At 47.1% G+C, this 65,178-nt stretch overlaps 2 protein-coding genes across 2 annotated transcripts; both read left to right on the top strand.

Annotated features, from left to right (window-relative positions):
• The first annotated feature begins 31,639 nt into the window (after window positions 1-31,639).
• Window positions 31,640-42,985, top strand: LOC144142973 (tudor domain-containing protein 1-like). The gene is made up of 3 exons (XM_077674800.1): window positions 31,640-31,917; window positions 40,570-40,691; window positions 42,801-42,985. The coding sequence occupies exons 1-3, from the start codon at window positions 31,751-31,753 to the stop codon at window positions 42,983-42,985; spliced, it is 474 nt and encodes a 157-aa protein (XP_077530926.1). The 5' UTR covers window positions 31,640-31,750.
• A 1,877-nt stretch (window positions 42,986-44,862) lies between these two features.
• On the top strand, window positions 44,863-57,413 carry LOC144141489 (tudor domain-containing protein 1-like). The gene is made up of 5 exons (XM_077673045.1): window positions 44,863-45,081; window positions 51,807-52,034; window positions 53,315-53,476; window positions 55,940-56,181; window positions 57,213-57,413. The coding sequence occupies exons 1-5, from the start codon at window positions 44,917-44,919 to the stop codon at window positions 57,313-57,315; spliced, it is 900 nt and encodes a 299-aa protein (XP_077529171.1). The 5' UTR covers window positions 44,863-44,916; the 3' UTR covers window positions 57,316-57,413.
• Window positions 57,414-65,178: the final 7,765 nt, after the last annotated feature.

Raw genomic sequence — 65,178 nt, forward strand, 5'->3', positions numbered from 1 at the left:
AGAATTCAGAGGCTCTATGGCAACCCATATGAATTCAAGCGTTTTTATAGGGAAGTTAGCTGACCTCACAAGTAGACATTTTCAATCAGTAAGAACTAACTTTGACGCATTTCGAACACATTCCCCTACCATCATTGACTAACTATCGTTGCTTGTTTGTACTGTTGCGTTGTTTTAGTTTCATCGTCGTGCTACTCATACAGGACGTATTGAGTAAAAGGAATTGATGGAAAGGACCGTGTGTCGAGATTTCGGCGCACGTTAAAGATCCCCTTTTTGTTCAAAATTAATACGGAGCCCTCCACCACGGTAGGCTTCATAGCCCAGGTGCGGTTTCGGCGCGTTGAACTGCAAATTCGAAAGGAATCGAAAGGAAAGTGGCGGGTAGAGAAGAAATTCTCGCCGTTTGTATCTAACGGCTTCTTCAAATTATTGCTTTATTGCCAAAGCTTTTATTTTCGCACGTTGCCCTATAGCTGCCAAAGACAATACATAGCGCAAAAAACGATAACGCGGAAGCAACCAGCCGAAGCGCTGTGTGCTCCTCCGGGGGCCTTCACGTTCATGGTTGGCCAGTCCAATCCGGTGAGGCCAAGTTCGGATCTCCGAAGGTCCGCTGGCCGGAAGCCATGCTGTCGGAGGCCAGCTCACTGGCACCCTGCTCGTCGGAACCTGACCACAAAGCGCATGGTGAACCGCAGGCTGGCTTCCTGCAGACCAGTTCGGCTCACGGTCGCTCGAGGGACTCTGTCCTACCGGAGTCTGGCTCATCAATGGGCGACTCACCGAAGATCAACATGGCCGAAGTCGGCAGGCATAAACTCAAACCACCAAAAATCAACCTGCGAGAAATTGACTCACCAGAAGTTGATGCGCCGACAGTTGATGCGTCGACAGTTGCAGTCACGGAGGTTGGCACGGCTAGCACTCTCCTTGAGGGTTTGAAGCCGGACTAACCTTGCGCAAGTTACAGACGGAAAAATTACTTGTGGACAACTAGGGTGTGGCGGAAAGCTATTTGAACAAATGTTTCAGTAGGTAGTTGACGCTGACGCTACATACTCAACGCTGCAATGCCATTCATTAGTAGACCTTATAAAAAACCGCTTCGACGTCTAATCTACAAAGTGACTACCCATAGCCATTGACACAACTTGCGTATTAGGCGGGAACCGAACATATTATTTTGATTCAAAGAGTTTTAACAGCTTGACCATTTGGCAGTTCACCCAGAAGATGATGGCGCCTGTGTTCGATGTCATGTTGTTCGTGTTATTCTGCAGAAAATGGTTTGCAGTTGCACGTTGCCGAAGATGTGTAAAAGCCCTACCTTATTTTCGATTTCACAACTCGTGAAAGACTGCTTTCTTTTTTACTTTGTGGTACACTAGTTCACTTTTGGTAGATTGTATTTCATGTGATCACATCCACTTCCTCCAGAGCGTCAATTTTCGCCCAAATTAAGCTTATAGCGGCTTTATGCTTGCTAACTCACAGATTACAGTGCCCACGCATGCTTGCGGTCCGTTAAAAGTCCCATTGCTCGCTGGCCATGTAGCGGTACCAAGTGGACGAGTAGCAATGCGCAAGCGAAACAGCCCTTTCGAAAGCCATTTTTTCTAAATAAAGAACCTAACTACGCTGCAAAATTTCATTGCTAAAATCTGTTATGCCTACACAATGTATATTTTATAGGGTTAAGTTTCTCTGCAACGTTTTTGTGGTCCCTATTATTATACTATGTGAATGGTGGGTCTCGTCTATTTGTCATGTTGGACTGATCCTTCAATAATAATAGCGGGAAAAAAATGGACGAAGAACACGCACGGGAAGGACCCAAACAGGCCAGTGTTCTTCATCCCGTTATTTGTGCTGTAATTCATCGTGCATCAGTACCAACCAGCTCAGCTAACATTTTTTTTTTTGCGTTTTGGACTGCCGGGAACTGCTCTATCGCAGCTCCATATTTCAGCCCTATAATTTCTATTGCAAGACCAGTTATGAACAGCCAACGAACTACTGACAGCAATATTGGACTGGCTAATTAAAGAGACCAGATGTGACATAGGTTGCCCTACCTTTTGAATGACCCAGCGCAAATAAAGAAGCCACTTTAAGACCAAAATAAAGATGATGAAGGGTCGCTGGCTTGAGAAGTCTTCGTTACGTCTGAGGCGTTTGATGGGAATCCGTTACAAAGACGGGCTGCCCCAACTGTAAATAACGTCATTATTATGTTACCTCCCGTCATGGCATGCACAACCGCTGCTAGTGGCGTCATTAACCACGGCGTCAATGTTGTGCAGGGAAGGCAAGTAGCAGCAGGTGTAAAATCAATGAATCCCGTATTATACTAGCTGAGAAAGCTAGTAAACGCAATGCCACAAATTTGCATTAGCAGCCTCGGTATTCATCTACGTCCTAACGTTGTCTATTCCGGTCATTTTAAGTAAGGCGGAACATACTGAAACAAACCGTTTCATTTCTGTATACGACAGGTATATTCTGTACACACAATGAGGCAGGATATAAGTAATGAATTCATGCAGCGATTATGCAATCTAATGGGCAATGATTACGTAATTTGTCTTGACTGAAACAACAAATCCAAAATCCGCATGCACGCCTGAACAGAATGTGCAGATTTGTGGGAACTTGGCATATATATGTGGCTGAGTTTAAGCTGATAGTGAACGCAGAAAGTGTTCTTCAACACAAGCTTTCAAGGTGACAAGAACTTCGAACAGGTGCCATTCTCGAATAGCGCAGCACCTGCACAACGATACAACTAAGGCGACGATGCATTGAGTGGTGCCCCTGCAGGCGTGGTTAGCGGTGCAGCACTTGTCATGATACCCGTAAAACGTAAATGTAAGTGGCTCGTGCATCGTCCAAAGCCCGCGTCTCCCCCTCTGTGGTCTCTGCCAAAGAGTTGTAAATTCCCTAATAAAAACTGGTAGACTCAGACTTTTACAGGAAAACCATCTGCATAGAAGTGAGTGACTAATGCTTTCTTTGCAATCGGACATCAGCAAAAAATTGCAGATGGTACATGACTGATGATTCCTCACAGGAGAATCCCAAGTAACCTGTCGGCGAATAAGTTGGTTCATCAAAGTACTCTGGCGGGGTAGTTGTTCTGACATGATGGAAATAAAATTGCGCAAAAAAGACGGGACGACACAAGAAGACACACCACACAGCGCTGCGCTGTGTGGTGTGTGGCGCCCGTCCTTTTTGCGCAATTTTATTTACATCAATAGGTTGGTGTTTCATTTCATATTTTGATGAGTCGTACGAGAGTATTAAATTGAGTACACATTCGTCTGGATGCGGATGAGTTTCCAACTAGTATTCATTGCGTTACTGGAGCCCGTGGCATAGAGCCGCAATCAAAGATGATTTTAATAAATCTGGTCCTGTTTTCGATCCCAACGTCTTGCCATTTTTCTGTACGTCATTCTCGCCTGACGAATTTCACTTACGATTGCCTTCAACATTACCTCCCTGTTCTTAGTAATTTGAATCTAGGACAGACAGGGGAAGCTCAATAAACGGAAACTGTACACTCTGGTTTTGCCTCTTGTGTTCAGGGTCATTCTTTACAAAAACTTTTCACGTGCATTATAAAAGCGGTTTATAGGCTATTTTATAAAGCTTTCAGCAAAGACCATTTTATACTATTACTCGTTACAAAAAAGCGGATAACTGCGGCCTTGCTTCCAGTGACTGGAAAACTCATTCACTTCCAATCTCTGAGCGGCCAAGAAAAGGCACTCTTCGAGTGTTTCCCGTATTGTAGCCACTTTTCGTATGATGTCACTCATGGCTTCTAGGTTAACTAGAAAAAAATTTTAATCCTTCTAGCGCAAAAAATAAATGGAGAATTCATAGCGTTGGGTATTGTTCTCGGTTTCATTCACTCCGGCAAAAATGGACTTCTAAAGTACTCACTGATCATTACCCTGTTTAAGCTGATATGTTTGATGTAATATGTTGTCTGAAATCTTTTGGTAGCTGTATTAGTAAGCGTCTTACGCAAAATCAGTGAAACCCTGCACTGGTTAACTATTTTTTTCTACTGTTGATGCTTCGGGGTTTTTTTGCCTCTTGTCATTAAAACTGTAGTAGTTGGATCGAGCTTGTTACGTATGAAGATTTATAGAGTTACAAAAGAGCATTTCTTTACCTAAGTAACCAAATTACCTGCCAATTGCTCTGAACACGGGCAAGCGGTAATGTTAAAAGATGGCTTGCCTGTAATAACGAACGAAGCTGCTCTTTCACAACATCCTTTGCTCTCCCGTTTGTAGCGCCCTGGCAACGGCCGAGTGCTACGACCCATTGGCCGACAAGTGGGAACCGCTGTCCGCACACCTGTGCTGCGCGCGCCTGGCGGCCGCGTCCACTCTTCTGGACGCCGACCGCCTGGTGCTGGCTGGCGGAGCCATGCGACCCGTGGAAGGCGACGTCCAGAGGGCCTACCTCGTCGACGATGTGGTCGTACTGCGGCTGCCGCAGCTTTCGTGAGTGTGTCTTACAGAGAAGCTGTTTGTGGCTAGGGTTTCGTGCATTTTACAGCAACGCCGTGTGTGGCTATTAACCAGTAGACAGTCTGCGGCGACACACCGAGCGTAGCACAATTTCCAGCTTATGTAAAACATTCATGAAAATTAAAAAGGCCCTAGGGCCACCATACCTTGATAAAGGAAGGCTTATATTTGCCTTAAAATACGTCTTTTCTGCAAACCTTTTGTTTTCGGAGGTGAAGCCCATTTAAAGGGGATTGATATGAGCTTGTTTCGTGACTGGAAGTGCACACAAAAAACGGCCGAGAGAACGAAACGCACAGAAGGCGGTGTGTGTTTCCTTCGGCTTTCGATGTGTTCTCTTATCTCGTCCGATTTCTGTGCGCAGTTCTAGTCATGGACCATTTTCAACTAGCCAGGCTTTCCGGTGTGTTTGTGTAAGATTTTTGTTGGTAAGTTGGCTTTTCCACATGGTAGGTCACACTGTGAGAGTATGGTTACAGCCCCACTGTACACTCCTTTCGACGGCCGTTGCCTCTTTCCCCGAGTCATGTATGCACCTCACCACGCGCGGCGTCTCCCCTAACATTATGAAATGCAATGAAATACTCGACGGACACCTGTGCGGCAGACTAGTGACATCATTGCCTTTGCACACGAATTGTTTGTCTTTTGTCTGTAACGTGAACATCGCGCCACGGTCCTTATCATACAATATAGCAAATCCCCAATGTCGTTAAATCCTAAAATAGCTAATCCCACCACAGCGCACTTCCCTCTTGACAAAATTGAAGTGCCCTGAATTTTTTTTTTTTTTGTACTGAGTGCTCACAACCAAAGGTTCCAAATTTCATGCAGAATCTTTCGAATATACGCAGAAGGTTAAAATTCTTAATACTTGAATATGCACTCAGTCGGAAAAGAGAAGAAAAACCTCTGTAGTTAGTCGTATTTTCGCGTGTCGTACTGCGTGTTGTGTTCTTGTCGTGTCGTGATTCCGATGTCCTGCCCTGTGTCGTGTTCCTGTCCTGACTTTGACGTTACGTCGTGCTGAATTATTGCTGCGATCTTGATGTTCCATCAGTAGTGGCGCATGGTTTGAATTTTATTGCCCAATGTGAAGAGTAGCGTAAATGGCAGCTCTGTTGCGACCACAGGAAAGTTTGTCGTTGAGAAAATTGACTTTTTCGTTACGACAGAAAGGGGTGTCGTAACAACAGATGTCTTTGTCGTAACAAGAGGACTTCTGTTGTCCCAACAAACCATTTCTCGTACGAGAGGAATTCTTGTTAGGTTCTTGCGGTGTTCCTGTTGTGATTTTAGACTGGGAATAATTATTATTTAATAATTATCATAATGATTTTAGACTGGGAATAAATCTTGAGAATAATTAGCAATAGGAACAAACTCCGCGGTCCATAACGTCTTAGGAAGCTATACTGGTTTCTCCAAGATTTGCTCATTCGCGAGCCACCTCTACGGTGACTACATTCTCCCGGCCCTCTCTTTGCCGGCGTTCGAAGTGCTTCCGTTGCTACTTACCTCCGGCTCCTTGGTGTGCCGGTCCTGTCATCAGGACAAATTTTCAGTTCTCTACTTTTAGTTTCGCTTCTCTCCAGTCGTCGTTATGGAAAGGCGCCGTACCATCTGGACTCCGACTTCGTTGGTCATCCATCTCCGTGGTGTGAAATGGCTTTTAATTTTTTTTATTTCAATACAGTGTTCCAGAGGGCACACGTCACCTACTCCTGCATTCAGAGTTGGCGTAACCAACTGCTAAATAGGGCGTAAAAGAGAAATTACTGGAGCGCACGGTAGATGCAAGGGTTTCCATGCTTCGGCGTTGTCTGTAGCTGCTGCTGCTAAACGAGCTTCCGAAGCAGACGCTCGGCGCTGCCGATTCCAAGATCCAGTCATGCGCGCCGTCTAAGCAGACCCTACGTAGTTCGCGGCTGTATAAAAACCCTTTCCTCTCTAAAATACATCACACCGTGAAAGAAAGTAGTCTGAATGGCTGTGTTTATATTTCCATTACAGATAATCATTACGACCGCGAGTTGTAATGTTCTACACGTACTATCCTTTCATCATTCTTTTATCTATAATACTTCATGTACTAATCACGTGCATGTGTGGTGAAGCTCACGCAAATATCGGGGTAAATTCCTTCGTTTCGTTGAGTTCGCGTCTATTTAAGGAGCTCTCGCGGGCGCAGCCTAAGTTTTCATTAGCCCCCCAAGGTGGCAACTAACAAAGTAACTAAGAGTTTTCTTAGGGAAAGTGGGGACAGAAGCAAGCTCAAAGAATTTCTTCCTGGATACCTAACTAACCGCGAAAGTGCGACTGAACAGTATAAAACAGAAAAACAAAGCTGTTGCCTAGTCTAACAATAAACCGTAATACGTTTCACGTCCACTAAAGAGGTGGCCCAGAATGCGAAGAAAAATGACAACTGTAACCCACACCAAACTAATTTCGCATTGAAGTAACGATTGTACCTACCAACAGCGCTAACACCGGAAGGTCTATTAAGGAGCGGCTACCAGCACAAACGATATCTCGGTGAAAAGGCGATGTCTGTGGATGAAACCCCTGCGCTAAGTGCCTACCTCGTTAGACCGGAGAACTGGAAAATCTACCGTAACCAACCCAGAGCAGCGCGTTGCAGGAGGCACTGGTGTATTTTCCCCAAATTAGCCAAAGCGTCTGAAGTTCGTGATGTCAAAAATAGACATTTCAATGGGTACTCAAGTAGGTGGCGAAGATAACCACTTACTTTATCAGAATAAACTCTGTGTGTTTAGGCAATGTTGTTAATTACTCTGCTGAAGTTACAAGCACTTTCTAACGAAAAATGTATTTCGAAAGTGCCCTTTCCTTCTTACCATCCTCCCCTTCTCTCTCTCTTACGTCCGCTAGAACGATACAGTGACCACTAAGCAGGGCTAAATATAGTGGACTGCTAGCATGCACACTTCTAAAACATGGGCATGAACAAATAAAACGATCAGCTTTCTGCAAAACTGGTCAAAATCAAAATTCCTCAGACTGGCGTACCATTGAAATAGATAACACACAAGTGTGACGTCACTGAGCTAGCTGACGCGGCGGCCGTGAATGGGTAAAGGTTTAGAAATAAACTAATGGTTTAAAACTCCGCTAATATTCATATGCTCGTATACGTGGGTTAACTGTGCAGTAAAGTTACACACAATACCTCGAATATTTCGCGTCACTGTCCATTGAGGGATCAATGAGAACAGACCCAACTTCGTTCAATTTCAAAGAAATATAATAATGTCACTTACACAGATCCCAACAAACCAGAAAAGACTTTTACGGAAGAAAACCCACAATTTCTCAAAAACAATCAAACTTCGCCCAACAATGACGTAATTTTGGCTGGAATGACGTACTACGGGCCAGCACTGTACACTTCGTAATCCGTGCGTTAACTGCACATTGGTATTCTGATGATTCAATCAAACGGATGTCCCCACTACAATCTCACAAATCAGTTTCTTGGCGGTGTCTTTTCACGGTTGCTTTTCACTGTGACTTGCATCCGTAAGGGTGCAGATCACTGTCAATAACACCCTTACGCCCCACCGAAACAAAGGAAAGCACCTGCTCAGGTATTGTGTCGTCTGTAACACCCGTACACCCTAGAAAAATTACAAGAAAACGCCCAGTCTAATATGACAACAGAAACACCGCAGAAACCTAACAAGAATTCCTGTCGCATGACAAACATCTTGGTGACAACACAAGTCCTGTTGTTACGACACCCATTTACGTCGTAATGATAAAGTAAATTTTCTCAGCGACAAACTTTCTTGTAGTCACAAGAGAACTGCCTGTTCCTACGACAGCCATCATGTTGTCCCGAAGCAGCCAGCTGTCGTGACGACAGAATCTTGCCACCACTACAGAGGTGGCTGCCATGACAAAATACTTCGCGATACGAGAACCTGTCCCCACAAAATACAGAAGCCGCCAGAAGCAATGGAAGTGTTTGGGCTTGTTGGCTCATACTTCCAACAAGCGCAGCGCTCAAGACGGGACACAACGGAGGAGGCTACACGCACATAGCGCTGACTACCAACAAAGTGTTTATTTGCCCTCGGCAATATAAACGAAAAGGTTACACCAAGATGAGGGCGGAAAGAATACGGAAACATGAAATATTACAAAAAAACGTTAAACGTATAAACAAGAACCCACATCGTTAAAAGTATAGACAAGAAACAGAAGACAATTCTGTCTTGAGGAGAGCTTTGCAGCTGTTTTTTTCTTTCCTCCAATGGAACAGAGATACTTTTTACCACTTTTCACTCCACACATCTAATGTAGAAATTAAATTTACACTTTTAAAATTGAGGATATGGCAGCAGAGTAGAGGAAAAGTAGCTTGCAATTTACTGTTTTTAGCAACGGGAAAACGAACCTGTATTTCAATGTGAGGAGGAGGCCTTCAAGACGTAACATGACATGCTACGTACATGTACACTCCATTCCATCACTTGGACTTAAGTTACCTGCTGGTGTTGTCCGTTAAAATTGAAATGTGTTGCATTTACGCTACTCTTCACAATGCGCGATGACATTCAAACCATGTTCAACTACTGATGGAATATCAGGATCACGACAAGGCAGGAATACAGGACGATGGAACATCAGAACTACGTCACAAGAATACGACTACGACAAGGCAACAGCACGAGACGTAAAAATACGACAGATAACAGGAATTTTTCTTGTCGACATTTCCGACCGGCTGCAACCTTTTAAAGAGTGTTTTATTGTCAGTTAAACCCTCTTCAAAGGTTTTTCATTTGTTTTTTTTATATTGTGTAAGGGTGCTCGTTATAGACAAAAATAGGGTAAATCATTTTACAGTAGAGGTGGCGGTCAGATGCACAAACAATATTCTGTAAAGTCATAGAGACCTCCCAAGAAATTTACAGGGAAGGGAATCGCCGCAGATTCATTCATCATGATTTTTTTCCGGATCATTCGTTTGAGACTTGCGGTGAGCTGGGTATCTGGCCAAATAACTGTTTGTCCATCTGGACAAAGCAGTTTTTCCATGAACTAAGTTTGCATTATGTCTCACTGGCTGCTTTAGGAGCCCTCTTAGTGGCAGCTATACACTTTGTGACCTTATTCACCACAGTGTGGCGCCCTTTGGCAATGACGCTGGATTGAGCGGGAGGATTGAGCGCAGCCATCAACTGGCTGCGTGATTAAAGGCTCCACGAGGCTGACGTGGCAGTGCAGCCGACAAAAAACATTCCCGGAATTTCCTTACCCGTCCGATCCTCAAGCACCCGTAAACCCAAGTCCGAGTTTACTGTCACTCGGTCTTGATTTATTGATGACTCGATAGTGTAAATTATAAAAGTTAATGCGTACGAATTACTGCGTTTGTGTGTACACTGTGATCCTTCTGTGAATTTTAGACGTATGCTTTGTATAATACATAGGAAATGTAGTAATGTCTTTGCTTTGTCTTTGTGCTATTTTTCTATTACGATTGTGCTGTCACGTTTAAATTTGTGAACAGCCCTGCTATTACGAACAATGTAAATCGGGTGGCTGAGGCCTCTGTCTACGTCACGTCCGCCTTTAGTCTCAGCCTCCCCTTGGTTTTGCCAAGAAATAAAAATCGAATACTCAAATTATGCTACAGTTATTCAATTGGGTCGCCGCGAAGTGCTTCATTGAGCCATCAGCGCCTTCTAAAGCTCTTCCCATTGTTTTACTAAATTCTATAAGCTCTTACTGAAAGCTCCTCTGTGATAGCTTTCTGAAATCACATCTTTAGAACAATGGCACATCTAATTAGCCGCCGCCTGGGGGACTAAGCGCCCTTACGTTTTGTTCAACTTACATCTTGCATTGGTCCAGACGTCTTGTAATCAACCCACTCTTCAGGGTTCCGGAATTGTCCCACGCTGAATTCCTATAAAAACTTAACTCTCGCGCTCGACAAAAATGTCCAATCAATTTCGGGCCAGTTACACGTGAAGTAAACTATTTCAGCTTTGTCAAGGAAGTCCTAGAAACTTGTGTTTTAACTTTCCCGAGAGTATAGTCTGGGCGTCGATAATCACTCCCTCTCTTGCGTAACGCGCTGCTCCCCGGATCACCAGGGCTGCAGATAGCCGAATGCTCATTATTATTTTACACAACCGCCCTTGCCTTACTGGACTTAAGCCCCGAAATCCCCCCCGGCCAAATTATATCGGGAACTTCGACGGCGACCGCCCGCATTAAGCGACCGTGGGAAGTAAACAATTACACTTCGCGGGCCATTATAAATCCCTCCGCGCATGCGCCCAACATCAGGCCGCTTAATAGCGGCCTCGCTGTTTTCAATTTGGTGGGTTAAAAAAGCTACCGCCTCACCTTACACCGGTTGTAAGGTCAGCCTTGAATCTTTGAACGCCAGAGGAGCTTAGCTCTCATAATTAAGCCACGTCCAGTAGTGGATGATGCGCAGCCGTATTACTGAAGCTCTCGTCGCCTCTCGACGCATTCGGGAGGCGATCTCTAATTCCAGCGGGGATGATTAGCCTTTCAGGCTCCATTGAGTAGGCGTCCGTCTATGCCTCACTGCTGCAGTGGCGGCTGCTGCAATAGAGGGAGTGTGCAGTTAAGGCTACTACTGTCGTTTCTCGCAGTTTATACGGTAACCCGGCTGCACCAAACTAGATTGCAGGGGGTCTGGCACGAGGCACAACATTTTCGACGTAAACTTCATTTGCCTCTGGGTAATAACGAGGTTTGACCTCAGAAACCTTTAGTTTCTAATGGGGCTATATCCCCCTGCATCCGAATTTTTCGATAAATGAAACTTTTCTTTCTAGATTTGCGACGATTTTCAATATTTGGGGGATTATCAGGCAGCCTAATGCTGACGAAATTTGAGGGATTGAACAAAAACTGCGTGGTAGGCGTTGTACTAATCGCTGTGCAGACGTTTTGTTACGGTGGCACAGCAACAGGAGTTTTTCAGTCGCCCCGAAGTGCGTAGTGCACGCAGAATAGAAAACACTCGCGAAATACGCTGGCGGCTCCGGGGTAATTAGCAGGGTATTTCATGGACGAAACTTCCTGGCATAAATGCATGAAGAACTTCCTGCATGAAGATCTGAAAGCGGAATACATTACGCCAGAAACAGCGGGAGGCAACACTGGCAGCATTTTGTATCGAAACCTGGAGAACATCTACAACTTTTTGCAATGTGGGCCTTTCACTTTCATGTTGGGTGCCGTGTTTTGTTGCTCAATAGAAGTCTTCGGCGGTTGCAACAATAAAGCTCAAAATTTAGCCATTTTTCTGTTTCTCAAAATAATTTAGAGTAGAGCTCAGAAGTTGGTTCACTTGAACTGCGTTTTAAACAAACCTTTTGAACTTGCCAACGGGAATTATATTCATCCCTGATCGTCTCTCTAACGTAAAGGTTGGGCGGCAGTCGCAAAACAAGCAGCTTGCTTCAGTCATTTCAGTAGAAGCTTTCAAGTGTTATGGCGAAAGGGGGGGGGGGGGGGAGGGCAAACTTTCGCTACTCTGCTGCGTTCATCTGTACAAGTGGATGCATCCCAATACCCTAATACGCCATCTGTCCAACCCAACATTGCGCAACTGAACTGCCAGGCAATAAAATCACTTCCTCTACCGGAGTCCCCTCCTGTGACGTAACAGAAAATTTCTCTTCGATCGCAGTTCATTTAAATGCAGAAACGGGAAATCTCTCAGAAGACCGATAGACTAGAAATAACCTTGATTTATCCTCTGGTTTTTTACGTGGATTTGGCCGCCATCTCATTGCCGGAAGTAAAAGTAGCAGCTTATTCGCCGTTATACTATAGAAACAATACTGGACTTACCAAGTAAAACTGTTGAAGATAACCAGCGTAACCTACCGCGTATTCCTGAAATATATTTCACAACGTCAGATCAAGTCTAAAAGAGTGTTTATGGTTCTGTGACATTTTAAGTTTTTTTGGTCGTCGCGATAATTTTCAGTCAATTACGAAGGCAGGTGCATGCACGTGCAGCATACCAAAGCATTTTGTAACTGGCACGCGTTGGTGAAACCCCATTCACAGCCGTCGTCCCTATCTTGTCCAGGAGTGTCAAAATGTTAGCGTCTTGAACCACGCTTGCCGTTGAGAACACCAACAAACTTTTGTCAGCGAGAAAACTTGTGCGATTCAAAACAAATGGACCACAAAATGGCAGGCCAATGGACGCCGTGGCTAACTCTGCTCATATGTGCACTTACTTCTTCACAACTTCTCAGCCTCTGTTAAACGCCATTCTCATTGATGGTCACCACGCATTATACCGTCAGCTCAGCGTTTATCTGTTCTAAAACAGCGCTATGATCTCCGCTCATCTCACCAGCACATCACATCTTCCCCTGTTTATAACCGATAGCAAGCGACAAGACACATCCTCTCACTAAAGGAATGCGGTAGCAGAAAGTTAGTGGTGACTTGTGTCCCTAAATAAGCTTCCAGAGTACAGCCACTGAGGCATTCAAGTCGGCAACGGCGGCCATTTTGGTGTTTATCAATGTTGCCAGATTGCCGCATCCACGGCCTCACCGCTAAATTTGACCGGCTCGTTTATAAAGAACACTGCCTAAGACGCAGCGAAACGGAATTTTTGGACACACTTCTGCTGCTGAAATGCATCTGCACGAGGTATCTTTGATTCGCATTCCGAGCAACGTCAGTCGCGCGCAGCCGTAAAGCAGGGGGGACCAGATAAGATTAACAGATGGCCGACTAAAACGCATAAACAGCAAAATGTCGGCGCCCATGAACCATCGCAATGTAAACAATTGTTACCTGATGCAGACTGATTAATGATCTTGGCGGCGGCATGGAACAATAGGAGAAAAGTGCCGATACTCTCAAACATAACCTAGACAGGCACCAATTAGCATTACTGAGACAAGCACAGACTAACACTGCATGCACCCCAGCTAGACGATACTTTTAAGTGCGAATGCACTTCTTAAGCGAGCCTGAATCGTCCGCCGCCGTCGTCCGCATAGCAACAGCTGCGGGTGCGCGCGCTCCTCGTCTTCCCTAGCAACGGGGGGAGATGGGCGCGCGCTACTCTCCTCCTCCTCTCTCCGCTCAGTGACTGCGGGTGTTGGGCGCCTCCTCTCCACTTCGGGCGGGAGAGCTCTCGCTCGCGTAGCGGGCGCTCCGCATTCCGACGCGTGAGGGCGCTCGTGTAGCCCTCGCCGTAACGGCGGGCGCTACTCTCCTCCTCCTCTCTCCGCTCAGTGACTGCGGGTGTTGGGCGCCTCCTCTCCACTTCGGGCGGGAGAGCTCTCGCTCGCGTAGCGGGCGCTCCGCATTCCGACGCGTGAGGGCGCTCGTGTAGCGGCCGCGTGGCGCGGGAGGGTATTAGTCGAGCGCGCGCCGTCGTCGAGAGCGGTCGCTGGTCCTGCATCTCGATAACGATGATGGCGGACCGGGCAACGGTACCAGCAATAACGAGTGAAATATCTTTCTTTGTAGTTGTGTGCGTGTGTGTAATCTCTCGACTACTCATTAAGATCACGATATCCACCGTAATCGCGCAATCAACAACCGTGCATTCGCACTTACACACTCTCCCCCTCGGGGAAGTGCGAGGGAATTTTTTTCTCCAAAGGAAGGGCAGATGAACCGCCAGCCTGAAAACACTGTGGTGCATATCCCAATCAGCAACATGTCCTATGTGAATGTCTTTACACTATTCCCAGCGTTCCTGACTTGCGCACACTGACGCAGCTGCCATATCCCTGTAACCCAACCCGGCTGACTCTCGCCTATACTTTGGGGGAACAGTTGGCTCTAGTGCGGTATATCAAAAACGCATTAGAGCTTAGTTCAGCATTCACTGAAGACGACATGTGGTGTCTGAACCGCCTTTGGTTTTAAATAAGGGTTTAAGTACTGAGCACTTTAGGCGCTCGCCTTGTCGTCCTAGCTCGCTCGCTCGACCCAAGTATATAGAGCACCGAGACGGCGTCCTGGGATAACGCTGTTGCTCGCGGCGTACCCCAAAGGCTTCGAAAGCAAAGCGGTTTATATAGTCATAAGCCTACGAAACACGTGAAACGCTGGTGCTTGTCATACATCTTCCCGTCATTTAGCGCAAAAAAACTAAGGTACGTTTGAGGAAAAATATACGTAATTAACCGGCAGCGCCCGTGTTCAGTTAAGGACGCCCGTTGGGTTGGTTTTTTCGATAGTAAACGCAAAATGTGGCAGTGCAACGCCGGCACCTGCGGGGAGAAAAGCACAAAGAAAACAGAACTCCCGCTGGCGCAGTTTCAGGAAGGGGGCGCGCGAGCACTGCGAAGGCGGGAAATTTGAATTGGCTTCAAAAAATTACAACGAGCGCTCACTACCAACAATTTTATTTCGAACCCTCCTCTGCATATAAACGTCAACACCACAGACGCGCGCCTGCGCACAGACCACCTGAAGCGCAAGCCACATGTACGCTACCGATTGCGACATAAAAGGCGGAACTTGCCCTCGTACTGACACAATCTGTGCCCCTGTTTTTGATAAAGTAGGCCTCCAAAAGTTCGGGTGCCACCGTGTCTCTGCTGCGTCCCAGCACCCTCAACTCATGGAGCAACGGCACGCATTTGCATTTTGCGCAGTGCGGAGGAAGATACGCACCGCTATCACTTGTGAGTGATAGTTCATGTTCACGGGCTCGGTCTTTGATACACCGGCCGGTTTGTCCTATATAGGACTTGCCGCAGTCTAGTGGCAACTCATAAACAACAGGCAACTCATAAACAACAGACATAAACAACAGCCGCCCCTTTTCTTGCATCCCCAGGGATGCGCAGCAAGAAAAGGGGCGGCTTGCGGTAAGAAGCACGTCAGGCGCTCTGTGGACTGTGCAGTGTCTGTTGTTTATGAGTTGCCACTAGACTGCGGCAAGTCCTATATAGGACAAACCGGCCGGTGTATCAACGACCGAGCCCGTGAACATGAACTATCACTCACAAGTGATAGCGGTGCGAATCTTCCTGCGCACTGCGCAAAATGCAAATGCGTGCCGTTGTTCCATAAGTTGAGGTTGCTGGGACGCAGCAGAGACACGGTGGCACGCGAACTTTTGGAGGCCTACTTTATCAAAAAAAAATCCCGCGCCTTCCCGCGAGGGGAACACGAGTAAATGCAGAGCATTGGGGGTCGTTAAAACCGCGTAAAGTCGCGTTAGGGTGGGTAGTTTCGTCGTAGTTGCGTTGGTGTTGGTTTGGGGTAGAGAGAGGAGAGTAAAGTCGCGTTAGGGTGGAGCGAGCGTCAACCAAGGAAGGAAGAAGCAACGCAGTGACTGAAGCAGGAGCGAACGCTAGCCGCTTTGTATTTGCAGCCGGCGCAGTAGAGGGAGAGCAGTACGGGGGGGGGGGGGGGGGACAGCGCGCTTGCACAAGCAGCGCGCGCCCTTCCACGCCCCACCGCGCTGCTATCATGCATCTGTTACGCCCAGACCGCGACGGAGCGAACGGGCTGTCTACGACGCATGCGCGCGCCAGCTGCTGTTGAGAGAGAGGAGGGAAGGAGGAGAGGCGCACCTGCTGTGGACGCGGAGCTGTTGACGCCGCCCGACGCAGGAAGAGGCGAGGCTAAGAAATGCTCTGCATTTAAAACAGGGGCACAGATTGTGTCAGTACGACATTGGTGTGTTTGCGGGAGGGCGAGTTCCGCCTTTTATGTCGCAATCGGTAGCGCACATGTGGCTTGCGCTTCAGGTGGTGTATGCGCAGGCGCGCCTCTGTGGTGTTGACGTTTATATGCAGAGGAGGGTTCGAAATAAATTTGTTGGTAGTGAGCGCTCGTCCCGCCTACTGTGTTTCTGTGTCCTCGTCCTTTGTGCTCGTTGTAATTTTTTGAAGCCATGAACCAACCCGCACAACAAAGCATTTTATTAAACTTGAATTGCATGGTGTCGTAACATCGCGGATAACAGCGGTACAGCCCATTATGGCGAATCACTGCTCTGCCCTTCCGACATATTTCACATTGAGTGGAATGGCTTTAATCTCTCTCTCTCTCTCTCTCTCTCTCTCTCTCTCTCTCTCTCTCTCTCTCTCTCTCTCTCTTTCTCTGAAACCATATCTCGTGACACTGGTGGGGACATCTTCGCAAGACCCGTTCGAAATGCCTTCTTTCAGGCATGAAACCATCGGCGGGCGGCCCCTGATACCGAAACTACCTTCGCCGAGGATAGGCTCTTCGTTGGTGGCCCTGTCCAACGGACAACTGCTCATGGTAGGGGGCGCGACGTACGACACCTCGGGATACCGAAGCCTGGACGAAGTGCTTCTGCTCAAGGAGCCTGGCGTGGACCGCACGTGGACCAAACTGTGCCCAACGCCGTACAGGCTGCACTCGGCACTCCTCGTGGCCGTTGGTGAGTCTGCGCAGCTGTAAAAACTGCTGGAAAATGCTGAGACAGCAAACGTAATTAATTCTTAGTAAAGTGAATTTAGGTAGTATGTAATGTAAACCTATATAATTTAGGTATATTTGATGAATTCAGGATATCTAAGGTGGGCTTAGATAAATAATTATGGAATGCTGACCACTTAGTGATTTATAGCAATGTACAGTAAGGTGCTATAATTTATTGGTGGATTAGGATGAATAGAGGTCAGTTACGATGAATTACGGATTCATTAATCGTTTATTAGAAAGGATTGGTACTCTGATGAATTAGGATAGATTGGGGTGCATTCAGATGAATTAGGGTGGATTAATGTAGAATAAGCAGGCCAAACATGTTAAAAAATGATAGAACAATTGGGACATTATAACTACCTCGGTCCAGTCATCTGCGCTGATCCCAACAACGAAACAAAGCCGGCCCAAAATTGCTACGGGCTAGACTAAATTCGGAAAACTCCCAGATAATAAAAAGTAGGCTATCGCCACCACTGAAAAGGATAATATACCACCAATGCGTCCTTCCTGTGGTGACATGTGAAGTGGAAACTTGTCGCCATACTAAAAACTTACGCCCACCTACCCTCGCGGGAACCCTGGTGTGATGAAACGCATCTCATGGGGGGTTCCATTGGCGTTTTCCATCGTATTGATCACGCTTATAGCAGGGATTCTCACGCGAAGGGGAGGTGGGCGTAATTTTCCATTTTCACCATGCAATGCACATGCAGTACACGTATGCTCAGGTAGGTCTTTATTGCAGACGAGAATGAGTGCCTTGTGGTCCGCAAAGTGGGCAGTTAGGGGCTGCGCCGAGCGCAGCGCCGCCCACCGGCGCCTAGCAACGGAGTGAGAGCGCGCTGCGCCAACCCGCAGCTGTTTGGGAGAGAGTGTTCGCTATCGGAGAGAGGAGAGGAGGAGAGGCGCAGCTGTGCGGACAACGCCGGATAGACGCAGGAAGGACAGAGTGGCGAGCATGAGATGCGTTGCATCTAAAACTTGAAAGGCAACTTAAATCGGCTCGACGGGCCATGGAACGAATAATGTTAGCGGTAACACTCAGGGACAGGAAACGAGCTAACTGGAACAGAGACCAAACTAGAGTAGACGTCACAGTTCAAATAAAGAAAAAGAAATGAACTTGTGACGGCCATGTAGTTAGGCGAAATGACAATCGGTGCACTACCAGTGTGGCAGTGTGGACAACTAGAGACGGGTCCAGAAAAAGACGAAAAAGAGGACGGCTAATTGCTTGATGGAGGTAATAAATGAGAAACCGGAGACAAAGATTGGAGTTCAGCGGAGCGGTGCAGGCGCAGTTGAAGGTCGATGAGAGAGGCCATCGTCCTTCAGTGGACATAAAGGTCTGTTGTTGATGATGATGACGATCAGGAGGAGGAGGAAGAGGAGGAGGAGAAGGAGGAGTAGGGGGAGGAGGAGGAAGTAGGTAAAATAGAAAGGTTCCTGTGGTGGCGTGTTGTCGTGTATATAAAAGGTAGCCGTTCGAATAGCACGTGCGATAAACATAGCTAAGCCGACCATTTTTTTCCCGTTTTCATCCATTCTCCGAAGTCAACTGAGTCATTCGCGCAGATAAGGACGTGTACGCCATCGGCGGCATCACTGACCGCCAGGACCCCAAGGGCGTCCACACTGGTGTGCTGGTGATGCAACGCGGTTGCACGCAGCACGTCCACAAGGAGGATGACTACGTCTGGGAGCCCTGGGGAAGTCTACCCGGACCGCTGCTTGGCATGGAGGCTGTGCTCTTCAGCGCCGATGACACTCGTCGAGATGACACGTCCGCGTAACGAAAAATTTCACATCCAGCTGAAGTTCTGGAGAATATCAAATTTTCTTTCGAAGTCACTTAGTCCACCTTGCGGATTATCCATAGGTATTGTCGATGAAGGCGGACAGGTGCTCACCAGTCGTTCCCGTTCGCTGCCAGTGACGGAACTTGAAATACTACAATAGTAATTCGAACGCTTTTTTTGCAATGTTGTTCCATCAGTGTATTTCTATTTCTATCTTGGGCATTTTACGTCTACGATACGTTTGGCAAATTGACAAAAATTATGGCAATAAAAATGGTGATCAGACACAGTCTAGGGCATCATTGACTTACACAAGGGGAGGGGGGGCTATGTTTTCGCTGCGACTGATTTCTCGCTCAGCGAAGTCATTGCAATATTTCCTTTATTGCAGTGGCTCTATTGGTGCTTCCACATCACAAAGAATGGTGGCCGAACCTGTGTACACTGTAAAAAATTCTTGTGTAAAAAACAAATTGTCTAGAAGCTCTCCTGCAAAAGCATTTCTGAAAAGCCCTGTTTTTCTGTGTTTAGAAATAGTCTGTCATCTTACATGGGAATTCTTTTCTTGCTTCACAGAGAATATTCTGAAACTTTGTTTTCTGCTTTTGTGGCGTGTCTTATTTTACAAACTTCCTTCCCTTTCTGAAGAATTGTGTCCTCTTTTTGTTTTACTTTCTTTCTCGTTTTGTTAATTTACATACCTTCGGTCACTTTCTTCAAGAACATTTATGAAATCTTTGGCAGAAATTTTTTTCTGTTTTGTGGTTTTCTGTTATTTCGCACACTTTTGTTTTATACGCACACTAATATTACTGAAAATCATTATTTATGCTATAAACTGAGAACTCCCCATACGCGAAATTTTTTCATGTTTAGATATCGCGTGGTGCTAGCAGAGAACTCCGAAATGGTATAAAGCGCGTCAAGACGGGGACACAAGAGTTTTACAGAGGGCGAGCCCTATTTTTAACACGGAAGTTTTTTTATTCCAGGGTACACCAGGATTTCCATGACGTCGTATCCGTCATGGAAATGACGCCAGTACAACGAAACAAGCGGCCTGTAAAAGCTGAATCCCTGCACACAGGGTATTCTTGCGGGTAAGCAACCTTTAGAACAAAACAGTATGGATAAACAATGGATCAACGAAGGTGGGCAGCTAAGGTTTTTAGGCACCTATACTTGAAAAGCGTGGGTACGCAGTGGTTAAGGAAGACTATAAGGCTAACGATGAAATACGGAAAGAACAGTGGAGAATCCAAAACAGCCAAGGTAACCAAAAAAGAGTCAAGGCAGATTGAAACGAATAAATGCAGAGAAAAAATGGAAGCTAAGACGTCGTTAGAGATGTACAGGGCTAAGAAATTGAACATCAGAAAGGAAAATATCTACTATAATTTCCAGGCAGTGCTTTGCTTTTTGAGGCTAGAGAAGGTTACTTGCGAACTAAGAGCGTTGTGGGGAAGTATTCACAAAATGATGGGGTATGCGTGGTCTGCGGAAAAGAAACAGAAACTATGCGGCACATAGTGTTAGAATGTGAGGGTATCCAACCAAATCTACACGAGGGAAATATTCAGCTTCCAGAAACCCTAGGATTTAAGGGTATCACAGAGGAAGTTATCTTCAAGGCTGTCGACCGGACGAAAAGAAGATTAGAAAGAAGGAGGACGAAAAGCAGAGAGGGGAATATTGCCTAAAACATTACCACCTGTAACAGAAAAAAGGTGTTTTGTGCCTAGTAAGTTTTTATGCCTGCCCTAAGCAGCGCTAGTATTGTATCAAGAGTGTAAAACATAGGTATATTAGTCCTTTTTGGTAAGATGACATGTCATCACCCCGCTACAAATTGGAAACCAATAGCAATCGTCATCATCAGTACTTTATCCTTAGCGTTGTTCTTTTTCGGGTTTATATTTTAATACGGAAGTGTTTTATGGCGGGATATAGCAAGTTAACTGACTGACGTCATATCCGTCACAGAAATGACAGCAGTACACCTTTGCCGAAGCGACGCACCAGCAGGACGTCGCTCGCCAAGCACACCCACAAGGCAGCCGCCGACCCGCAAATCATGCTCAGCTGCATATTTTACAGCCCATTTCACTTGGCGGTTGCAGACTGCCTGCGTATCAGGTTTAAAAGGCAAAACCAAAGTGCCGAGGCCCGATGAAAACAAGGTGAAAGTGGTGCCGTATCTTTATAAGCCATCGAACAACATTAAGAAAATTGTTTCATGGCACGGTGTTCGAGTAGTGTTTTCCGCGCCATGAAAGCTGTCCAGGCTGTGCACGCACATTGAAAACGCCAATACTGGGAGTGCTGGCAAAGGTGATGGCGGAGGTGTGGGTCCTATACAAAAGCACTGGTGTCAGAAAACCATCTGCAGTTAACCTATGAGCCTGGCGTTCAATGTGTTCCTGGATTACGTAGACACAACTTTTCTGCAGCGCACTGCAGAAACGTAATGTGGCTATGCCTCATAAGCGATGGCTCAGAGGTACTGCACTCGCCTCATATGGGGGAAGTACTGAGTTCGAATCCGCGCACCGCCGGGCACCCACTGGTTTCTTTAATGGGTACAGGCGTCCCTGGTTGAGTGCGGACCTTTGAAAGGATAACTCACACCTGGAAAGCTGCCTTTACCCTTGCGAGGGGCTTCTGACCGTTGTCAATCTGGTGGGGCCCCGGCCTTCTACAACACCGCATTGCCGAAGGCTGGAAGAGTCTGGCGGCATGTCCTACCACAGGCGGTTACCGAGTACAGTGTCCAGAGTAGCTGTGGAAGTCATCATGTGCATTCGTGTGCCTTGGTGGTGCCGGGCCCCTATTGAGAAAATAGGTACAAGCATGGTGCTCGGCCCTTGTTACCACTAGAAGATGCTCCTGGCGTGTGACTACAACGCTTGAAAAGTAGACCCAGCTTGTGAAGGAAATCACCTCTATGGAATGAGGTGGCTGCAAAGAGAGAGAGAGAGAGAGAGAGAGAGAGAGAGAGAGAGAGAGAAAACGTTTATTGAAACAACAGGGACGGGCTGGAAAGTACATTTTTTTTTGGTTCGTGCCGCCACACGATTCATCAAATCATTATAAGAAAAAGGGGTTGCTAGCACACATCTTCACCTCAAAAATTGCAATTAATGGGACAAGAAGTCTACGCAAATTCTGGAAAAAACTGGAAAGCGGCAATAAAGTACATAAGTAGTTTACTGAAACACTGGCACTGTCGCCAATTACTGAAATTTTAGAAATTGAAGCTGAGTTGGTGGTAGATAGCGGCATTGCAGTTGTAGAGAATAAGTGAAAAAGGTTTTGTGAATGGCACCTGCATGATTTCGGTGACACAGGTTTTGGGACTTACATTCTCAGATGTAGGCTATAATTAATATGTTAGGCACCTGCAATGCAGCCTACTAGAGAATGGTGCTATGAGATGCCCCATACCCTACACTGTACCAACAAAGTGACGTGACTTGATCTCTGAACCACTGTTAACTGGTACGGACAATAAACAAAACCGTTCGGAAATGACAGCAACAGGTGCAGTTTAAGTTAAACGCTCTCTTTATCTACTTTTGCTGCTAACCTTACAATTTTGACACATCCGTGTTCTGGGGAAATAAAAATTTCGAGAAATGGGAGAACGGCCCCTGTAATAATGGTCCCAACATCAGATGCAGCAGTATTCCAATATTATTCCTGCGATTATGTCACCGTTTCTTAGCTGGCTGAGAAAGAAATTGTGCAATGTACTTTCCGCCCTTATATTTCGGAAATACAATACCCAGAACTACAACTTTTTCGGAGGCTGTGTTTTTGTTCGTGAACTAGACTAAAAACTAAACGTGGATTGACTAAAAATAGTTACTACAGGTGCAGGATGCGCTCTTTATCAAGCGTAGAAAAGGTGACGGGAACTTCGAAAAAGCCCTTGCTTAGCGTTCCGTCCAGACGGAACGCCAAACAGCGTGCCCGGCTCACAACCCGCAGGGAGTGCAGTCTGTGTGCATCTTTACCCAACTGCTACCGCTCACTGTTCATTAGTAAATACCATTAATAATTACATCGATAATTACAGCATCGGCGACAGGCCTCGGGGCAAGCATCGGCAGTGAAATGGTCCATGTGAAAAGCTTGGCATACTGCTGAAAAACAATGCGATCACAACCATTGTCACTCGAGAATGCAAACACAAGCAGCGCGCCATCGCCTCCTGTACGATCGCGATCGTCCGCTGTTTATTATTATTATTTTTTTGATAACTGCTGCTACCACTACAAGGCGCTCGTGGCGCATCCGCCCCACTTTCGTTAATGCATGAAACGTTTCGATGTAATTCTTACACGCGCAGCAATATTTTTACTTTTTATGATCATTCCTATTACTACGTAATGCATAAACGGCTTCTGCTTATTTGTTCTTCGTTTTTTTATTGTTGTGTAACGTCACCGGAAGTTTTGCCACTTCAGCGTTTTGGAGACGGAAACACGCGCCACCCTGCGAACGCCGGCAGCGTATATGCGCTTCCTAGTCAGTACACCCAGCCGTCACCTGAGTTTGTTTATAGGGGTTATATGTCCGCATAAACGACATAAAGCATACAAAACCACCCAAACTGAAATAAATAACAGCCAAAACTGACCTGCAATGGTTGTAAACCACGGTGTAGAAATAGAAAAAATATTCATCAGACATAGCCGAAACCCACTAAAAAGGGAAAACCCGCTAAAACCTACAGAACCAGCAGCTGAAACTGACCAAAAGGCAACGAAAATACCAGAAATACCATTTATAGTGCATAAGGATGTCATAAATAAATTATATTCGTTATAAGAAATCAATGTTCAAATATGACAAACCTTTGAAAAATGAAAAAAAAAACAGTAACGGGATTTGAACCCGGGTTAGGATGTGTGCTTCGCAGGAGCGGAACTACGACACTACGAGACCGATCCGTTCTGAGCGATTAAATTCAGGACCACATGCACGTGAACATAGCTTTAAACATGCCCCTAGATGGCGCCACGGGTCGCTTGGCTGTGCTGACTTGGAAACGCCTATACGCACCCGGGCAAAACTAATATATACCTGAGGCAAATCTGTCGCTGCAATAGCGCGCTGTCGTGGGTGTCGTCATAGCAGCGAGTGACGTTCTGCTCCTACTTGGATTCGCCAGCCACATGGCTTGTTTTTTCCCCTTGAAGGCGAAATCAACTAAAAGTGCTAAGAAGTTTTTCTTTGTACCCTGGAATGTTGCAAAAAATACAAATAGGCACACCTCAGTCTAACGACGACGATGGTTGAACGCGAACTTTTCTCGCGGTGGTTTCTTCGGCTGGCCAATCCCACACTTCGAGTATGTGGCACTCTGAGGGTACGTACCACTTTTCTAGAGTACCCACAGCAACTCTTGGGTGTGCATACCGTAATTACCCGATTCTAACGCGCCCCCGATTCTAACGCGCACCCTATTTTCCAGGCCAAAAACCGGAAAAACTTGTACCTCCGAGTGTAACGCGCAAGGAATTTTGTGAGCAAGAAAAACGAATGCGAGAGAAACGGGCGATTTATTTCCCGAAGTAATCTCACTCATCTCACTCCTCGTCGCTCTCCGAGAGCTCCTTGTCGCCTTCCGCTGACCGCAACATCTCGTCATCGGTGTCGTCAAGCGCGTTCGCGATGCCACACTTCTGAACGAACGTTCAACCGTGTTCGATGGGATCGTGGCCCACGCCTCGCGCGCCCATCCCGCGAGCTTCTCCAGAGGCGTACGCTTCAGCCAACAGCTCGTTGTGAATGCGTGGGAGCCGCTCGTATACGCCGCGGAAGCGGCGCACCTTCGTTGCCGCTGCTTGCTGCCATTGCTGTTATCCAGCGCGCAAGTGGAATAATTTGACGATTTGTATTACCGCCGATAGAAAAGCCAAGGAACCTAGATCCGAAAAATTGTTGCTAAAAGCTTTGGCGCTTTGTTTCGGTTTTGTATCCGATTCTAACGCGCATGCGATTTTTCGGCCTATTTTTGCGGAAAAAAGGTGCGCGTTAGAATTGGGTAAGTACGGTACATGTAGGCCTAACATTCGGGTATGGGGTGTACGGCGCGAGTCGGTACCTCCTGCTTGGCGTTCCCTTCGACCAAGTCGTAATGTGGCAATCGGATATCCGCCCATTTCATAACGCAAGAGGCCCATGTTCGATTACGGCATCGGGAAGCGCTTTTTGTTAACACGAGAGTGTTGTATTCCCGGATACACCAAGATATCGATGACGTCATGTCCGTCACGAAAATGACGCCAGGGCAACGAACACAGGAGAAACGCCAGAAAAAGTTTCCTTGACGCGGACGGTGCTGCAGTCTGGTTTGGGTGAAGCCAAGTAAAGAATCACGACGCTAACCAGCGCCGACAGTTGGCGTAAGCTGCGTCGTAGCGACGCAGACGGACGAGTAGCGCGAACGCCGACTGATTTGTTGCGAAGAGAAACGCCAGCGGGAAGCGGGACGCGTTCGCCCGTTCATAGTTGAAGCTACATATTCTACCGCCCACGTTCCACGCTCGTCACAACGCAACCGTCTGCCGTACGCGCCATGGAGCAGGACTGAAATGGTCGCACTTTTCCTGATGTGACCCGTTAGCGTCGCTCGCCAAGCAAACCGACAAGACGAGCGCCATCCTGCAAATCATGCTCTTGTCGCTGCAGATTTCGCTGCACATTTCACTTTCGTGCTTTACCGATTACTATGACAGGAATCAACCACGGTTTTTCTAGATGCCGCGGCATTTGATTCGCCGTAACTCATCCACGCACGTCACTTTGTTTACTGCTGCTTCGCCGCCTGTGTATTTTTGAGTTGTTAGGGGAGCACAAGTTCGCTCCAATAAACTTTCCTTCAAGACAACTGCGTCGTCTTTGGCTTCGTGACAATATTGTTGTGTCGTGGGCGACGCCGAGCAACCTCGGCAGCGACGGGAGTGAAGGCGCGCCTCGCCGGCACGCGCACAACGCAGAGGAGTGCTGCCTCGCTCCTTGAACCCCAGAGAAGGAATGATTGATTCAACATGATGACGACACAACCCCACACGCATACGCACGTGATTGGAGCATTGCCATCACGTGCGTCCCACCGCAACGACATCTAGTAACAACCCAACAACACAAACGCACACAGTGCGCGAGCGCTCCACCAGAGCGCCCCACACATTCCACATCATCTCCCCGTGCAAAAGAAGTCCGCACACTCTGCGAATATTCCACACATATTAGCATAAAACTATTCTTGCGAAGGCTGTAAAAAAACTAGTAAAAGCACGCGCGCGCCTCTGGTCAAGCCTGGCCGCGACTTCGCGTCACCGAACTCACCGATGCTGCCAGGTGCGCACGCAGCGCCCGGCGATCTCGCTCTTTACCCGCACATGATGGATGCGCTGTCAGGCCTCGGTAGCGGGCAAGCTAGTCTTCCTCATCTCTAAGTATTGTTATGTCAGAGTTACTGGATATAGACAGTTGCGAAACTCCCCATAGGCCCCATGTATCGAAAGCCGGTCTTCGGTTGCCCCCCTGCGCCGGGGCAAGCACGGGGCAAGTTGACTAGCCTGTCGTCTGTCGGCAGGACGTTGAAGCAGTACTCAAGTGCTTGCGGCTACTACCGTAAGTCATAAAAAGAAAAGCCGCAAAAACACAAGTAAATTTTACGTAATTGTTGTGTTTTAATTTAGAAAGCAATCTTTATTTTACAGAAGAATTTTGAATAATAATAGTTCAGCAAAGTTCCGTTTTCATCTCCTAGGTGCCGCGCACGTCGACTTGCCCTTCAGCTTCCACGGAGTGGGGGGGCTAGCGCCGCCCGGATTCTGAAGCGGAGTTTCGCAACTGTCTATATTGAGTAACTCTGTTGTTATGTTACCACGGTTCACACCTAAAAGTGAACCTTGGGCCTCCTCCAAAATTATGTTATCCACTCTTGTCTAATACCTACAGTGGGTGCGTGGGATTGATTTACCCCAACAGCAAACGACTAATCACGTGCCACCACCACGACTGTACCGGCGCTTTTGTCGTTTGGGGGAACTAGGCTGGGCGGTTGCCATACGGACGTGTGCAGCGCCATCCACTCCTTTATTTCGGAAACAGCTCGTCTGCAGTGTTAAAATATTCCGATTAGGCTGAATTTTACCAAGTTTTGCTACTCTTCTCTCTGTTGTTTTTTTCGTTTTTTTTCTCTCTCTCTCTCTCTTGAACGTAGACCAAAGTCTTCCTGCTGCTCCATTATCTTGCAACAAATAATTGATTACAACGGAAACATAAATCTTCTTGGCCAATCCCCCTAAGTGGGTATGCACCATTTTTCGGGCCACCAGACTCGGTTACCGACGCCACACACCAGCCAAATCCTTTCGCTGAAGCCACAGAACGTTCCAGGCACTCCGTCTCCATCAATCCAGGGTGAAGTTGTGTTGAGGAGGCCACTCCTGCCCACCGCAGGACTCAAACAGGCCGCGCCAGGTTCAGCCACGACTTTGGCGGCCCTGCGGCTACAGTCGTGCGTCGGCAGCCAACCTTCGCGCTAATTGCAAGGAAAGCCGGACGTCATGGGAACCTCTGGTCAGTAACGGTGGAATCGCCCAACGCGTTCAACCCGCCAGGAAACGCCCACAACCATTTCGATGAAATTCACGGACTACACAAACCTCCCTAACGTTGACGTCGGGCCCTTCTGATCCTTTTCCAAGCCGCCTGCCCCTCCAAAGAACTGTGACCCCGTACAAGGCCCACGACCCAGCCAAGTTTCGCGCAGTGCTCCACGGAATGCCTTCAGGCTACACCAGGCAACAAATTCGCGCATCCGTTAGACTACCAGGACAGTGTATCCTGAACTTCCGGCTAATGGGTGAGTCTCAGTACGCCCTTATCACCATTGAAGGTACCAGGCTACCACGTGAAGCCATCTTCTGCTCCGCCATCACTCGCCCCTACTCATCTCACATAACATATCGAAGCGACGTTTGCCCAACTCTAAGGGAGTGAGCGAGGTGCATATACTGCGGAACGAGATTTCCCCTAGTATATGACTCCAGGAACACGCCCCACGACTCCGAACTAAGGTGTTTCAATAGTCACGGACCCACTACGTTAATACCCCTGCTTCCAGACTTGGCAGGGCACGACGCAAGCACTGAGAAACAAAATTCGAAGTATCCGCAACCACCATCGATTCCCCCCAGTCCATACATCACTGCACGGAACGACGGCACTTGGCTAGGTCTTTTTCTACAGTACCGCACACGCGTACGCCTTTGGACAGCTTTCGCAGCAGCAACCACAGATACCAAGCCATTCCGGCTCCGTCTTGGTGGAGGACTATTAGAAGAACGCATCTGCAGTTGGAGCCAACCTCGTCATAATCGATCCAGCCAGGACGGCACGTGGCTGTCCTTTTGGGGTAGTTGCGTATAATGCATTCAAAAATGAGTGCAAATTATTTAAGGACTTTTTCACTGTTATAGGAGTTACTCTTTACTCCGTGTTGGGGATGTGGTGAGCCGAAGTTGTAGAAGACAAATAAAATTTTGTTCGTGGGTCCCTGCCTAAAAATTGTCGGGGTCTTGTGTTCTGGACCCGCAGCTCTGGCTGCAACGGCCGCAGTATTCATAATCATGCTTCAGAACGAGTTTACTAATTAGAAGTTGATCCGTTGATCCTAGCTGAACGCCCTCGAGGTGTTGTGTATAAGTCTAGGTTCGACTGCAAACCGCAAGTTTACTAATTATGATTTAGAACGCGTTTATACCTCAAAGCTAGGCCAGACACTTACGTTCTGCCGGAGCCCTTCAATGCTGCTCTGCCTACGCATCTAAAACACTTAAACAGGGGCCTTGTACGAATCGGTACAGCAGCGGACCCTGCCGTTCAACGGAAGCCATTGTGTTGCATTGCATTGGGCTAAAAATAGGGCAAATGTTATTCACATAATAAAGTAGACATTAAGTAAACTATGAAGGAAGAAATGAGAAGCTCAATTTCCTTCGTGGAATGACTCCACATTTTTATGTTGCATAATACTTGTCTAATTTTGCAATTGCAGCCCATTAGTCTACAAATAAATACACGCACCTTTCTGATTATTCCTACTGTAAGGAAAGGGACGCGAGAAGAGAAGACAAAGACTGGAGGCCGTCGTTCCAAGCTGCAGATGTGTTGAACTTAATGCAACCGCTGATTACTTGGCAGGACCCGCCGCGGTGGCTCAGTGGCTAAGGCGTTGCGCTGCTGAGCACAAGGTCGCGGGTTCGATTCCCGGCCGCGGTGGCCGCTTTTCTGATGGAGGCGAAAAGCAAAAACGCCCGTGTGTACGAGATTTCGGCGCACGATAAAGATCCTCAGGTGGTCAAAATTAATCCGGAGCCCTCCACTACGGCGCGCCTCATCGCCTGCGTTGCGTCGGCGCGTTAAACCCTACAATCAATCAATCAATCAATGATTACTTGGCAGGCCTAGTACTGACTGGTCCAGTGGTTGATACTGTGCCCCGATAGCCTACGTTGTTGCGTCTAGGTTTCAAAGGTACAGTTCGCTGGACGGCATCCCACCAGACAGTATCGCTGCCTCCCCTGACATTGAACATCTCAGGTACTCTTGGAAGCGTGACTGTTCGCAGTCTCGACTGTGCGAGGTCACACTGACTTTCTTTTGCTGCCGAACACCTAATTTGAATTTATATCTACACCGCGCGCGCATAGTGCCATCGGCCATGAGCGGCTTCTGTCAAAAGGAGGAAACAATTGACCACTTCCTGTTCTCTTGCCGGCGGTTTTCCGCCCTCCGAAATCGTTACCTGGAGGTTCCCCTCCCGTGCCTCGGTCTCGCCTTGTCGGAGCCTATTTATTGTCATTTGGGGCAGTAGGGCTTGGTTGGAGCCACGGGGATGGTGGTGGTGGTGGTTCCAGTGAAATGGCGCGTACCCACTCAGGGGGATTGGCCAGGAAATGGGTGCCTCACCGAAACAAATTAGGTAATTTAGGAAGGGAAAGAAAAATTTTTAATTATTAGGATGGATTAGCAGTAGATGAGTAGAGAAATAAAAGTAAGGAGATTAGAGAAAGAAAGAAAAAAAGGTAACAACGAACACCATTTAATGAAAATTGGAAGTAAGAAACACGAAGAAAGTGTTTGTTGCGCTCTTCACTCTTTTATTACAAATGAAACGGCCGTGCATGTACAATGCATGTACAAATGAAACGGCCGTGCCAAGCCGCAAGAAATATCACATGGTCCATCTACCCCAAGTACAAGGACAAAAGTTTTGGAAGGAGCTCTTCAAGGAGGACTTCAAGCTTCATTCACACAACTTGGTCTCACACAGGAAGAGAGGCCGTTAAGAATCTCGACAAGCTTTTCTGCGACAGCGATCAGGCGACGAAAACGGACTTGGAGGATCTAGGTACTTATTGAGACAGAGCGGGCTGGACACTACAATTTCATCAGATACGGCCAGCCTCTTCCCAAGTGGGAGGATGTGGAAGAGGGGCTGCGTTAAATTTGGCCTGCAACTTCTGGGCGGAGCACATAGAAGCTCGTGGTAGTGGTACCAAAAAGATGGCTCTTCCCCACTCAGGGATTCGAGCAGGAAATGGGTGATTTACCGAAAGAGTCTATACAGGTTTTGGGGGAAAAGGAAAAAATATTTAAATATTGCAATGCAGTAGCAGCAGAGGATTACAGAAATAAGAAAGAGGAGGTTATGGGCAGAAGTAAGAAATTTAATGTCAAGAAAATCAGGAAGTATTACGAAGAGACAATGCAGACGCGGAAGTAGAAATAAAGTGAGAAAACAGTGGCCGCTCGGAAAGTTGGCCTCCAACCGCTATTTTTCGGGCCACCACCACCGCTGTCTCCTCTGATGATGATGATGATGATGTCCTCAAATTTTTTGGCACGTACCCACAAGGGGGGATTGGCCAGGGCTAAATCGGTTAAAAACGTGGGGACTTCAATATACTTATTTCCGGAAAGAGGCTGTAAAAGGAAACTTAGCTGTTAATGAAACCCGAATTACCCATTAATCAGCACCGCTTAGCAATTCAAACGACCTGAGGCAGAAAGAAAATTTTGAATGCAATTATATATATCCCTTCTTGCAAACCCCAGCTTTGATGCGCCAATAGATAATATAAGTGTTATCGATAAAGTCAACCCCAACCTCTCAATCGGCTCCTTCAAAAACAGTTGTCTAGCTGTTGAGAAACGGCGACAGTCGAGGAAAAAATGGTCGATTGTTTCGGGGACCTTCGCCCGTCAATTTCTTTACACCTACTTCTTTTTCTTCGGTTTTAGCGTAACGATACGTACCCACGTGGAGGTATAGGCAGGGGCTTGAGAATAGGCTATTAGTTAAAAAACGATGATACGTAGAAAAAACATGTGCACTTATCGGGGCGAATGAAAAACTAAAGAGAAGTACAGATCAACAGATAACGGAAAGTACAGATTAACTGATGAGTGAGTCTTCCGGTGGCCATGATAAACAGACGGGGGTTAGGGAGGAGGGAGTCAATTTTGTTTGCTTTGCAAGGCTGCTTCGCCGAATGATTCCGAGGTTTTCCTGTGTGTTTCGACTCTTTTTTTCAAATATAGATAGATGGTCTCATTGCTAGAAATTTTTATCGATTGCAAATTGTATTGATTTTCACATTGGCCTCAAACTGAGTTCAGTTCCGGCTTGTATCGGCTACAAGACTGTCCGCTGTCACCGGTTGATTGGCCGACGCAGCGCGTGACGACGATGACGTGAGTGCCTGCGCGACCGGTGATTCTCCACATTCGTGCCAGCGCCAACAAAACCGACCCCGCACGGCAGACGGCGTAACAGTCCCAGTGTTCGATTCGCACCGTTCCACAGGCGTTCGAATTTTTCAAGAGCTGATGGCAAGGTCGTGCTTTTCGAGTCAATATGATATTCCACCTGCCAACCTGGTGGAACTTGGTACAGTCCACAAAGTGTCTCTGGCCTTCTACAAGACCCCGGACGACTTCTATCTGCACCTCGACTCGTCCAAGGAATCGCTGGATTCACTGACAACGTCCCTTACGTGAGTGATGTCAGTTTCCTAATTTGCTGCGCAAACGTTGTGAGTCTTGTCGCTTGCCGCCGCTATAATTACGAACAGCCCTTCGAACCTGCAATCTGTTCATTTGCGTATTATTAAACCGTACTTAGTGGCGAGGCTAGAATAGTATATGTGGATTAGGACATGGCTTAAAGTGGTTCTAAAAGGCGTTTTGAGCACACTAACTGAACTAGCGCCGTAGTTATGAAGGGTGCGCTACGTCATCTGTACCAAGTAAAACTTTTTAGGTGCAGGGGACAGCTCACGCTTTTGTTGCGAAATATGTCCCGACTTTCCCGCCCCCTCCTGCCTGTTTTTGAGCACCGTTATTTAGACGCATATACCGATTCCCTCACGGGCGTTACAAAGCGGAGATCCTGTTATTTGGATGGCTTTTTTGTCGCGATTCCAACAAACAGAGGCGTCCTCTGTTCAGCGTCGGTGTTGCCGCGGTACTTTTGGGTATACGCTATAGAGTTCGTGTTTAAAGCTGTTTATGGCTAGGATCCAGCAGATCGTCTCCGGTCACAGAGTGATGTAGAGAAGAATCGCTAGCGAGCGTAGCGGAAATCCCCGGGATCTTAGGACTGCGCGCCATACCCCCGGAGCATGAAAAGAATCACATAAAATTGGAAACGTCCAAGCGCCTTCATATTGTCACGGCATGGCCTGTTGCACGCGCCCGGCCACAAAGAACAAATAAAGAAAGGGTGCCTCGCGGAGCAACCAACCAATCAACAGCGGCCAAGCAACTAAGCCACGTGCTGAAGAAGGAGGGACACGCGTGGCGGCGCGAGAGAGAGCTCGGTGGCAGCGGGACTAGGGCGTTCCTTTTAGTGAGGCACAAGTTCGCCTTTTAATAAATCTGTTTGTCCTTTTACCACCAACGTCACCTTCTTGAGTTTGTGCCACGCTACAATATTTTAATACAACACAGCTTAAACTTTCTCCAAAAAGTTGGCTGGTGATTACGATACCCCCTGCGATATTGGGGCGCAGCTGTTCGGGCAGCTCGTTCAGCAGTAGCGGCAGACGACGCAGTTTCACCATTTGCGTCGCTCATTGCTCAGTAAGAACTGGCTGAGAGCGCATGTGCGCGTTCCACAACAAACGTTGCAGATGCGCAAGACCGGTTGCGTCACTCGCAGTTCAGCACTCACTCCTGATGGCTGCAGTGCGCTGGGGCAGCACTCACTCGTGGGTTCCCTCGACGGTGAGCCTATGCGGTCGCGGCGCGAAGTGCGCCTCAGGAAGGGACCGCGAACTGCGTCTTAGGCCGGGTTCAACTGTCGTAATATATTTAAATAGTGGCGTCATTTGACGTCTCAGCCAACCGACTGCGTGAAAGCCGTCTTTTTACGTCCATGGCGCACTATACGGCTGTTACGTCGGTAGTGTGAACATAGCATTAAGCGAACGCACATCATTGTCACGCGAACGTCCCCCTCACGTTTTCGCCAAGCGTTGAGCGCCTCGTGGGGGCACAGCATACTGCCCTTCCCTTGCTGCCCTTACCTTCCCCCACCGCACACTTTCGGAGAGCGCTGGCTCGCGCCGCCACGCCGAACCGCCCCTCCTCTCCCAATTTCGCGACGTTCTCCTCCTTTGCTTTCTTTCACTCGTCGGTCTTTGTATCGTTCGCTCGTTCACGACGACGCCGACGCGGCTGAGCCCAGAGACGGGCGCTAAAATGCTGCGCCCTAAAATGTCTTCCCAGCAATTTATTTGTGTTAGGAGGTGAAGCAGACTTCAAGGGGATCGTTGTAAGCTTGATCCTGGCAAGATGGCTTTTCCACATCGAGTCTTTCACAGTGAATTACGTCAATCTTTGGATGGAATACCATTATACAAAGTGGCTAAAACGCTTGTTTTGCTGAAACTATCCTGAAACAAATTATATGACAATTAGCCGCTAAGATGACTAAAACAACGCCGGGTTTTATATATTTTTCAAAATTACATGGTCCACAGTGACGTTGTAAATATTGTGGAATTCTCGTCCGCTGTCAATACATCCGGAATTCTCAACCAAAGGGGCAGGCGTGGCCCCAAAACTCACACTACTTTTCCCATACCAGTCGGAATATCTGTTACGGGGTACTTGCCTAATTGATAAACAGCCCCGTGTTTGTCCACCGGAACAAAACTGTAGTTCGTCTGAAGTTCATTCAGTTAATTAACCAGGAACTATGCTCAATCGCAAATTACAAAGAAATGGTTTTGCTTCCTGCACCCCTTGGACTATACGATCCAGTCAAAGCTCACGTTGAGGCTCGGCACCGCAGCTTTGCTGGTCATCCTTCTTCACAGAGTGGAAGGGCACTAAATTTTGTTTACTCTATTACCACTATTCTTGTTACAGCGCGCTTACACCGGGCCGACATGACGACACGATGGCGACGCCGACTTCGTAGTTGGCAGACCGCGTTGTAACAAGAACGTTGACAAAACCGGTCGGACGACAGACAGGTCGTGGGGAATCGTAAGAGAGGCTAAAGCTGCGCCCCGAAAGCATTCCTGCCGCATTAAAGAACCGCTCTGTTTTGTTAGTTTCTAGAAAGTAGTAAACTTAGTAAAGTCTGTGACACCATACAACGTATGAAGGGGTGCGGCCGGCTACTATACCCGCCACATATCGCAATCGCCAGCCCTGAGCACGTTAACAAAATGAATGAACTGCACTTGCAGAGCGGAAACACCTGTAGGCCTGGACGGGAAAGGGCGAGGGTTGAATAATTTTTTCCTACAATCGTCTGCATGGTCAACCAAAGGGGCAGGCGTGGCCCCAAAACTCACACTACTTTTCCCATACCAGTCGGTATATCTGTTACGGGGTACGTGCCTAATTGATAAACTCAGAGTCGCGTAGGAGTATCCGGGAAATGGAGGGGTGATCGAGTGAAAGGCGCACGCTATAAAAAGCCCTGCGCCGGATCGTGCAACCCTTCGGCTGCTTTTTTTTTTTTTTTTTACTGCTATACAGTAAAGCCCGCTTATATCGAACGCGGAAATATCGAATTATTGCCGATATCTAACCCTTGTATAATTCTGGTAAAAATTACATGTATTTAAAACTTTTTATATCGAACGTGATTTTGCTCACAATTGATATATCGAACTCTCCCGCGCGGGATTTTTCGCTCTCCTTAGGCATGCGGCAGGCTTTCCCGCTATACATCAGCGCGCAGCGGTGGCGCGGGTGTCGCTTGCGACTCCCGCGTGAGCTCGGTCGCATCCTAACATCCATGCGTCCAAACCGGCCGTGGCAGAGTGGACCAGCTCCACGCATGCATGCCATTGGAGGCGAAAGCACCACATTTGGCGCTGCGGGCTGCGGTGTCACCGAACTTCAAGTCCGCGCCACTCGCTGCTCGCACTTTCTCGCTTCGCTGGGTTCACCATTATTCGCTTGTATCCAGGCTTGTCTCCGCTTTGTCGAAGACGCCGAGAACTCCGTGCCGCTTCCGAGCACGAGCGAAGTCGTCGCTGCCGTGGCCCTGCTATGGCGATACTGCAGTGCCTTTGAGGGCAGCGGTCTTGTGCCTGTCGACTGTTTAGATACCGTGGAGCAAGAAGTCACCAGGAACGCGTTGTGCTCCAAGAAGTAGGCTACGCTCGCGCAGTTCTTCCGCCCCAATAAATTAATGTTTTCTTTCCGAGAAAGTGTCGTATCAATAGTAACTGCAGGGTGGTAAGAGCTCAGCGTTAGCTCGTGACGCCGGCAAGACTGCTCTCATATAAGTTTTTTTTTGTTTTTGCTTCACTTTTAATATCGAATTTTTGCTATATCGAACTATTTTGCAATACTCGCGCTGTTCGATATAAGCGGGCTTTACTGTAAATAGAGTTATATGAACCATGTTTTATAAACTTCTTTGCTGATCTTGCCCCTTATCCCCCTCTTATAACACGCTGCAACATTTAAGAAAAAAATTCCCCGCATTTCCCCGAGGGGAATAATGTGAAATTGCGAATGCAAGAGTTGAATTTGCGTGGTTCGGTAATGTTCGCGAAAGAGAGATCACACACACACACACAACTACAAAGAAAGAAAGATGCATTTATTCACAGACACCTATTTGTGTTGTCGTTGTACTTGATTGCTAGAGCGGATCTCAGCTTTGAAATTTCGTGTCAGTACTCCTTTAAGCGGGTGCATTAGCCCTTCTCACGCCCGATTCCTGGCCAATCCCCCACGTGGGTATTTGCCATGTCAGCGGCCAGGCAGCGCGCGCCCATCTCCCCCCGTTGCCAAGGAAGACGAGGAGATTCCTGGCCAATCCCCCACGTGGGTATGTGCCATGTCAGCGGCCAGGCAGCGCGCGCCCATCTCCCCCCGTTGCCAAGGAAGACGAGGAGCGCGCGCACCCGCAGCTGTTGCTATGCGGACGGCGGCGGACGCTTCAGGCTCGCTTAAGAAGTGCATTCGCACTTAAAAATAAAAAATAATTATGAAGCACACGCGAGCAACATGATGTTGCGCACGTCACCGAGAAGCGAGGCATCGTGGGCAATATCCGAGTGCAGCGCGGCGCGGCGCAAGCAGAAAGGCGAGACGAAGGGGAAGCGCGCCGCGAACGAAAACGCGCCGTGCTGATTTGCAATAACTTCACTAATACTCATCGCTTTAAACAAAGTTCTTGCAGACAGTGCTTACTACATCACTGATTCATCTGAAAAGTCGAACTCCCATGTATCGACAAAACGTCGTTCAGGGCCCCTTGACGGTCCACAACGAAGTTAGACTTCCAATTTTGGCTGTTGCCAAAACTAGCTGTTTCCTATGTCCATTGTCTAACGTGTTGAATAGCGCCTAATCAGCACAGCGGTAGTGAATTTTGTTAAAACGCGATGTTTGCATCTCAGCACTGTTATGCTCTTGTGAAAAGTGTCACATGACTTTTGCGTAGCTGTATACGATTTATGCAGCTTTTCCACAACTTCAATTGCAAGAAACGGCCACTACGCGAAAGAGATCCCTGAAAGGGAGACTGCAGTAAATTTGTCAAGCTCCTGTTTTTTATTGCGCTGCATACATCAGCTCTAATACGCGCACTTTTTTATCGTTTATCCGGGCGATAAGGCGGTATTTATTTTTCCTTAGTGGTTGCCAAGACGTTTTGAGCTTGTCCTTTGTCTGGCGAGAGCCTTTGTCTTACGTGCCTTGTTCGCAAGCCTTAGCCTGTGGGATTTGGGGTAGGCTGCTTCGCTGTATGTACTATGAGTTTTTTAATGAGGTGTTCCTGTAGATTACTGACCGTCAGTGCTTCCCTAGAGGTTGGCGTTTCAGTCCTCGGTCTACCGAAAGCCCTTAGTCCTAAGTAGCTTGTTGACTAGCGTTAGCAAAGGAAGTATCGGGCTGCGTCTCATACATGCGGCGTACTCGCCTCTTGTTTGCTTTGGCATGTTTTATCTTCTTGGGTTATTTTCTGGTGTAAATTTCATAGGAATATACGTCGCTGTAATGTTTAATCTGTCGATATCTTCTGCCGGGCGTAAAATTATTTGTACTGATTTTTTCTCAATACGGTTGGTAGTCCGGGTCCAACTATATTTTCATAAAGTTTACTCACGGGTAGCCGAGATGTAATATCCACGTATGCGGAGTGTGGGAGATTATTGGTGTTGTTTTCGTGTTGTGGTGAGTTTTTTGTTGTCAGGTTTAAGAGTGATTGCGGGGTTGTGGCTTTCAAATTTTTATGCGGAGGCTGTTAGCGAATTATACTTCACGCCAAAATCCAAACTCTTTTTTGTGGACAACACAGTACAGATTCACAGGACCACTCACAGTGCAAATGCGTGATTTTTGCAGCATTATTTATTGTGTTTGTTTGAAGCGGAAATGATTCGTTTTCTCAGAATCATTCCAATCAGGGATCATTTAGTGAACTTCCCGCTTCTGATCGACCTAACTGATGTCCTCTATGGTTTGTTCAAGGATTTCTCTTTATTAAGAGAAAGAAAGAAAAACTTTTATTGCCGCAAGGGCTAACTTGGAGGAGGGTTGATGACCGAAGCAGGAAGGTCCCGGGTGACTTTGGCAGCGCGAGCGAAGATGGCTTCTTTCACCGCCGAATCCGAGCTGCCCAACGCCCTCGCCCAGTACTCACAGTGTCGATAGTGCGAATGGGTTGTGGGATACTGGATACTGTCATCCTGCATCCGGTGTTGCGCAAGTTTGCCTAAGTTGGCTTGCCGGTAAAATTGGAATGTCGTGTGCAGAAGCCACTATTCTCCGTGTTGCCCCACCAAACCCATATATTTTAAAGACGATAGTCCTCCGTGAGCTACCTAAATCCGAAGATTTTGGCCGATGGATGGATGGATGGATGGATGGATGGATGGATGGATGGATGGATGGATGGATGGATGGATGGACGGACGGACGGACGGACGGACGGACGGACGGGCGGACGGATGGATGGATGTATGGATGGATGTATGGATGGATGGATGGATGGATGGATGGATGGATGGATGGATGGATGGATGGATGGATGGATGGATGGATGGATGGATGGATGGATGGATGAGCGGACGGACGGACGGGCGGACGGATGGATGGATGGATGGATGGATGGATGGATGGATGGATGGATGGATGGATGGATGGATGGATGGATGGATGGATGGATGGATGAGCAGGCGGATGGACGGACGGGCGAACGGACTGTTGAATGGATTGATGGATGGATGGATGGATGGATGGATGGATGGATGGATGGATGGATGGATGGATGGATGGATGGATGGATGGCCGGACGGATGGGCGGACGGACTGTTGGATGGATGGATGGATGGATGGATGGATGGATGGATGGATGGATGGATGGATGGATGGATGGATGGATGGATGGATGGATGGATGGATGAGCAGGCGGACGGACGGACGGGCGAACGGACTGTTGAATGGATGGATGGATGGATGGATGGATGGATGGATGGATGGATGGATGGATGGATGGATGGATGGATGGATGGATGGATGGATGGATGGATGGATGGATGGACGGACTGCTTGGAGGGAAGGAAGAAAGAGGGGCGGGCAGATGGATGGATGGATGTCCCAGGATTAAAGGAGCACTGACACGAAAATTTTATGTTACACTTTTATTGCTTTTATCGATGCCTAATTGTCTGGCAAACCTGAAACAGCACTTCAAATACTTCAGCGCGCGATAGTTAATTACACTGAACGGCCTGAAAATCATTTGTTTCAAATGAAGAACGGCGCATATGACAGAATCTCGGCCTCACCTCACCGCTTTGTGCGGACGTCACCGGCGCCCGCTTGAGAGGGTGTTGCTCCCGCTCTCCGCTCGTGGGGCCGCGCGCGTGAAGGGACGTCACGAGTTTTTGACGAGCGCTGTCGCGTCACTTCTTTTTCCTCTCCTGGAGAGATGTCACGCTGATATCCATAGGTGACGGGTAAAAAGCGCAAAGGCTCATGGATGCATTGTTTTCTCCCGTGGAGAGCCGCCACTTCCGGTTCGGGAGCTCTTCTGGCCTCCCGTACGCCGTCGGCTTTCACGCGCGTGTGTGCTTGTTGTTTATCTGTTTCCACCAGGGAAAAAAACGATCATGCATCGGGTATTTCATAAATAACAACGATTGACCCTACTAGGAGTTTATCTGACAGGTAAGCACCCTGTGACAGATAAACAACACGCACGCACGCGCCTGACAGCCGCCGGCGCACGCAGACGTACGGGAGGGCAGGAGAGATCTCAAACCGGAAGTGGCGGTAGCAGACGACGTACCCATGAGCCTTTGCGCTTTTTACCCGTCACCTATTTGCCCAGTGCCGCTCCGCGCGCTGCTCCGTAGGCGCGATAAATGAGCTCCAATTGAACTATGTTTTTCGCGTCGCAGGCCGCTCATATTTCATCTAGGGTATTCTGTTGAGTGAAGGAAGCGAACTGTGCAATAATATAAACGACGAAAATTGGTGTCAGTGCTTCTTTAAGCTATGCAACCGAAAGTTAAAAGAATGCTCGCACGAACCGTTTATTTCTCCAAACCGTTACCGAACCACTGCATCTGGGCACACACTTCATACTTGGCTAAGGCTGTTGGGCGAAACGAGAACATCTGTCACATTTAGGGCCCATAATGCAATACTGGCATGAGCAGTGCTCTTTTATTCAAACTTAGTGTCTGACTGATAATTTCGATAGCAAATACAAATAAGCATTGAAAAGAATACTTCTATATAAAACGATTTTTTAGCGTGAGCTCTTCAGCTAACGCGAAGCTGGCCCTTGTGGCAGTGCACCAAGTGCAAAATAAGCGCAGGGTTGCAGTGTATGGCGCAAGCAGAGGGACGCAAGAACCTTTAATTGTCTTTATCAAACCTCCTCAGTGTTTATCTTGGGAGGTCCGAAAGGGACTGGAAGGGTATGTGAGGTGGCCACGGGAGAAAAGGGAGGCCTTTTACGGCACAGGCGGCTGGAGACCGTCTGGTTTAGAAGACATTTGCAGCAAAGTTGGCAAATACGGCGCCAGTATTTCACAAAGCTTATATTGCAGTGCCCCACTTGCAAATCAGCTATTGACAGAAGTGTTGGTAAATTTTGTCCTAACAAAATTTTTGTTTCAACAAGTTTCTCTGACCCCTTTTACGTATCTTCGCAGTAAGTACTGCAGAAGCACCCGTCCACACGATGGATTTGAAGCTCGGGAGGGCGTCTACTGCGCGGCCCGGTTCGCCACCAACAATATGTGGTACAGGGCACGAATCCTCAAACGACTTCCTGGTATGTGTTGTTATAATATTACAACCAATATATTAATTACGTTTGTACAATACAATGTATTGGTAGTTGAGATTATAACAAATGCAAAATATTTTCATTCCACTTGTGCCGCCACATACAACAAGGTGGAAATGTATTATTTCGATGAACATTGCAAAATACAGTAATTTTCTTCGTTTGATAGAAGCACATGCATCTGCCCTTTGCTATTGCTGTCAATTTTTTTTTGTAAATGAATGGGCCCGGTTTTCTTCTTGAGATGTCTGTATCTCAAATTTCTGTAGGGTCTCCTTCAATTCTTAAATAAGGTGAGGCAGGCTGGAACTAAAGCCTATAAAAGCCTGACAGGGGCATGAGCCCCATTTTGTACACAACATTGAATAAGCAAAATAGAGAAGCTGGAAAATTTAATGTTTGAGTGATAAAAATATAAGAAAAATGTAGAGCATCAGAGAATAAATAACAAGAAGAGTAATGTACAACAGAATACATTAGGCACATCAGAGTAAAGTATAATAACTTAGGATAGGTCAATCGGAGTAGAACTATGATTGCGCTTTATACATAGTCGCAACTACCAAACCAGACCATTAAAGGTCAAGTCTAAACATCTTCACTTTTACCAGCTGAAGCAGAAATTCTGAATGAAAATGTATTCTTTTACCTCTGTTTCAAAATTTTTTTCTGGTGCATTTTAAACCAATCTGGTATAGAACTTTGTTTAGTAAGTCGGTGTGTTGAAACAAAAAAAGTATGCTTGCCATAGTTTGTTCGTGATATCCGTGTCAGCATTTTGGGATCGACGAGTTTCAGATACTTCTCACGGCCAAATCTCACTAGACTCATTTCCATTTTCAGAGCGTTGGACTTGGCAACAAATAAAATACATGCTGAACTATGACGTTCAATAAAATTGACAGTTGGGCTAGTTGGTTTTGATTCATCGTAAGTAGCGCTAGAGACGGGACACAGAAGAGGCCGTCGTGTGTGTCTCCTCTTCTGTGTCCCGTCTCTAGCGCTACTTACAATGAACTATGACGCTCTATTCCCGCGGCTCGTATGGTAGCACAGCACAAAAAGTAGGTGTCAGAAGCCGCAACACATGTGGACTCGGCAGTTTCCAAAAAATGGGTTGGGCTGTACTTACTCTAAGCAGGAGAACAGCAACATGCTAAAGGGCTGATACACAGGACTAAAATTAAATATCCTTAAACTAACATACAGGAAATCTTACTTGATGTTTCAGTCATTGAAGTTCCTAAGCTGCAACAAAAGAAATTGTATCCGTTGATTCTTTCAATATTGGTGGTTTTACACACCGTTTCTACACTTTGGCTATGCGTTAAGCTGCAGTGGAGTGCTCAGAATTGATCTTAACCCCCAGAAAATGTTTAACTGTGCTTTAATCTCAACAAACAGCCGTTTTTCCTTGAGGGCAACATTTGAAAAGCGTCCTCCGCGGCCGGGGATCCACCCCGCGTCCTTTGGTTCTGTAGCGCAATGCCTTAGGCAGTGAAGGAAGTTGTTGCATCTGCCAGGTGTTAACTTCACCGCAGCTTGAACTCCCAGCACTCTCTAAGCTTTGCGTGCCTCTGAACGGCAAATAATATCCCTGCGGTTGAAAAAATATTTTTTTCGCTGCTGTGTGTGGTTGTTTTATACCCTCTCCCTCCTCGTCTCCCATATATTTTCCAAGTTAGCAAAGTTTTTAAGTATTGTTGCTATGCTGCCAGTGTATTCTCTGATACCTGGTGTTTGTGGTTTCTGGCTTCCCGGAATGCACATATAGGTAACATGTAAAATAGCACATATAAAATTGATTTTACTTTCGAAATGTAAACTTGCTTGAGCGACTTACGTTCTCTGTAGAAGCATTTAGCTTTTTCTCTTATGACAATGCTCCTTAAACCACTAACTCGGAATGAGCGGTTCAATCTAATAAGTGGTGTAATGCCGATTCTGTTGCGTAATGTTTTTATGGTTTTCGATGAACTGTGGAGCAGTCATCCTGAAGAAGTTTCTTCTGTGAATAATTTAATTTTGTCTTCTGATGTAGTATGCAGTGCTACTTCCGATATTTCTTTTTCCCACACAAACCAATTATTCTAGACGGAGTCCAGCTGCAGTACATCGATTACGGCAACCATGACCTCGTGAAACTGGACCACCTGCGACCACTACATAAAAGCCACGCGTCGGTGCCAGCCCTGGCCCTACACTGTTCCATCCCGTCGGTACGTCTTGCGATGAAATTTGATAAGAAGTACAGTGGCAACGCCTCCGGCGAAGGCTGAATATTGAGAAGAGCGTCTATGCGATTGTCGTTACGGTCTGAGTGGTGCAGAGGCGCGGGCAACCTTGTTAGGGAGGAAAGGTGACGTGGACAATAAAATGCTTATTTATCAACAAGATGATTAGGATTGCAGCTTGTTTATCTAAAATGTGATTAGTGAGGAGCACCCCTTCGTGCTAAAATTGAACCTTGGCGAATGCTAATCAAGGTAAGTCAGCACTTTCCATCAAAAGAACTAACTATAAAAGAGCTAAGTACATATTATACCAATGTTAAGGTAAGGCAAGGCTGCCTGTTTTAGAGATGAAGCTTATGAGGACGATAAAGGGGCTCGTCTTACTAAATATGAAGCTGGCGTGAACAATAAAGTAATAGGTCAGCTTACTAATTAATATCCTTGGACGAAAATGTAAAAGATCGAGGCAAAATCAAATCTTGAAAAAGACGTAGAAATTCAGAAGTATTTTACTTGTTTATTCCTTGTAAACATAGAGAAAATTAAAATAAGAAAACGGTCATGTGGGTACATGCTGATGTATTTGGTTGTACATACCTGAAGGATTAAAAATCCTCCCTGCAGTTCTCTTAAAGCCATAAGTTTTTCGATGTTTTTTTATTCTACACAACATTGATGCTACTACTGTGATTGTAGATTTCCTCGTATTATTTGACATTTCTATAGAGACTGAGACTTCTAGAAAATGATTCGCAGCGAGAAGCGTACACTATGACACAGATATAAACATATAAATACTTAAATTTACTTATATAAATGTACAAGGGCTCCTATCAGATCTCGGTTTTAGGAAAATTGCCGCATTCCAAAAGTGTTGCAGTTCCAAAAAGTGCTTCAATCAGCTGATATAGAATATCCATTCCTACTTTTAGAAAGCGCACTTTATAGTTACAAAGCACTGGTGCATATATCGAGACGAATAAAACATGCTAGGTTGTTCTACATTTTGGTCTACCCTTCATTTAAACCAGACATCTCTCAATCGCTTTATCATAGTATGGAAATCCTCCGAGAAGCCGAGGCTTTGTGAATACATTAAACTATCGCTGTTTCTAAAACTGAGGAGCCGGAATTCATTACCCCAAATAACCTGTTGTGTGCTGCTTCCAGCTGGAAGAATTTACAACGAAGTTGTCCATCGCTATGTTCCGGTGGATCTCGTGTCCGCGCACAATTCTAAAACAATTCTCAGTGTATAGTGAAAATTTATGAATAAATATAAAACTTCCCAGGCCTCCATATATTGCTCTAAAACGACCTATATTTCCCATGGAAAACTCTCTCCTGCTATTCGTATGTGTTTACATGTAAAAACGTTTTTATAGGTATTGGTGGAAGCTTGGTCACTGTAATCTTGCTTTTCAAGATTATTTGATGCACTGCGAATCATGGCCATCTACGGAAAGTGCGTGGTTACTGCCCCACTGTATCCTCCTTCCCACAATCACCTGCTTTTCAGGGGTAGTGTGTACTCATTGCCACTCGCGGACTCTCTATTCCCCTTTAATTGGGTATTTTTGAGCTGTTCAGCAGCCACCTGAGCCGCGCACCAGAGCCTGTGCCGTGACTGCCGTAGGCGAGTTGTAATTAAACGTAATTGTCCCTTCCCACCGATCGTGTGTGTCCTTAGTCTGTGACGTGGAGATCGTACCAAGGTAGCTACATTTAACATGTTTTAAATCCCCAATATGGCTAATCCCAACGTGGCAAATTCAACCGGACCACCAGCTTCACTGGATTTCCTTCTTGATGGGGACGGGGAAAGGATCAGAATTTTCGTTGGATGTTTCACAACTGACTTTAGCTTGGTCTGAATGAGTTTGACAAAGATTTTGACAGGCGCACTTACTCTGCAGGTGGCTCCGATTGGTTCCACGGGCGTGTGGCCTGGTGCTGCTTTGCGCCGGTTCCAGAACATGCTCAATGACGCGGGCGAGCTGCACGCCAGATTTCAGTGGCGGGACGGTGTGACAGGGGGCTACGTCGTGGACGTGCTGGGCACGCCTGCTGCCGGCCAGGCCAGGGCCAACCTGTCGATGCAGTTTCTATCGGAGTGTGTCGACACCATGATTCGCGTCCTGGTGAGCTGGTTGGTAGTGCGTGCGTATAAGAAGACACTCTTTCATGTTTCCGAAACCTGGTTTCCCAGAGTTTATTCTGCCCCTATTCTTTCTGTTGGAGACCGGCCTTTAGCAAAACATTCATCTTGTGTTTGTCTAAGGTGAAATAATACGATGTGCCCATAGTGGTCTTGTTTTCCATGTGAATACGAAGCGAGTAATGGTTTTTTCCAAAAGCCTGGGGTCATCTGCTCGGTGATGTTCACAACCAAAGAGTAAATTTACGAACTCTTAGCTCATACTTTAGTACCTATCTCAAAGTATGAAAACGAAACGTCGTTTCAAAGCTTTTGAAAGACATTCCTATGAAAAGAACATAAAGAAGCTATTCTGGTGGACTAAATTTTATTGACATTAGATATTTGTGAAGGCAAGCTTCATATTGCGTGTTTCAGTGACACCTGTTTCAGCGTTAGTATAGTCACACCTGTTTCAGCGTTTAAGCGTTAGTATGGTCAGAGTGTGAAAATACTTACAAAATGTTCTCCCACTTGAAGCAAAATTCACACTCCAAGAATTAGTGCAAATTTTATCAAATTAACGCGCTTTCGCTTAAATAAGCGCAGCATGTGGGATGATGCAAGGCACAAAAACAAACCTTATCTAGAAAATCTCCCAGAAAGACAAGCCCCGTGATAATATCGTGCTCGCGTTGCATCCTTTGCTTCCTTCTTCGTGTTCAAGTTCTTACAACACTTGAAATATATTTTAATATGAAAGCCTCGTTCAGCGAAAAAGCGCCGTTGTTCTTTGTTATACAGTGTCAAGTACCCGTCACCTCAATAAAGAGTTAATAAATCGTGAGGGTGGTCCCATGGGATTTGAACCCAAGTCGCCGCAATAGCAACCAAGTGCGCTACCAACTTTTTGTATACTCACGTTGCCACTGTAAAACAAAAGTAGTTGTGGTTTCTCTCTTCGTGGCCCATACACAATTCAGAGATTGACGAGGAATCGCGAACCTCGGAAGCAGTTTACCCTCTTCGCAACAATCACAAAAGTATAAATCGGAAACATAAAACTTGCGGAATAGTGCATGATTTCCCGTGAGTAAAACAGGTGTACATCAGTCGCAGGGAGCACGTGACGTGCTCCAGTCTTTCCTGAGTTTTTGACGAAGAAATCAAGCCGGAGGAAGAGACGCACTACCAGTGTAGCAGAAACGAAGCTGTCGAAGTAATTCGCGCCAGAAGACAAAAAACGGAAGCAAAGATGTAAATGCAAATCGAATGCAGCTGTAATCAAGTTTAAGTACCAGCAGGCATTAGCTTCAAATCGCCTTAGCAGGATTAAGTACCCTAGAGAATTTTCCAACACCTCGTCGCAGGCGTCCCCGCTTGCACAAAATCTTGCGTTCGGGGTCACGCTAAAGCCATTTTATGCATTGTCAAGACGTGTGCGCTTATATAAACAGTATGTGCAGCACAATTGATGCGACTGCGTGATAGACGTGCGCAAACAAAAGTACTATCGCGAGTTCTGTGGGGGCAATGGCTTCTCAGCAAAAAAGCCTGATGTGGCTCTCATAAACAAACATTTAAAGATGTGCCGTTTATCTTTACACCCCACATATATCTGAGGCGACGCATGAGAATTTAAGAAAAGATGAGCATTTGTCTGATAACTCGAAAACAGTTAATTTTGAAATGTGCAGGTAGGTTTTTTGTTTCATCTAGAGCGAAGTGGGCAGGGCATGCTAAGTCATAATCAGGTTATGAAGATACGAAAATAGAAGCTCGAGGGGAGAGTTGGCTCGGTGCTGAGTGGGCATGAAACGCCCATAGGAACCTTAAGCCCTAACCACATGGACGCGAAATCACGCGTCGCGCGAGTGTCGGCGTCGTTCGCCGTCAACGCGCGGGCCCGCAGGAGAGGGCGAGTAACCGCATGAGACCGGCGAAGTCGCACGCCAGTCGCTGCGTGGGCGGGCTTTGCTGGACACGTATGCCATCCGTTGAAGTTGTTTTTGAGCAGTTATTGTCGATTCTTGAACTGCAATTATCAAGACTTTAGCTTTAGCAAAAAAATTCACTTGGCGTCTTTATTCGTTGCAAAGTATGTTGGCGGGCAAATAATGAAATGCTGCGAAGTGTATCTCGAGCCATCACGGTCAAATCTGAACAAAATAAGACAGGATGATAAACGAAGACGCACCTCGCCCAACTGCTTTACTTGCTACTTGATTTAACCTTCATGTTATGTACCGACTGCACGTTCATAAATTCAAAGTGTAAACAAAACAAATGTCAGCGCTGCCTTGATACCGAGGTTACCGTCGAACGTCATTTGTAGGTTGAAAGGCAAGCTAGGTACTCTGGCACCCTGTCTGTACCCTGTAAAAAAACTTATCCAACTCTCGCCGGAAAAAAAAAACGCCGGGGTTTTGCCAGGATTCGAACCACAGACTTTCAAAACAAAAGTCCGGCCATCGCATCCTGTATTTTACAATGCCAAACGCATCGCCAGCTTCCAAATGGGAGTGAGTGGTACGCCTGCAGTACCCATGTGTCGCAAGGTGGGGCCCCGAGCTGAACCGGGATCACCCGACCGTAACTGAACTCGAGACGGCTTGTGCCTGGTTGCCATGGCAACCGATGTTTGAGATAAGTGAACGAAGGGCGCTCCCGTCAGCGTTAGCAAACTCAGACTCGCGGCGGAGCACGTTTGGCCAACGTTGCCGCTTTCCACCACGCGTCGCCCAAGATGAACCGGTCACGTGAATAAAGCGCTGCGGTCTCCGGTCTCCCCTGCGCAAGCCACGGGAGCTACGAATGGAATGGAATGCGCCGCTTGAATTCAGGCGTTGATAACGCTTGCTCGTCCCGCACCGATCTTGCAGACAAGCCACATTACGCTAATACTGGATGCGATGTAGCCAGAGCTCCCTTATTTAACTCACACAAAGCTATCGCAGATCCCCAATTTCCCCGACGAAAGCCGAACAAGCCACAAATGGATGAGCGCTTGCGAACAGAAATAGCTTGCAATTTGTCTCAAGGCAACCGATTAACGCAAGTTAAAAAGAAATTGATCGTTTTCAGCTGAATGAAATTATCCCAAACCACGCGAAGACGGACGCTGCCCCCCGCTTTCCGATTCTCTCACGCGCTGCGTCGATCGGCGTCGCTCGGGCGCGCCGTCATGCATTTTTGGCGACGCGCGCTGACGCTGACGCGGGACGACGTCGACGCGAGAAAACGCCGAAAGTATGCTGCATGTGGTTGGGCCTTTACTGGTGTCAGTTAAACGCAGGATCTAAGTACGTTGCGGGTAAGCCTTTTGCGTCTACATAAAAATCTATCGCATGTAGTCTTCGCTAGCAAGAGCTAGAGGTGGGATACGTACCCGCTACAGCTGTACACATTCCTCCGAGGATATATTTTGCATGTGTGCAAGCTGGGGCATTTGTGGATTGAATTCAGCCGTGTTTTCATGTGTCCAAATTTACTGATGCAACTGCCATTTGCGTAATTAAACTTCAAAATAATGCGACTTCATCTGCACCCGAATTGAATTCCGTTGAATTCGCTTCGATCGAGAGTGCGCACACACCTAAACCTTGTGGCGCTGACCTTTTCGGGAATGGCTCTGGTCAACGGTGTTATAGACAGACAGCCATGTGGGTCAGCGTAACAATGTTTTCTGCTCCCCCATAGGGGCTGACTGCGGCCACGGGCGGCGCTGCGAAGTGCGCCTCCGTGACGTCGGCTTAGGGATTCTCGCATTTGTCGTCTGCTTCACTCTGGCTCGCTCTCCCTGTTGTTTCTTTGCGCTCGATTGACGTCTGATGCTTGTCCGCGCCAGATTTTGCGTGTGCTTAACTTTGCATCATAATAATAGACTTAAAATCACGTACACCAGCTCAATGCGGGAATTTAGGTATATTTTCGGATACCGCTACATTGCCGGCGTCGCCCCGTTCCTTGCGAAGGTGGTCCTGTGCGGAGCGCGGAGAGTCGGAGCTAGGGTTCACGTTCACTATTAAGCAATCTTTCGAAAAGGGGAAAAGCCAGCTGCTAGTAACCAACAACAGCGAAAATACAAGACTAAAACAAATTCCAGGCCTTCGGGGCTGTCAGCATTGGCAGGAGGCCTTACAATTCCCGTTAATCATATGTAAGGCAAAACAGTTAAGCGTTGTTTCACATCGCTTTACGTTGTCGTCGCATGAAAGAATTCCGACATGCACTATGGGCTGCAAAAACTGTAGGTTGAGTTTCAAATAACCCACTGTGTGTATAGGTGCGTGCTGGTTTCATACCAGCTTCTAACCAGTGTGCAGGTTTATTGAGCTAAACGAGCCACGTCTACTGTAAAGGTCAGCAACACTTGTTTGTTCACACCTCAAGGGATATCTCCGTGCATTTCCCACAGCCATATCTTCACAATTTTCAGATATGCGTAATACGAAAACTGAACTCAACGCGAGGAGGAGAAAGAAGAGGGAGAAAACTTTTTTTAACAGTAAAATCGAACTGATTAGTGCGCCGGCGTCCTTAGTCCAGGACAAAAGAGTAAGAGTAATTTTCAATTCATAGAACGCCATCCCGAGTAGACCAGGGGCGGTATTCTCGTAACTGTCCCTTTTGAAAACGTCTCTTTTGCGCCCCTTCCTCGTGACGTACTTCCGGTTAAGCAATGAGCATTTGTAGTAGGTTTGCCGCGCTTGCGTTACGTCACTTCCGGTTGTTTGCTTTTAGGTAATCATGGCTTGCCAAAAGAGACACTTTTGAAAGAGACGCAAAAGTACAAAACTCGAGAATACCGCCCCAGGATTTGTTCTTTGCGCCTGGAAGGGTTGGAAAACAATAACGAGTTGCTTGGAAATATTCATCGGTTTAGATTCTTGTAATATATGCACGTATACCATTTATTACGTTCATTAGAATATATCAAGTCCTCAACACCATAATCATGTCATAATTGTTGGGGTTGAGAGTCAGTTATGATAACGATGGTTATAATAGAATTGATTGATTGATTGATTGATTGATTGATTGATTGATTGATTGATTGATTGATTGATTGATTGATTGATTGATTGATTGATTGATTGATTGATTGATTGATTGATTGATTGATTGGAAGGTTTTTCACGCCGACGCAACACAGGCGATGAGGCGCGTCGTAGTGGATGGATCGGGAGTAATTTTGACCACGTGGGGATCTTTAACGTGCGCTGAAATATCGATAGAAGTTCGGAGCACAAAAGACGCCTTCGAGTACTCTGGACAATGTTGTTTGTTGCGCGATCGCGCTAGCGTAGCACAAGCCGTCTCATTGTATTTGCATGTGAATATACAACGCACGCTTCCGATATGCACCTTCTTTAACGCAGCCATAACGAAAGCCAAGTTGTGGACAATGAATGTATGCCATACAGCCTGAAGAAAATATCCACCCGATCTTTGCGAGCCTCCCAAACATCCCCAAACCTACTAATAAGGCGTTTGTGATGGTACAGAAAAATAAATGCGTTGAGCACAGGAAAAAAAACATTCATCTGATAAAAGTCAACAACAACGAAAGAAATAGAAGACAGCTGCTTTATTTCGTGCTGTGCGATGCGCGTGTAGGGGCCCGCTGCTTGGCGCGTACCATTAGACTGTTAAGTCGTCATAAGAGCATCTCAAAAATATTGCCTGGAAGCCTACTCATTTTGAATACTTATCGAGGAGCCCTGAGCGCTGAACCTCACCATAGCTAGAAATGACGAGTTGCACACGATCTTCTGACCGATGCGCTGACGAAAGTTGTTCTCTGTCTGCTAGTGTGTTGCAAACTTGTGAGGGATACAGCTTGAGGTTAATTAGATGTCAGGAGCTGGCAAAAATAACTCAAATGATAGAAATGCGCTTTTTATTGCACTAAAGCATCAAAGCGGGCGATCTCTAGCACAGGCACTGCTGCCTGTGCTAGCGGAGTGTAGCAGACGACAACGGCGCGACTCCCTAAGCCGGCGTCAGACCAGGGGGCGCCACTCAAACATCTTATCACCAATAGGGAGACAGAAAGGCAATTTTTTTACGTGAAGGCAGGCAGGTTGTATATGTGAGAAAATGTTAAAGGGCGAAGCATCTTAGGGCCTCGGGCTGTCGGCGTCTCCTGTCGAGTTACGGCACCAAAACACCGGGACACTCGTTTTCTAACGCATCGCGCTAGAACGCAAAAACATACCTCCTAAAAAAACACACCGAAGAACTCGTTTTCCAAGGCCTTGCTCTAGAACGTTTGATCCCAACGGGCAAAACGCGTACTAAAGGAACATACCGGGGCTGTCGTTTTCCAATGTCGCGCGCTACTTATTAGCATACTTGTTAGCTTGCTGCGGCGTGTGACACGAAGAAACTTTACGGTCTGTCTGTAAATCTCTTATTTGCCTAAATCCGGTTCAGTGCAACAGACGGCGCCACTGATTCGCACGAACGCTGTTGCTCTCCCACCGGCGCTTCCCCGGCGCCCAATCAGTGCGCGCCGTGTGGCAAAAGAGGGAGGGAAAGAGAGAGAGAGAGAGAGAGAGAGAGAGAGAGAGAGAGAGAGAGAGAGAGAGAGAGAGAGAGAGAGAGAGAGAGAGAGAGAGAGAGAGAGCCTTCCAATCTTTCAATACCCTTATACACTGCATGCTTTGCCCCTCCCCAGGTTTCACGATAGTGGAGATGGAGTGGGATTTTTTTCTCTTGTCCCAGGCTCCCCAGACTGCAGCGCCCCCCGCAGGCGCCACACCCGTGGTACCAGAACTTCCGGAACATCATCCGTCTCCTCTCCCGTCTGCTGCCCGCCCGAGTTTGGGACGTGTGGAACAAATTCCTCCGGCTGTCCTGCCTCAAACAGACACCATCCTCATCCGATTGTCGGTGATCGTCAATCCGACGGAATTCTACGCAATTGTGCATGCGGAAGACGACTGGGAAAAGGTGGGCTTTCTTTCCCTTTCCCTCTGTGTCTACTTGGTTATTTATTCGCTCGTGGTGTGGGCCATTTGCGCATTTCCATTTTTGTCAGCAGGTAAAGAACACAGATGCATGCGCCATCCAACGGGGTTTCTCGTACTTAGGCATTTTTCTTATGATACTTGCTGCTGTAGAAAGCTTCTTAATCGTATCGGGTTGGGTAGAAGGATGTGCCGTCTCAGCGCGCATTGGGGTAGCCCCTGTTCAAGTCGTTTAAACTGTGGGTATTCAATGTGAAAGGCTTAACACCTCAAGGTGCGAAAAAGCAGAAGTGTTGACCGGTTGAGAAATGCGTCACCACGGTCAAGAGTAAAAAACTCTCCAAAAATATCAGAATTAACTTCTTCCACGGCGTCCGTGTGAATTGATTTCAATAAGAGAAATCTATGGTGTTAAAAACAATTGCATACATTTGAAATCGTATGGGAATCGAAACCGGGCAGTAAGAGTAGGGTCCTACTGCATTACCGCCTAGCTACATGAGCACCCTGCAGTGGACCGACAAATTGTAGCCTGATGCAGGCAGCACTGACGTAATATCACTTGTCTGGTGACGGGACGGCACAGGAATATTACAGGTACACTCCACTTACAGAGAACTATTTCCAGGGATACTGTGTCATGACGTGTCACCAGTCTGCCTGTAGAACTAATACACATTTAAACAACAAGGAACAAAAGCGAAGAAAAAGGCGCAAATAGGCTGTACCAGTAAAAACTCGCATAATTACCGCGGCCAAAACCCCTAAGGCTTCCTGCTCACGTCAAGGCACGAGAGCAGATTTGAGTACCCTAAAAATTTTTTGTTAGGTACACCTTCAGGCCTAATATAGCCACTCCGGGAAGGAAATTTTCCTTCACCTTATTTTCCTTTAAAACATATCCTTAAAACACAAAAGTGGACCGCTTTTACCATGCCTTACCTGCCGTCTCAAAATGCTAGCTTTCTTTTCTGTATTCATTCGACAAGCCCCGGATTCCAAATTCTGCTTCGCAACACGCTTAGAGGGCCTCGGTTCCGGGAATAGTGGTGCCATAGGTAGCATGCGAGGGTAACCAGTAAATGTACCGCTTTTTACGCCTCTCTGTTCGAGATTTCGGCGCAACTTTAAGAACCCCAATGTTGTCAAGATTAACCCGCAACCCTCCACTACGGCACGCCTCCATAACGTGTGTAGTTTTTGTGTAAGCCATGGTTTTCTGTCACTGTACGACTCATTTACAATTTTTTGGCATGGTCGCAGACGATGGAGGATATGCAGAAATGCCTGGCCTCCTGTGCTATGTCCAGCTCCCCACCTATGGTGGACGAGATTAAAGAAGGGACATTCTGGACATGCCGCTTTAACCCTGACGGGAATTGGTACCGGGTGCGGGTGATGAAGAGTGCCTCAGAAGACCGCAATGTGAGTGTTGGGAGAGCTGTATACGCGTATGACAAACTTTTCTATCGTCTTTTGAGGGTATTTGATGGTTCCGTTGATTTAAAGAATACTGGCACCTAGGTTTGATCGATGCTGGTGTAGTTTACTTTGAAAACACATATACGCGAGGTATTTCAGGACGCTATTCCTTATCGCCATAGACACCAGCAGGCTAATGATATATATTTAGGCGTACGGCTATTATTCGTCGACCCCTTGTGCTTCATACTGTGCAGTTTGTTCAGAGATGTAAGTGTACAAGTTGAAGCAGGAAATAAAATGCCATGCAGTCCTCGTCGCGCTGGCCGCGCACCACCACGACTTGAAAATTGTACTGTCTGAAAGGAGCGAAGTCTTTTATTTACAAAGTGCGGATGGAGGTGGTGTGCTGTGGCGTTGATGTGGCAGGTGTAGCGGAAAAGGAAAAGCACAGTCAGCGGTCAGACGTCGTCAGAACCCCTTAATTTCTGCGGCGGTGGTGTTATCCGTCCTCTGCAATGACGGTGATGGCATGCTGGCACACTTTTTGCAGGACTCCGCGTTAATGCTGACGGTTACGTGGATTTGCTTGCTACCATTGTAAAGCTATGGATAGAGAGTGTTTCGAAAGAAAGATGTCTTTCAGCAAGGTTCGGCTCCCGCCCACACCGTCTGCCTAACCCAATAGTGTCCGGCTGACTTGTACGACCCTGTCACTCCACAACTTGTGGCCTCCTAGCTCTCCAGATTTAAATCCTCTTTACTACTATGTCTGGGGCATCGTTGAGAGAGAGGAAAACGGAAGACCGCATAATACAAAATACTGGCTGAAAGCTGCCATTTCTAACTAAACGGCCAACATCTCTAAGCAGCACCAGATCCGTGCATGCAGCCGTTAGTGAAGCCGAATCGAATCATTTATGGCTGCCGATGGCGGATACGTTGAGTAGTTTAGTAATTAACCCATAACAGAAGTACTTCGCAAAGTTATTAAATAATATAACTGTCACAGTTTTGAGAGGCCGGTAGAGAGAGAGAAAATCTCTTTATTAACGACGAAAATGCAGAGAGGTTCGCCGATATCCGTACGTCGACATGCTAATCTGCAGGAAGGGGATGTTAAAACTATAGATGATTTGTAAAAAGAGGTGTAGTAGACGAAAGGAGAAAAAGAAGAGATAGCGTCATATATAAGGACATGGGATGTAGCGAGGAATGTCCGCATAAAGAGGGCTATAAAGTCTTAGCGACGCCGTTATCGTCAACACAGCGAACTAACGCATGCAGGGCTTCCTGCAGAGATGATGGTAAATGGTTGCTAAGCCATTCTCATGTCGGCCACGTCGATGAAGGTTTGCGGTAGACGCTTCCAACCTGAGTGGTGTCCGCCCCTTTGTCCTCAGTGGCATGCTTATGTTGGTAGGGAACGTAATTTACCAGCAGGCGCATACAAAAAATGACAAACCTAACACTTTGGTGGGGCTTGTGGCTTCTCTTTTCCTCTTTCCGCCTTTTTCTCCACTTCCCTTATTTGTGGGCAGTGGCGATATTTGTAGGTTAGCCTCCTCTAGTTTCGGGAAAGGTTGGTTTGCAGCACAGCAATTTAGACGGGAAACGCCCGCTCTGACTGTTTATTTCTGCACAAAGCGTTGCTTTCACCAGAGCAAAAAAAGAAAGTGGGCTCTTCTGCGGAAACATCGTGCATGGAGGCTATCATAAATGCAGTGTGATTTTTTTTTTAGTAGAACCCGAAGTGAACGTTAAAATGTCTTCCATTTGAACAGGAATTTCGTTACCGCAGCATACTTGTTGCAGAAAACTCTCGTTTAAAAATCGCGCCACTCCTGGTATCGAGGTTTCTTCGAAAAGTAATTCTGTAAAGGCAGTTGTTATTTTACTTGGTTGCGCCGAAGTTCCGTTAACTATACATACGGTCCCCTGACAAATCTGCGCAAAAGCACGGTTGGCTTGGTGCAAAGCTACCACGGAAACAGTTGTCTCAACCTTGAGTAGTGATGCAGATGTGTTAATGTTTACCCATTGTAATAGCCTTTACGTTTTTGCGCGACATTTTAACCGTGTAAATCCGGTTGGGACTGATGAATGCCCCGTTCTATAGCGCCATTTATGCAGATGTGCAACCGGGACAGAGCTGAGTTTGGAACGCACGTTGGCACTCCTTTAGAACGCACGAAGTCTCTTAAGATTTTAGCACAAATTTAGGTGTAGGTAGCGCCCAGCTCTGGCGAGTGTCTGTTTCCTCCTGTCACACACTTAATAAAGTGTCAGGAGCGAAATAAACTTTTCAAGTCCGCCTTTAATTTTAGCCTCCCCTTGGTTTTGCCAAGAAATAAAAATCAAATACTCAAATACTCAAATGTCTTTGTGGGAATGTTCAAAGTGTGTGCCCGACCCACCTGTACTCTGGCTCAGTGCCCGTTCGTTGTTTTTATTTCACCCCGGCAGCAACTTGTACAGGTGCAGTTCGTGGACTATGGGAACTGTACACTTGCATCCTTGTCCAACCTTCGGCCGCTGCCCTCCCACCTCGCTGCTTTGCCCGCGTGTGCGGTGCGCATGGCCCTGTCCTTGGTGGCACCCCGGGATGTTGGCGGCGAGTGGGACAGAGAAGCGATCGAGTTCTTCGTGGCCCACACAGGCTTCGACACAGTCTTCGAAGCCAGGAGGAAGGGACGGCGAGATCTGGGGTGAGGACACCTCGAGAAACGGCAGTGCAAAAGCATTTTTCTTGGCCCGATGATAAGCCAACAGCGACGAATTTTACGTTTCCACTTTTACAGATAATATTGCATTTCGTACCAACGATCGGTGACTATCGTACCACGCCGTTAATTTCTACCGCGCACGGCGACACGAGTGGTTTAAATTGATCCGCATCACCCCAGCGGTGCGACTTAACGCTGCACGGTTTTTATTAATTTGGATCACGTAGTAGTGGTGGTTGCCATATAAATACTGCAGAAATTTCCATTGTGACGTGGTATGAGCTTGTTGTGTAGTCTGCACAGCGGTATTTGTCAAATTTCCTACCAAATACGACTTAACAGTGCGCCAATCTTTCAATGGGCCTCAACTAATAATGCTAAAGGAGAGATGAAACCATCACGCCTGAGGTGGCGGCGAGTTGGAAGTTTACTGAAGCCTCGTTTCAGCTGTGTTCCCACTGGTTGCGCCCAGTGTTGTTTTTTCTTTCAATAGAACTGTGCCAGTTGTCCCTGCCAGATTTTTCGCGTTCGACTGTGCTGGTATTTTTCTTTTGATTAATCGTTAAAAAGGCAATGGCAATCTCGTCCTAGTGGTTTTGCACTGAACCCAAATGACAGCTCATGAAGGATATTCCTGGCACATAAAAAAAAAACAAATGAGGGTGAACAAGGGTAGTTTTTTGGGAAATTTGATGTCGAGCAATACCCATTCATGACAACAGAAACGGTACCGTCTTGCACTGCGGTGAAGCTCGCCCTCACTGAGAAATATACGGTGTGGGTTAAAGCAGCCTGTTGTCGTGTTGTCGTTGAACAAATGCGGTTAGCGGCACATGAAGACACCAAGGGGATGCGATGCGATGGCCATTTTCCTGGAGGCGGGATGAAGAAATTGAGTGGGAGTCTCAAAAAACCCATACCTACAGATTTGCAATCCTTGGATTAAAGTGGTAATCAAGGCTACCACGCGGGGTGTTCCTAACGTACGCTTTTCTTCTCCTTTCTTTCGCCAGTTTCGAAAGCATCACCTCCGTGATGCTGACGAACCCAAGTTGCAAGCCGGTAAAGAACATAAACGTGCTACTGCTGGAGGCGAAACTTGCCAATCTGAAGTAGGAGCCTCATCAGAAGCACAAGAGAGAAGACCATGAACTTGATTCTCTCTGCTCTCCGGCAAACTTGCCTTCGTTTGTTCTTTTTTCCTCAACTCGTCTTGTTTTGTTCTATTAGCACTCATAAAAAATAGAAACTTCACCCAGACGTCTGTTTTGACTTGTTTGTCTTTCTTTTTTGTGTGTTTTCTGTGTGTTTTCAAGCAAAAACGCCCGTGTGTACGAGATTTCGGCGCACGTTAGATCCTCAGGTGGTCAAAATTAATCCGGAGCCCTCCACTACGGCGCGCCTCATCGCCTCCGTTGCGTCGGCGCGTTAAACCCTACAATCAAATCAAAATCATCTTTTTCTTCTCACTTCTCTCGAGCTCGGTAAACTTAACGTATTTGCACGATTCTAACGCGCACCTTTTTTTGCTAAAATCACGCTTCAAAAAATAATCTGCGCGTTACAATCGGATTCAGAACCAGCATTCACTGCAAAGTGGCCTCATTGCTATGGGGACGAACTCCTCCCAAAACCCAACGTCCTCCAGTTTTAATGCCAGCAGGAGTTGCATAAGCAAGTTTAAGAAGATAAATTTGTGGTGCCGCAGTTCCCTGCGTCAAATAAAATGTCCTCTGCCAGGTTAGTGGTGTCATATGTATTTTACACATGCGCGGTAGTATCGGCGTGAAATTATATTGTCGATTTTTAGATGCGGAGCATCTTATGGTCTCGGCATGTCCCGCGTCGGCGTCCGCACTCACACTGTGCATGCACAACAGTACTTGCGTGCCTTTGCCACATGTGTGGACCCGGACGCGGAATTCCCTCTGGCGCTAGTAAAAACCAGATCACTCAACATAACGGCAACACAATGGAACCATGCACACGGAACCGCCACGATGCTTCGCATCCTCATCAGGGTTCCCCACGGGAAGATGGTGTGAGTGAATGAATGTGCTTTATTTAAAGGAGGCACGAAGCCCTTTGGGAGGAAGGAGGGAAGTGAGGAGGGGATGAAGAGGGATACCACTAAAGTTCATTGTGGGATCATAGGTCCTTTCGAGGGCGTCGTCGTTCTTGGGTGCCGCCTAAAAAAACACATGGTCAGGCCCGCTCTATACTGCTTTGTAGAGACCACTCTCTAGTGCGTATCGGCCTATTGCTCCGAGTAAAGATGGTGTAATTTTTTCTACATTAACTTACCTGCGCATTATAATGGCAGGGGGGGGGGGGGGGCACATTACAATGGTGCAAGTACGGTATTTGCTCGGACTCCATAGCAAACTACGTGGAATGTTTTCAAACTTCCCAAGAGCTTCGGAGTCCTCCCACCGGCCTAGTGGTCTGTCAGCTTATAAAGATGTGGCTGTGCTTGAGCACATCCATGAGCGAACTCCAATGAGTATATTTTCTAATGGTACACAGACTGAAAACCATGAAATATTTCCCTGCCACTTTTACTTGCCAGAAAGGGGAAAGATTGGTCTTCATTCTCACAGCTTATGATTTTAGCTGCAACTAACGCAAGGCCATAAAGAAACGCAGAAGTTTATTTTTTTAACTGATGAAGGACCCTTTTGGATTCGCATCTGTTTGACTCAGGACTTTATTTAACCCAGCTTTCTTTGGTTTTGGGGGGCCAAAGCAGTCACTGAAAGCCAGTACAGATGGCCGGAAGCATTGGGTCACTTGCAGTCTATAGAGTGAATCACAAAAGGAACATAGCGGGATGACTTATGTGCCTAAACAGGCCAGTGTACGCTTTGTGTGTGGGCAGCTCCTAAGCACAAATTTTAAACACTCCAAGCTCCTAAGCACAAATTTTAAACACTCCAAGATCTCTTCGATGCCTGCTGACTTCTTGGGGGTCACCACAAGCCGATATTTTTGCGCAATTGCAATGATTGTTTTGTGGAACACTCAGCCCTAGAGCATGCAACAGAGCCCTGTTCCACCCTTTTTTTTTCTTTTGTATAGTCTTTCCCTTACGTGCAACTTAACAATTCGCTTGTGCTTGACAATTTTTAGCTACGTGGGAAGGTTAGATGTTGATGTTCTTGGTGCAAGTCGTGCGAATCTAATTGTTTAGCGTGCATTTCACTGTGCTAGACGCACCCGTGTACCATAAAGAAACAAAAAACATTACAGGGTTGAAAAAAATTCAACTTCCTGAGTGGGAAGTGGAGAGGGTCTAGGGGAATTTGTTCGTACGGAGTTCGGCTTTTAAAGCAAAGCTTTGGGGTCCTCACTGATGCCTTTGTGCGTCAATACGCCGTGCAGGAAAGCCAACTTCCTCTGACGATGATGATGAATGATTGAGCATGAAGTGAAAGAAAAAATTACACCCATCTCCCCGAAGGGAACCATGAGTAGGATGCGGAGCGTAATGGGGGTTCCGTTTGCGTTTCCGTTATGTTGGTTAGCCGAATTTGGTGGAAATGTAGTGAACCCCGTAATGCTCATATATCCTACTCATGGTTCCCTTCGGGGAGATGGGTGTAATTTTCCTTATGGGTGTAATTTTCCTCCTCTTCGCAGCTTTGTCTCCTTCTCCTTCTTCGTCTTCAGCGGTTCCCCAGTGGTATCTAAAGGTTTGTTGCGACCGAGCACAGTTGTTGCGCAAGCACAACCGGAGTAAAGCGAAGCATGCGGCCCATTCCTAGGCCAATCCCTAGGGGCATCCTGCCAAAATCATCATCAGAAGCGCTGCGGACGGCGCGACAGCAACGTACACGCCCTCCTCTTCGCAGCTTTGTCTTCTTCTCCTTCGTCGTCTTCAGCGGTTCCCCAGTGGTATCTAAAGGTCTGTTAGTGTTTGCGCTTATTCTCTCACTTAATTGCGTCAGCACACTCACTGACGGGGCTGTTGCTTCCATTCTACTTCATCTGAAGAATCACGGAGTCTAGCGCAAGCACAACCGGAGTCAAGCGAAGCATGCGGCCCATCCCTAGGCCAATCCCTAGGGGCATCCTGCCAAAATCATCATCAGAGAAGGAGCGCATGCGCAGGTGGTGTGCGGACGCCGGACCGCCGCCGACGCCGCGGGACGTACCGCCAAGCATAAGACGCTCCGCATCTAAAAACACTTACCGATGCCGGAATCGAACCAGGATCCCTCGACTTATGAATCCAACGTCTATCCGACGTCTATCCGGCTTTACTCACAAAGGCAAGCGAGAAAGACCATGCCCGCGCCGCATCACATGTTAGATGCCGAAGAAGCAAGAAACATAAGAAAACTACAACCAACGTTCCCCCCCACAAATCCAGACTGTCCCTCATGTTCCCAGAAAGATATAACGAAGAATGCCACAAATGCAAATTAAGAGCAGACTTATTCCACACAGTCTGGAACTGCCCTATAATTTGGCAACAAAACACCTACGAAACCTCTAGAGAGTCCTGGGATTTAGCACTGTCCAGCTCGGACCTTTCGACACAGCGTGAGCTGCTAGAGTGAGCCAAGCTGGGAGCCTTTGCTACTGGAGTCGTGGAAATAGGACTTCACCCATAACTTTTTCCACATTTACTTCTTCCTATTTTCAAATAAAGTTTAATCTCTCTCTCTCTCTCTCTCTCTCTCTCTCTCTCTCTCTCTCTCTCTCTCTCTCTCTCTCTCTCTCTCTCTTCTCTCTCTCTCTCTCTCTCTCTCTCTCTCTCTCTCTTTCTCTCTTTCTATCTCTCTCTATCTCTCTCTCTCTCTTTCTCTTTCTATCTCTCTCTCTCTCTCTCTCTCTCTCTCTCCTTCCTCTCTCTCTCTCTCTCTCTCTCCTCTCGTGGATTCGCCAGGTACAGCGAAGCGGTCTGCCCCTCCTGCAACACTGGGCGGGGGAGAAGCGCGCGCTTCTCTTTCGCGTCATAGAGTTTCATATTAATATCATCATCATCATCGTCGTCATCATCATCACCAGCCTATCTACGCCCACAGCAGGGCAAAGGCCTCTCCCATTATTCTCCAATTGCCTCGGTCCCGTGCCAACTGTGACCAATTTATACCCGCAAACTTCTTGATCTCATCTGCCCATCTAACTTTCTGCCGCCCCCTGCAACGCTTGCCTTCTATATTAATATATTAGTTATGTTATGTTAATTATATGTTATGTTATGTTATGTTATATTATGTTAATATATTAATATGAAACTTAATGTTTCACGTTTCTCACTTGCACGCCATGGGGGTGTGGTAGCTCTACTTCAGCGCGCAAGAGAGTAGAGAGAGAAGGCTCTTCTTTATTGAAAAGGCAGAGAGTTTTGCCGGCGTTTCCAATCGCCTATGTTTCCATTCAGCGAGCAAGCCACGCTCGGCGAAACATCCGGTGCCGTACTAGCATCAAACTCGTTACAATGCAACGCAATTGACAACGCAGTGGGCCCTCTAAAAGTATCGAAAAGGTTAAAATAGGCTGCTACTGCCCAAGCAACCACTGACGTCCATGGGACGTCCGAAATACAGTCTAACGTCCGATGCCCAGTTTGGACGGCCACTGTACGTCCGCTGCACGTCCATGTTTTGATGTGCATTTTCGGACGTACAGTGGACATCCATAAATGGATGTACAAGTCCGAATGACATCCACCAGTGGACATACACAAATACAACGAAGCATCAATTACTCGCTTAAATGGAATATAAGAGCTAAACTGAAACAGCTTCTTTGCTTTCCAATTAGAAAGATTTTGTACATCAACACCCTTACTTTAATGTCGGATATTTCATCTGCAGATTTCTAAAATTAGGCCTAACTTTCTTTACTTTCTTAAAGCACCTTACCAACTCCAATGATGATCTCTTTGGGGAACGAGAGAGAGAGAGAAAGAAACTTTAATCACAGTTGAAGTGAGCATATTTGTGGTCGGGGACTTCAGTCCAAGACTCCGTTGGTACGTCCGGCTGTCTTCGCCCTTTCCGCTAGCAAAAGCTGCGTTTCAGGACAAGAGCTAGCCAGCGTATTCCTCACTGCTCGCGTGAGGGGTTGGGGATGGGGGAAGATCTGGGTTCAGTTGACATTCCCAGACAATATGGTACAGCGTGTCTGGTGATTGGCAGTGAGTACATAGGGGATCGTAAAGAGTAGAGTGGATGGCGTGTAGTCGTGTTGGGTGGGGTAGGTATTAGTCTGTAGTTATCTCAGGATGACTTACTGTTCTTTTGTGAGCTGATCGGGGACTGGTGGATAGAGTTGTCTCGCTAGTTGATAATGTTGGGTCATGTCGACGTATGTGAGGAGCGATTGCCAGGTTCGCTCCGAATCTTCTTGCGGTGCCCGGAGGGCGAGTTCTTGGGCCAGTACGTGTGCCGTCTGGTTGCCGTGAAGAGCAGAGTGGGCCGGGGTCCAAATGATTGTGACTTGTTTCGGTGGTGGTCGTTCAAAGAGAACCCGAAGCGCTTGTATTGAAACCCTACCTGCTTGGTTTGCTCGGCAGGCGGCTTGGCTGTCCGTAATAATTATTTTGGCCTTTGTCGGGGAGAGGGCAAGGGCGATAGCCGTCTCTTCATCCTGCTGGGTGTTAGACGACCGAAGCGTCAGACTGGAAAGGAGGTCAGTTGTGGAGGTAACGGCCGCCGATCTTACCCCGTACCTCGCGTATTCCGCCGCGTCTGTATAGACGACGTGGTCTTGTCCTCCGCACTGTTTTTCTTACGCAGTTGCTCTTGCTATGCGTCTTCCCTCATGATGTTGAGGGGACATGTTCCGGGGTATTGGACGGACAAGAATTCTGGTCCTTAGTTCAGGCGGGATGCCCACTGCGTTTGCCGTGATGTGCGGCGCCGTGTAACCAAGCGTAGCTAGCGTTTCCCTACCCGTTGGGCTTGCTCCGAGTCTTACTTTCTGCGCCATTAGGTGGGCCTCTATGAGCTCTTCGATGTTGTTGGGCAGTCCGAAAGCCGTGAGTCGCACCGTAGAGGTGCTCGCAGGAAGTGCCAGGGCTTGTTTATATGCTTTTCAAAAGAAGGACGTCTAGCTTTTCGCGCTCCGATGTCCCCAAAACCGCGTAAGGAGCCACGTATACGATTCTGGAGACGACGATGGCCTGCACAAGACGGACCATGTCGTTTTCTTTTAGTCCATGGCTCCTGTTCGCTACCCTACGCAGCACCCGAACAATTTGAGCCGTGGTTTTTTGAAGCAGCTGTTGAGAAGCAGGGTGTTGTTGCCGTTTTCCTGGTACGTTCCCTAATATCTTGATTGAGGATTTCGGTTTGATGAGTACGCCCGCCAGCCAACTTTTGATGCTGTCTGAAGGGTCCCGGGGGCATTTTTGTACTATTGTAAGTTCTGACTTCTGCGGGGCAGAAGTTAAACCACATCGCCTGGCGGAGGTGCGGACGACGTCCGCTGCCGTTTGTAGGCTATGGCATAACGCCGGGAGAGCCTTTGGCAATCCAGATCGTTATATCGTCCGCATACAGGGCATGCTTAATGTTGGGGGTTTTCTCTAATTGTCGGGGAAGGCCTATCACGGCTATGTTCGAAAGTAGAGGCGATAGCACCACCCCTTGTGGTGTACCACGACTGCCACACTTTGTGGGGGACGACTGGATGTCGCCAATCTTAATGATTGCAGTTCTATCGGACAGAAAATTCTTGATTAAGGAGTACGTCTTTTCCCCGCAACTAAGGTTGCCAAGATTTGTGAGGATTGCTTCGTGCGCTATATTGTCGAACGCAGCCTTCAAGTCTAAAGCTTTGATATATAGCTTTATATATATATAGCTTTGGGTGTGGTGCGACTGGCTTCCTCAAATACGTCCTTCTTCAGCTGCAGTAGTACGTCCTCAGCTGAGAGGTGCGGGCGGAACCCGAACATCAAGTGAGGAATTTGGTCCGTCGTTTCAAGAAACCTTTGTACACGATTAAGAACGACGTGTTCCATAGGCTTTCCGATGCACGAAGTGAGGGAAATGGGGTGAAGGTTATCCGTGCAAGATGTTTGGCCTGGTTTTCAAAGAAGACGAATCTCTGCTTCTTTCCAGGCCGGTGGCACCACCCCCTTCTCCCAACACTCGTTCATGTAGGTAGTCAAAGCCGCCACGGAGCCGTCATCCAGGTTTGTTATGGCCTTGTTCGACACGTGGTCCATGCCGGGGGACGTGTTCCGGCGGATTTTAAGCAAAGCCGCCCTCACTTCGGCTGATGTTATTGGGCTATCGAGATTTGCATTGGGACGTCCCCCGTACTCTGGAAACTGCACCCTGGAAACTGCACCCCGTACTCTGGAAACTGCACCCTGCTGTAGGCGGGAATTATCTTGCCTGTAGCTCCCGTAAGAGGTCTTCTTGCGTGCCAGGAAATTGGTGAAAGATGGCTTGCATCGTCTTACTTGTTTCACTCCGACTTTTAATACAGTCGATTAGGTAGCGGAGGATGTTCCACGTCTTGGATGTACTTAGTCTTCCTTGAAAAGCATCGCACATCTGAAGCCAGTTCTGCCTACAGAGCTAGGCCACGTACTCTGACGCCTCTTTGTTGAGCAAAGCTATTCGTTTTCGGAGTCTTTTGTTGTGCCTTTGAACCTTCCATCTGCGGAGAAGGCGGCACCTTGCCTCCCATAAATGAAGCAGGTGTGGGTCGTCCGCTGGAATGTCATCGGGGAGGCTGAGTTTCTTCGTGTAGTGCGTGATTTCTTTCCCGAGTGTCTCCTCCCAGTGACTGATGTCTTTTATTTTTTCTTCTGTTTTACCTCTTCTATGGTACACTGTAAACGCAAACTAGCCGGAAATGGAGTTTTGATCAAGTAATGTGCCCTGAAAAGTACCTATAGCAAAAAATGTACTCCCTAGGCATGATCTAAATAAGTGGACGAACCTCCACGGTAGTACCGTTGCCCATCCGGGTAGCAAAAGGGTGGATTTAGAACGACTTAACACCATTTGT

The sequence above is a fragment of the Haemaphysalis longicornis genome, unplaced genomic scaffold (genome assembly GCF_048455015.1).
Source record: "Haemaphysalis longicornis isolate Haplotype H1 unplaced genomic scaffold, Haemaphysalis longicornis Haplotype H1 scaffold_6, whole genome shotgun sequence".
Taxonomy (NCBI): domain Eukaryota; kingdom Metazoa; phylum Arthropoda; class Arachnida; order Ixodida; family Ixodidae; genus Haemaphysalis; species Haemaphysalis longicornis.

Bases quoted from the DNA above. Each gene is read 5' to 3' on its own strand.
- LOC144141489 (XM_077673045.1), top strand. From the start codon at position 44,917: ATGCTCAATGACGCGGGCGAGCTGCACGCCAGATTTCAGTGGCGGGAC. The intron at 45,082-51,806 runs GTGAGCTGGTTG...CTCTTGTCCCAG, and splicing joins ACACCATGATTCGCGTCCTG to GCTCCCCAGACTGCAGCGCC. The intron at 53,477-55,939 runs GTGAGTGTTGGG...TCACCCCGGCAG, and splicing joins GTGCCTCAGAAGACCGCAAT to CAACTTGTACAGGTGCAGTT.
- LOC144142973 (XM_077674800.1), top strand. From the start codon at position 31,751: ATGGCAAGGTCGTGCTTTTCGAGTCAATATGATATTCCACCTGCCAAC. The intron at 31,918-40,569 runs GTGAGTGATGTC...GTATCTTCGCAG, and splicing joins TCACTGACAACGTCCCTTAC to TAAGTACTGCAGAAGCACCC. The intron at 40,692-42,800 runs GTATGTGTTGTT...CAATTATTCTAG, and splicing joins AATCCTCAAACGACTTCCTG to ACGGAGTCCAGCTGCAGTAC.